This window comes from Perissodus microlepis, chromosome 3 (assembly GCF_051167445.1).
Source record: "Perissodus microlepis isolate ML-2025 ecotype Zambia chromosome 3, ASM5116744v1, whole genome shotgun sequence".
NCBI lineage: Eukaryota > Metazoa > Chordata > Actinopteri > Cichliformes > Cichlidae > Perissodus > Perissodus microlepis.
Window position 1 is genome coordinate 30,867,827 of NC_140463.1, and position 72,089 is coordinate 30,939,915.

The following is a 72,089-nucleotide window of genomic DNA, read 5'->3' on the forward strand; positions in this document are numbered from 1 at the left end:
AATAATAGTTTATCTTTTACAGGCGGCTTACTTTTTGTAGATTTGTGCAGTATATAAGTTTCATTTATTTATTGAAGTTGACTGGAGGGCTGTAGTCAACATTTTTGCAATTTAAATATAGAAGTATCAATTTAATTGTTCAGAGAGGGGCTGCCATGTACTGTGACCAGTTGGGTGGGAGGAGAGAGAGGAGAAAGTAAACAACATAATGAGTGAAAAAGGTGAGTGGACAAGAAACACCCAGTGCATCATGGGAAGCCTGCAGTAGCCTACACTAAAGGAGGATTCTGGGTCACGTGATCCAGCCCTAACTATAAGCTTTATCAAAAATGAAGGTTTTAAGCCTTTAAATACCCACACTGTATATAGTGTGGATGGGACTCATGGATTTATGGCTGACACACTCTTGCAATATTGTGTGGGAGTTGGGGACAGCGCCTTTGGATTGGCAGACTGGGGTGAGGGTTCTTCTCTTCAGGCAGGGAGACTGGCGAGTGTATTCCAACTTTAGAGGATCACAGCTCGCAGCCTGTCCTGGAAGATCTATGCCAGATTACTGGAGAGGAAAGTCCATCTGTTATTTGAGCATCAGATTCTGTAGGAACAATATTGTTTTCTTCCTGGTTGTTACATGTTGTAAATGTATTTAAATGTTTATTTTTTCAACAAGGTTCAAATCCTCTGGCTTAAGAGTGAAGTACATCCTTTGAAAATCTAAAGTTTTTTGATTTATTATTCAGTTTATTCACACTGATTTGCTTGTTCACCTCAAAGTTCATAAAGTGAAGCAGATGTATTCCAACTAATCTGTTATATTTTTAATATAAATAAAGATAACTGTACAAACTAAAAATTGGTACATTTTACTAAATGTTGTGTTACAGCTTGAACTTATAAATTGTTATATTGTGACTTTTTTATGTTCAGTCTTCAAACTGTTTGTCTGTGAATCAGCTGTTTTGCAGTCGCTCTACTCTTATGTTATAAACAGCAGTTTTTATGTTTCTGTTTGTTTCCTAACTGGATCATTCTTATATGAACAGTTCACATTAAGCCCACTGAGACCCTGCAACACATCTAGCCTCAGATACACAGCAGTGAGACAGTCAGATGTAAGATTCAGGGAGGTGAAGGAGCTCAGTGGACGTAATAAATGAGGCTTTGTAATTTTGCAAATGCAAATAAGTAAATATTAAAAACATACTGTTGATCAAAACAGTATTTCAGAGTATTTTGTTAACAGTTTTTTACAGCTTCACCATTGAGGTTTCATGATATTTGATCATTTACATATTTCCATCCAGATCTTTAAATTGTTCTAATTCATTCATTTTTACTTTTATGTTCTTGTTCTAAACTGAACTGCAGCGAAACCAAAGGTTGAACTAAGAGCTGATAGGACAGCTGTTCCAGCAGGGGGCAGTGTGACCCTGACCTGCTCTGTGACTCCTTCATCATCATCATCATCATCATCTTCTGGATGGAAATACTACTGGTACAGATATGACAGGTATTATAAACTTGTGACCTTACGTGATGCAGTTTTTCTATCAAATGGACAAATCAGTATCTCAGAGGGAGGACTCTACAGCTGCAGAGGAAGAAGAAGTGAAGCAGTTTACTACACAGAGGACAGTCAGCCAGTTTGGATTGACACAACTGGTGAGTTCAAACTTGAACTTACGACAAAGCACTACATCTGATCGTAATTGAACCTTTTTTGTTTTTCATGTGTTTTTATTGTACTTTCTTGAACATTAACAGTGTCAAACAGGCCTGTTGTGACTCTGTATCCAAACTGGTCTGAGATATACAGAGGAGAGACGATCACTGTCAGATGTGAGATCCATGAAGGAGACACTGAGTGGGATTATGAGTGGGAAACAAACAGCACCATAAAACCTCCAAATCAAAATGAATACAGGATTAGATCTGCTTCATCATCCAACAGTGGAAACTATCTCTGAAAGGGCAGAATGAAAAGTTCACAGCAGAAAGTGGAGTGATTCAGTCACACTGACAGGTTCTGACAGTAAGTCATATTTGCTTTAAGCTGTTTGAACACTTTGTAAAATGTGTTTCTGTTCATATAGACTGAGATTATTATTCTTTGTATAAACTGAGCTCACTGTTCAGAGACTGTACTACATGTTCACTGAGAGAAAATCTTTGTAGAACAGATGAACTCCGTCCTGTCCTCACTGTGTCTCCATCATGGCTGAGTCCTGGAGCCTCAGTAACTCTGAACTGTGAGGTTGAACATCCGTCTGCAGGATGGAGCTTCTACTGGTGTCTCACTGACCTGGGAGGGAAACTTCACTGAGTGGAGAGTGAGGAAGTTCGCTGAGGACGGCCGACTGTACTCTGACTGTAGGAGAATGACTGGATCCACATGTAACATCAACACATCAAAGTCAGATACTGGAGTGTACTGGTGTGAGTCTGGATCAGGAGAGTTTAGCAGTGCAGTCAACATCACTGTACAGAGTATGTTATTATACATTTACTTCTTGGATCTGAATGATTTAGACGTCACATGAACATTTGTCCCAGCTTTGCTGTATGTGAAGTAATTCTATGGGGCAAGACGCAAAGGCCAAGCCGGGGGGAGGATGCAGCAGTCTGCAGACGCCAGACTGGCCCGAACCAGTCGTGCTGGACGCAGGGCTGCAAGTAATCGGCCGCTCAAGGTCAGCCCGGGAACCGCGAGGTAGACCGCCAGGGAGCGCAGCACACCTAGCTGCCAAGTACATCGCATTAGTCTATCACATGCGGGCAATGCCAGACAGAGAGTCAGCGCTACAGGCTGGAGAACTCTCACTCACCACAGCGAGGTCCGACTGGCATGTATGCTGATGAAGTGGGCAACACGCCAGGGGAGCACAGCCTACAGTAGCAGGTCAAGCTAGGGATGAGACCAGTCCATCCACAGAGCCGAAGCCGCCCCCTGCTGTTGACAGACAGGGAGTGGGGCTGGCAGCCTAGCCTGCTGAAGTGGAGGGCTGAGCAAGGTGACGACCCAAAGGTCCACCCCCAGGTCATGAAGTCCAAGCTCCCTGAGCAGGCCTGTTCTGGCCGTGTAAGTCCATGACACAAAGGAAACACACCAGACAGGGAGCCAGCATTGCAGGCTGGAGAGCTCGCACTCACTGGCCGAAGTGTCAGACAAACGAGGTCTGACAAGTGTGTAAACCCGCGGACGCGGTTAGCATGCCAGAAAGCATGGGCAGTCAGTTAGGACGAGCTCGTGTGCACGCTCTCCAAAGGATCGCCAGCCAGAGCCTGGGGTGCCCAGGGCACGCACCTGGAATCCCAGAAGCACAGTAAGGAGAGGAAGCGTTGCTCACCGCCGCTGAGTGGGGACCCTACTGAATGCCCAACCCTGCAAGAAGCGGGCAACGCCAGACAGGGAGCCAGTGCTGCGGGCTGGAGAACACTCTTTTGCTGGATGAGGAATCAGACACAGCGAGGTACGACTGGAGTGTAAGCTGGCGAACCACGGGCAATATGCCAGGGTAACACAGCCTGGAGCTGCAGCAGCTGAAATGCCAGAGAGATCCTGGCTAAAATAGGCTGGAGAATGCTCTCTCGCCGCAGCGAGGTCTGACTGGCGCGTAAGCCGGTGAAACGCAGGCAACACGCCAGAGGAACACAGCCTGGAGCTGCAGTGCAGCCAGGGACGTGACTCGCAGGGGGTGTCAGTTCACTGAGCGGGCCCTGCCGGCCACGTAAACCCACAACATGTGAGCAATCTGCCAGAAAGAGAGCCAGCCCCGAAGGCTGGAGAACTGTCAACTGCTGACCGAGGCGTCAGACGCAGGGAGGCCTGACTGGCGTATAAACCGGCAAAGCACGGGCAATATGCCAGGGGAACACAGCCTGCACCAGTGCTGGCCACTAGGCCAACTCAAGGATGTCAGGAGGGAGGAGGGTGGCTGGAGGACAGCTGAGCCTAGGCTCCAAGTCCTTACCACCTCACCTGAACACGGCCGTCCCCACATGCCTGCATAGGCCCCTCAGCACAGCGAGGTGGCTGCAAGGTAGACAGGCAGTCCCATCAGGCAACCCTGGTTGTCTGACTGCAGCCAAGCGTCATAAACATCAACCTCCCGACAATCAATCTCCACCAGCGCAGGCCTCACAGAGGCGGGGCCATGGGTGGGAACGCTGCGGGAGGGGCCCAGAAATCATTACTCAGTACGCAGCGGTAGCATCTCTTCCACAATGTAGCCTGCAATCACTTTTTAAGCTCACCTTCAGACGCTTTCTGTACTGCTGAAGTAAAATCAAGTTTTGCCAGCTTAGCAGGAGTTGCCGCGGTGTTATCCATGGATGATGAACAAGGATCACTCAGAAGTGTTCGTCTATGCTTTCGTGTCAGGTGCTTCAGTAGATTACTCGTGCTATTAACTGCAGTCGATAGTTTTTTCTCCCCAGGACATAGCTTACATATTACTGTAATATTCTTGTCTGCTTGTTTCAGAAAAGTGAAGAGACGGGAATATGTCCATTTCAAAAAACAGCCACACGTTTCAGCCGAGTCCGACATCTTCCACTTTAGAATACGACTATGCAGCAAACTGGCGCGAAATGACGTACACCTGCACTACAACGGTGTTAAAGCGGCAGAGTTTACTTCCACGTTTAGAAGATAAATTATTCAAATTAAATAATGATATTCAGCGAGTTTAATTATTTTACAATGTAACGCAAGTACATTTTAAGTAACTGTAATTAAAATACCTTAAAATGAACAGTAATTAGTTACTCTACTTTTTCAGTGGAAAAGTAATTTAATTACAGTAACGCGTTACTTAGTAACGCATTACACCCAACACTGGCCGGCACTAGCCGCAACCTAAATGCCCCTTTCACTGTTTATTTGCTTCTGCGTCACAGTGCTGACATGAAAGCATATGCTTGGAACTCTGACATCTTTCCCACTGTAGCCGAGCTACAGGCGGAGTCCCGCTGGCTGCGTTAACCCGAGCTGCAGGCAATGCAGCTAACAGGCTAACAGACCGGAGAATGCTCACTCGCCGGGCGTAGCACAGCGAGGTCCCTGCGGCGTGAAGCCTGCGAAGTAGGCAAGACACAGAGGGAACACAGCCCGATAGCCACACACACAGACGCCAGCTCAATTGCCAAAGGAACCGTGCCGCGCGAGACCAACTAGGGGAGACCAGGGCTGAGGGAAAGCTAAGGAGAACAAAGCTAAGGGGAACCAAGGCAGAGGGAAACCAACTAAGGGAGACCAAGCTAAGGGAAATGTCAGGGGAGCGCCCAGGGAGGCTGTCGAAACAGGCTCCTGATGGACGGATGCACACAGACACAGCACTCGAACACTCGAAGAAAAGTCACTCACACGCAAGACACAAGTCGGAGATCAAACAATCACCGGTGTCACATCTGCACAGCCGTTTTATACGTGAGTTGTGAGGCGTGGCCGGGCAAGCCGGAGTGTCTTAAAGAAGCATCCATGCACCACGACCAAGGGGGGTACCCGGTACATATAGAATATGTAACGGTGTGAAAAGTCTCGATATGCTAGAGAACTCATTCACAATTTCACTCATAACCATTCAATAATTGTGTTGATAATTATTTGACTCCTGCAAGGAAGATGAAGGGAGCATCCAAACTCCCTTCATCAAGAGTGGACTGGAAATATAGTTTCCAGTCCACTCAATCAGATTTTGAATTTGGGATCTGAGCTTGACAGATTTTTTGCCAAACCATGTAGTGAAATTTTAGAAATCCCCTAGAACAAATATTGGTGCATGCAGCTTATCTCTTAATTGCTGATGCACACAATCTGTTTGTAAAGCTCCTGAAGATGCGTTACCGCTATGTGGGATTTTTACAACACACATAAAAATATTACTGAATTCTCCCAGTTGGTGAAAAGGTTTTAAACTTAAACATAAAAGCTCAAGATCAAGAGTAAATACAGTATCCTTAACTGTAAAACTTTTACATCATTATCAATGATGAGGCCATCTCTCCTCATTTTACCTGATTTATAGTTTTTGTCCATACAAACACTTGAAAGGCCATTTAGCTGAACCAGTGGGTCAGAAAATCTCTCTGAAGTCAGGTCTCTGTGTAGATCATAAGACACGACTCAAAGTTGGAATTTGAAATGCTTTAAATGTTTTTTTCTTTACAGATCAAACATTTGTTTAGTTTTTAGAAATTTATATGTCACCTTTTTCTAAAAGTGTGCACCAGCTGATGTGACTGAAACAATTGTGTGTGATTGTTTCACAGATGATGGTAATGTTCCTATCCTGGTGAGTCCTGTGATTGAAGGAGTTTCTGTTAGTCTGAGCTGCAGTTTGAAAACACAAAAAATACTTTCCAATGTGTTTTTCTATCACAATGACAAACTTATTCAAAATGATCCCCGAGGGGAGCTGAAGATCTCTGCAGTGTCAAAGTCTGATGAAGGTTTCTACAAGTGTCAGTACTCAGGAAGAGAGTCAGCACAGAGCTGGATGTCAGTTAAAGGTGAGCAGGATCAAAAGATTTGATGTTTCTGTAAATGATTTTCATGGCTGAGAAATAACATCATATTATCTCTTTTAATGTTTAAAGCCACCTGAGTCTATTTTGTAATAACTGTGATTAAACTATGTTTTGTAATATCAGATATAACATACAACCACCAAATAAGTGATTGTATTTTATTCTCTACAAACTTCTCATTGTACAAATAAAACACTGGAATACATAGATACTACGATACTGTTCCCTTAAAAGTAAATAATCACAGAGTGAGCTGCCTTGGCAGAGGTTTGAGCTCTCAGACTTCTTGTTATTGTTTGTTGTTACAGTAACTGACCTCTGACCTCACTACATTTCACATCTGCCCTTGTTGTCATGTTGAAAAAAATCTGCCTTTGGACTTATTTTTACTGAACTACAAACTTCTCACAGTACAAATAAAACAAAATAAATACACTGAAAATACAATTTTTTTCTTTGAAAGTAAATACTGTCAACAGAGTGAGCTGCATTAGCAGAGATTTGTGCTCTCAGAGTTCTTCTTTTATACTTTATTAATGATTAATTATTGTTTGTTGTTACAGTAACTGTGTCAGGAGCTGACAGCTCTTCACCTCCTGTGTGGTTGATGGTTGGACTGGTTTGTGGAGTCTCTCTCATTATTATTCTCCTGCTCTTGTTGTATCGCTGCAGACAGTCCAAGTGTAAGAGCCTCTTCTTTTCATGCTGTATTAGAGAGTTTATTTACTACATACACTTTAATTATTCACACATATACATGTATTCTGATCTCATGACACAAAATATCAGTGGAACAATTTATACATGACAAACATGTGTAATAACATTTGTCTCTTTCACAGATTCCTGCTTCACCAGGTTGGTAAAATACTTTTTATTATTATTTTAAACAAACATCAGTTACTTTTGAGTTTATTGTGTTTATTTCCTGTTTTAGGTCGATCCAGTCTGAGAGTCACAGTCCGGGCTCCTCCACAAATCATGGAGTCAACCAGAATGAAACTCATGAGTACGGCTCTCTTCAACATGGTCAGCATTTAAACTGATCTTTATTATCATTATCAATATTTACTTTTATTAAACCTCCATTAGCATGAACATTTAATAGGTTCAGTTTGAGTTCACGCGTTTTTTAAATAACATTTAAATATCTTACAGTCCTGGTTTTGACTCACACAGTGTTTCTGTTTTTGCTCTGATTTTTAGTGTAACTGTAATTACATGATTAATGTGAGCCTGGCTTGTTTTTTCTTTAGGTACTGCTGACGTCTATGAATCAGTCACACAAGTGAAAAACAACAGAAATGGTACAGTATATGTGCTGAAAATCACAGAGCAGTTTAAGATGGAACTTTGTTTTGAGTTAATGAAACCAATTTCATGTGATATGTTTTTACAATCCTGTAAATAAAATATGAACATTTCACTATTAGATACTGTTTTACAGAGTTTATTTACTACATTCACTTTAAATATTCAAAGATACATTGTTGTTATTATGTTGTTATCATACATTATTGTTCTCCAACAGGAAGCCACAGGTGAGACAGGCATGAGGGGCAGCCAGTGACCCCTCACACACGTCCTTATGCTGATATCCAGGCAGGTTTTCAGTGTTTGTAGCTGCTGATTTATGCAGCAAACATTTCCACAGTCATTGGAGGTCAGAGCTGGATTCTTCCATTCATTCAAACACTGCAGCAGATTATAGAAACCCTTCTTTTCTCAGCTCACAACAGAAGTTCTCTATCATATCGAGACTATCTTTCCACTCCGTTGCATATTCCATATGTACGGGGTACATGGTCGTGGCGTGTAGACACTTCTTTAAGATGTCATCTCCTGGCATATTGCCCATGGTTCGCCAGACCTTCGTGTTGAGTCCTCGCTTGGCCTTCAGCGGGCTTGGCTGTGGATAAAAACATCATGTTCACCAGGGAAGACACAAAGGATAACTGTTTGCCTTTCCTGGACTGCGCTGTGCACATTAAAGAGAATGGCAACCTCAGCATCGAGGTTTACCGGAAGCCCACACACATGGACCAGTACCTCCTCTTTGACTCCCATCACCCTCTGGAACACAAACTTGGAGTAATTAGGACCCTACACCACCGGGCAGAACATGTTCCCTCTAAGCCTGAAGGAACAAAAAAGGAACACACGCATGTAAAGGAAGCACTCAAAACGTGCGGCTATCCTAAATGGGCGTTCATAAAGTCAGCAAAGAGGCACAGAAAAGAAGATCAGACACCAGCGAGGGAGGATAAGACGCAACAACATTGTCATCCCCTATGTAGCCGGTGTATCAGAAAAACTCGGGAGAGTTTTCTCCAAGCATGACATCCCGGTGCATTCCAGACCCAGCAACACTCAGACAAAAACTGGTTCACCTGAAAGACAAAACTCCAAAACACAGACTTAACAATGTGGTGTATGCTGTTCAGTGCAGCAAGGAATGCCCAGACCTCTACATTGGAGAGACCAAACAGCCACTTCACAAGCGCATGGCACAACATAGAAGAGCCACCTCCACAGGACAAGACTCAGCTGTCCATCTGCATCTAAAGGACAAAGGACACTCTTTTGAGGATGCCAATGTTCACATTTTGGACAGAGAGGACAGATGGTTTGAAAGAGGAGTGAAAGAAGCCATTTATGTCCACTGTGAGCGACCATCTTTGAACAGAGGTGGTGGTTTACGACACCAACTCTCTTCCATCTATAGTCCAGTTTTGAGTTCCCTCCCCAGACGCCTTAACGCCCACTCACATCCTGGGCCATCTGACCTCAGGAATTCACATGATAAGGTAGGGCCAGGTTTCACAATGAGCTCACCCGAAACCCTGGCTGATTGGGACCCACACCCGTTTTCACACCTTGGCTCATGTGATTAGAGGATCATCAGGGGGTCCTTTTGTCCCTCTTTGGGGGGATACTCCCACTAGGTTTAAATCTGGGACTCCCCACCATTTGACTATTAGAACTGAAGAAGCTTCTCGGATGAGAGGTGAAACGTCTTCAAGCAACTTAAAGAAGTCCAGACGCTTTTCTTTGCAAACTCCTTTGACTACGATGACCTGGATGACTGAGAACCTTCACAGACATTTAATGTCGAAACATTTTCCCTTCTTCTTTTCCTCATAGAAATGATGAATAATAACACTTATTGGAATAACGGACACACAGATATTTCCACACTGAAACAGTATTACTATTACTTATATGGTTTGCCATGCTAAAAGCATTTGTAACCCACAAAGCTGCAATAATAGCATTTGTCCACACGGTGTCAGCATCTCCAAACAGAGTTGAGATACGTGAAAACGTCTGAAGCCAGAAGTTTGAACTTCGGATCTTTGTTGGAAAATAAGGAAATAATCACAAAGTCACTGAATCTTTTTCTACAGCTGTGAAAATTTAAATTGTTTCTTTTCAGTCCTTCAGGCTCAGAGCTGATTTGTGAGGAAAAACTTAGCTTCATTAACTTAGCTTCATTAACACAACAAAACTAAGACAAAGAGGCCAACTACACCTGTGCATGGCCTTTTGTTACCCAAGCACCTCCCAGTAACACTCCCACTATTCCCAGCACTGCTGAACCTCAGAAATCCCAAACACTACATTATGCTGTTGATTCTTTACTTTGTTGTTGTTTGTGTGTGTATACAGAGGCTTACAAGCTAACCTATACGCCTATACAAACTATACTATACTATGTTGAGGTGGTGTGTAAGATCATCTGTAACTAATATTCACTCCCTGACTACTGATTATATGTTTCTCTGCTACACCAGAGAATAAGTGATGCAGAAGTGGGCATAAAAGAAGAGAGGGCCACCATCCTGCAGGGAAAGACCTGGAGAAAAACAAAACAACACAACCAGGAAGAGCATCGAGGTGTGAGGAACCTCTGAGGAATGTCTGATAAATGGTTTGGTTCTTATACTGCACTTTTTTATTCTGAGCACTCAAAGCGCTTTACACAACTTGCCCAATTTACCCAAGCACTTTTTTCTATTTACTTGCTTTCTGTCACATATTCACACTTCAGTAGACGGATCAGAGAGAAGCTTGGGGTTAGTATCTTCCCCAAGGATATTTGGCACGCAGACTGGAGCGAACCATCAACCTTCCAATCCTGTCCTGTCTGACAGGATTAAATTTACATTAATTTTGTCACAAAGACACCAGTGACATAAAAAAAATGCAAATCGTTTTAATGACCTTTTTCTTATTGTTGGTCCTGGCTTGGCAAAAGAAATTGTAAAAACTGGAAACCCTCCTAAAACTAAAACTATTAATGTAGCAAACTAAATGTTTATGAGGGGAGTAGATGAAGAGGAAATTATTGATGCAGTTACATCCTTCAACTCTAAGAAATGAACTGACTGTGATGGTATTGATATGGACTTAATTAAAGATATTATTGGATGTATTGTGAAACAATTTACCTACATTTGTAATATGTTATTACAAAGTGGTTTATTTCCTGATATGATGAAAATTGCAAAAGTAGTTCCAATATATAAAGCTGGAGATAAACATCTTCTCACAAACTATCGTCCCATTTCTCTACTACTGCAGTTCTCTAAGATACTGGAAAAAATATTTTACAATAGATTATATGACTTTATCACAAAAAACAATGTACTATATGAAGAGCAATATTGATTTAGACCCAAAATGATCACAACGCATGCCTTAATGGAGTTTATAGATACAGTAAACACTGTTTTGAAAACAAAGAATATGCTGTCAGAGTTTTTTTTAGATTTAAAGAAAGCATTTGATACAGTTGATCACAACCTTTTACTTAACAAACTATGTACATATGGAATCAGAGGGGTGGCATTATCATGGGTTAACAGTTACCTTAAAAACTGTAAAAAAACAAACAAACAAATTACAGAAATAAATGCCATAAATGCCAAAATTGTGTGTGGGGTTCCCCAAGGATCAGTTTTGGGGCCGCTGCTTTTCATATTGTACATTAATGAGATATGTGCAATTTCAAACTCTTTGAAAGTAATATTATTTGCAGATGATACAAACTTACTGTGCTGTGGAAGTAACTTGGAGCAACGTCTGAATGAACTAGAAAGTGAACTAAATAATCTGAAGACCTGGTTTGACCTTAATAAATTAACATTGAACCCGAGTAAAACAAAATTCATAATATTTGGGAATCGCACATATTCTACCGATAGTAAACTGACAATAAATAACATTGAATTAGACAGAGTATCTGAAATAAAATCCCTCGGTGTGATAATACATCACAAACTATGCTGGATTCACCACATTACTTATATCAAAGGCAAAATATCAAAGTCTCTGGCAATTCTCTACAAGGTTAAGGATCTCATCAATCAAACATCATTATATTATCTATTGTTCCATTATACTACTGTACATGACATACTGTGTGGATGTGTGGGGAAAGGCGTATAAAACACACACCCATCCAATATAGATTCTGCAAAAAAGAGCAATAAGCATAACAAATAAAACTAGTTCCAGAGAACCATTAAATCCACTTTTTATTAAATTAAATATTCTCAAATTTAAAGATTTGGTTGACCTCAGAACTGTGCAAACAATGTACAAATCAGCAAATAAATCTTTGCCCCACAAATTCAGAACTTGTTCCATATAAGACCAAATACTCATGAGAGGAATCCTTATGTTCAGCAAGCCAATAGTAAGGACAAATGTAAAATATCACAGCATTACAGTCAGAGGAGTTAGTGTGTGGAACACCTGTACACATGAAATCAAGACAAGTACATCAGTACAAAAATTCACACAATTGCTTAAAAATATAAATTGCATGAATATAGGAAATCTTCCTCTCAGTGACTGAGTTGTCTCATTGTGTCCTCATTCTAATAGATCAAGGCCAGAGTAACCAAAGCTTAACCAAAGTGTTTATTAAGGTGTTTGTCACATAAAATAAGCTCAGAGATTAAGCAGATGTTAAACACAGGATGCTTAGTTTATGTAAAAATGTCGTTTGTTGTTGTTTTGGTTTACATGCTGCAAATGGTTTTATTTGTGTATGTTCATGTGTTAGACTTGTACATAGTTAAACATGTATGGATCAAATAATGTTGAATTCTAGCTATGGATCTGTAAGCAATTACATTTGAGATAAGAGGCTAGGAACAGGAAAAGGGCGATCGTGGCTCAAGAGTTGGGTGTTCGTCTTGTAATTGGAAGGTTGCCGGTTCGAGCCCCGGCTCAGACAGTCTCGGTCGTTGTGTCCTTGGGCAAGACACTTCACCTACCACCTACTGGTGATGGCCAGAGGGGCCGGTGGCGTGATATGACAGCCTCGCTTCTGTCAGCCTGCCCCAGGGCAGCTGTGGCTACAACTGTAGCTTGACTCCACCAGTGTGTGAATGTGAGAGAGAATGAATAGTGGAGTTGTAAAGCGCTTTGAGGGGTCCTGAAAAGCACTATATAAATGCAAACTATTATTAAAAGTGTAAACTTCATCCTACTCCTTTTCGAGCACACACATTCTGTAGACATAGATATTTACATGAAAACTTGATGATTTTTACGTTTTGTTTTTTCTTTTTTCTCTTGTTATTTCAGTTATATTTAAATGTTTAAAATAAGAAAAATATATATATTCTTCTAACTCTATCTATAAATTCATCAAACTGCAAACATGACAATACAGAATAATGCCGACACACAGGGCGGCAGCTACAGTGTCCATGAAGGGTTGTTGGTGGTTGCTGTCTGTTCTGCCACAGGCTTATTTTTAATCCACTGAACGGCCTCATATTCGACTGGGCCACATAGAAAAGAGGAAATGCAGCCTGTGGTTTGAGACAACAGTTTTGTGTGTAGCAATCTCTTATTTTAAGCCATCAGTATCCAGCAAACATAAGGTCCTAAAGCACACTGCACTTTATTGTCCTCTTTATACCCTGATGAGGACAATACTTTAGACCAGCGGTCCCCAACCCCCGGGCCTCGGACCGGTACCGGTCCGTGAGTCGTTTGGTACCGGGCCGCGAGAGTTGAGGCTCAGGTGTGAAATGTATAGTTTTCAGGGTTTTTATCGGTTTTCAGCGTTATTTTGTTATCGTTTTTATCGTTTACTCGGTTTTCCTGGGTCTTTTCACGTGTGTTATGAATAATTCTTCTTTTTTTCGGTACCGGTACTAGTTTTATTTTGTTGTATTTATCCGCGACACCTTAAAGGCTGGTCCATGAAAATATTGTCGGGCATAAACCGGTCCGTGGCGCAAAAAAGGTTGGGGACCGCTGCTTCAGACTATTAACATGTCAGTAAGATGTGAAACTTTAATGATTGAGACCATGAACATATGCAGAAAGTGTTTAGACTCTGACCTGTAGATCAGACTGTGACAGGAAGGATCACTTCTCAAAATGATGGAAAATATTGTGTAAACATTGTTATTTGTATAACTGCAAGTTCACACAGAGCTGCAGTCTTATCTGCACCATCTCTGCACTGAAACAAACCTAAATGATCTTTTGTTGTTTCCTTCATCAGCCTGCAGATTTAAAATGAGGAAGAACATTTACTATAGAAACTGTGCTTTAACTGCTCCATTAACTATTTACAGGTATTAAAGTAAAAGAAAAAAAAAAGATTACACATCTTTACTGTAACAGTGCCAGAGCTGACAGGTGGGGAGGTCCAGACTAGGAAGAAGAAATTAGAAGAACGAAAGAGAAGGAAAGAGAGAGAAAGAGAAAAAAGAGGTAGCGATACAGAAAACAAACAGCACCTGAAAGAGAGCAGAAGGAAGACAGAGACCCCATGAGGAGAGCTTCTGAGAACCAGAGGCAACGGGCAGCCGACCCTCCCAGAGACCAGGGACCCGTCACAAGCTGAGGACAGGGCCCAGGGCTGTGATCACATGCACATAATATACAAGGACAAACAATCATCCACATCAAACCACCGCTCTAAAACACTTCAAAAACTCTGGTGTGGATGTGGTGTCTGGTGTGGTTACTTACTCTTGTTATCAAACTTCAGTAAATGTAAAGAGGAAGTGGAAGTTTGCTCCAGTTATAAGTGAACTGTTTAACACAATGAAGCAACATGTGGTTTGTTGCAATGCTTTGTGCATTTTCTCAGTAGACTTTTACGATTTAAAGTTACTATGGCAACATGAGTAAAAATAAGGGCAAAAGTCTATCAGGAATAATTATTATAACATTAGATACACAGAAAAAAAACATCCGTCTACAGTCATGCTGTAGGTAATACACTTCTGATCTATTAGTCTACACATCACTGAATCATTTGGACAGATTAACATTTGTGGAATCACACAGTGTTTAAGTCTGTTATTTATTTATGTTGACTGGAGGGTGTAAGTTGAAACTTCTGTGATCTGGAAGACTTTGTGATGACCCACAGGTAAGTCTCTGTGTTCCTGTGATCAGTTATCTGTAACTCAGTTTTCTTCATTTGTTACCATCGAGGCCTGAAACTATCAGCTTCATAATAAAGGTCACCTTTGTTTGGTACTCTGAGTCCTGCTCTGGATATGGGTCTGCTTTTTGAACTGACTCTGAACACAATCACACGATCTTGGTTGGTAACATGTGGTGTTCAACACAAACATCATTATTACAGTGTTTCAATCATTGTTTCACATCAGTTTGTTTTATTTTATTGTGTTTACATGTAGTCAGAGGCTAAGGTCAGTGTGCATCTGCACATACATGTCAAAGCAAGACAAAGAACAATCTGCAGAATAAATGAGTTCCTGCTTTACTTTGAAATGACAACAGATAATAAATATAACTTTGAATTTAATGAATTTAATTGTTACTTTAGTTGGTGAAACATAAAGGTCTTTAGTCTCACTTCAGCCACACACTGAGTCATTTCCTGTGTTTGGGTCTCCACCAAACTTAAAACCAGAATTTAACCACAAGGTGGAAACTTTCACAGGTCTGAGGTCAAAGGAGTCTTTTCACTATATTACTGCATGATGATGTTTCAGCTAAGAGTCGAATAAAATAAACATATTTTAATGCAGCCTAAAGTAAGAATTTAATTTTAATTCAGCAGTTAAACAATTAAAAGGAGAAAAATGATTTAAAAAGGCTTTTGTGAAAATACAGGCACCAAAGTAGAAAAGCTGTTTTGGTATATTCACTCTCAGTGACTCCCAGTCTGCAGAGACCTGCCAGGAGACAAATATTAGTGGATATTGCACCCAAAAAATACCCCAAACGGGCAAAAGAAATATCCTGACATGAAGCAACAGAACAGCTTTATATATTATAGAGAAAGGAAACAACACAACAAAAGAAACAAGCTTCTATGTTTGCAGTGGACAGGAAATATAAACATGTCAACCAACTGCTGCGGTCAAAGCTACACGGGCTGTTTAAGTTTCGTGTCAAAGGGCAGGAAGCACAGAGAGACCAATCAGAATAAGAGCCTGTAGAAAAACTCTTGTTGTATCTATATTAAACACAACTTCTCTTTATCTGCAAACTAAAACTGTTTGATTATCTGAGGATCAGAGTGCAGCAGGCTGGATGTGACGATGGGGCACTCTTTGCTCTGCATGATGGGCTTTTTCTGTAAGTACACGTCTGACATTGTTTGAACAGCAGCGATTAATGAAAATGTTTCTGATCTGTGAGAATTACAGTGAGTCACTGCTTTAACCTGTTTACCTGAGAGCTGGAACAAAGCAGACTTGTGATTCTTTAAGTGTTTAAATGTTTGATACAGTGCTGCTTTTTGCATCACTAATAGTTACACACTGTGTTACAACAGTTTGAGTTATTATGTTTGAGCCTGTTTGACAAACAGAAGCACAGAAATTTGGTGATTACTGTTCATCTGGAAATGTATCTTTAGAAAGTCTTACTTTATATTGTTTTTGATCTTGTCAGTTGTCAATGTCAATGTCTGATGAGGTTTTATTCATTATTTTAGTGCTCAGTACTGTCATCTGTGGAAATGCTGAAGGTAAGAAATGATTATTTTCTTCCTGTTCATATATGTAGCTGTTATCTCCTATAATGTGCTCAATAATATCCTCCCTGTGTTTACATGTTATCTTCTGCACAGGCTCAATGCTTCTATTCAGCCTGTGCAGTCAAACATAAATGGCTTCAGTAAGCGCTCCATGTGGAGACTGTGGCGTTCTTCAGAGCTTTTACTGATGTACCATTTGTACCACTTTCAGTCTGTAAAACTGTAACAACAAAACAGAGCAGGTACATTTAATCTCAGTGTAGATGCACAAATGTCACATGACCAATGCAAGATCATAACATTAACAATAAATGGACAAAGCCTGTCAAGTGACGTAAATACAAATACCACATGCTGACATGTTTTATGCTAACAGGCAAAACAAACAGTTAGCTTACAGTAGTAATGTAACAAACTTCACAGACCCACAAGAAGGACAGAGCACTAATATGTAGAAACAATCCATCATCTGCCCAAACTTATACTTTATCCCATCTCAAGAGCAGCAGATGCAGAACTATCACAGACACGGAGCTCTAGCCATTACTTGGCACTTCCGCTATTTAACCACTAAATGGCGGACTTTCACATTATCAGACCAGGAAGAAGTGTATTTGCTGAGCAATACTGTAGAATCATTTACTTACGGGATGAATAAATGTGACCCGTCATATAACAAACTTGAAACAAACTGTATTTCAGGAATAACCTGAGGGACAAAATATTGTATATGATACAGCTCACACTCCACTGCATTTATTGGTTAAAATACTAAAATGATCATATCAAGAGTGCAACCATGTGAGCAGATGTTTCACTCAGCTGCTACACAAACTTTACATATACTAGAGTTTGTTTCCTTGAAACTGACTGATTTCCTTTTCATGCGTGTTTATTAGTCAATGCTAACAGATCACAGTTATGATTCACAAGATTGCACTTCTGCTGTGACAGATCCACAAGTGAATTTGGAGAGTTTTCTATAAGTAGAGGGTTCATAAACCCTTCGCCTAGGTTTACAGGCTCAGGCTTTTTCTCACACTCAGAACAAACCACCAGGTGGCGTATTACTCACTCATTTAAGTGACGTTATTCTGCTGGTGGTGGTTGTGTCAATAGAAACCAGGCTCACCTGCTCCCAGTCATTTCAAACTATTTACAGAACAATCAGCTGTTCTGCATTCAATAAGATGCCACACAAATTATTTGTGCCACTCCAAAAAAATAATTTCTGTCCACTATAAAGGAGAACATCACAGCCTGATACCTGCAGGTCTGACAGCAGCAGGTGTATCACTCCTGTTTTATACCTGGAGACAGCAGTCGCCTCATTGTTCTGACACACAACACAAAACTATCCACAACACTACACACTAACTACACAAGACAAAACTAACTACATGCTCCAAACACGCTAAACGTCACAAATCTCTCACATCTTAAAACTCTCTCTCTTTCTCTCTCTGTCACTCTTAAAACTTCCCCCTCTTCCTAAACAACCAAATGTCATGTTGCCATATCAATTTTTCATTGGTCGACATTGTACATTTTCCCACCAACAGGAACGGGCTGTTTTTTTGTTTTGTTTATTTTTTTGCTCATAAGCAGAGAGTGCTTGCTAGCGCTGTCCTTAGACAGTAAATGTGACGAAAGTATTCAGGAAAAAAACACAGCATATATATTGTTTATCATGACTCTGGTTTTCCGTGGCCTATCACCACAATTTAAAAACTGGTAAATATCACCTTCTTGCTTTGGCATCTTGAAGTGGTCATGTGATCGGCTTACCATGACTACTTTATTCTTCCTCAGTCAAACAGCAGCACTCATGCAATTGTTTTGTCCCCTGAGCTTCAGGTGTTGTGACAAAAAGTGATTGCTGTCCATGGGAGAGCGCAGCTGCTTACGTAGACAGCTACTTGCGTGCAACTGATATAAGATGCCGTAAGCTGAAGACAGCTTCAACCGTCTGTTTGTTACGTCGTTACTTATAATGCCATTATTGCCATCACTGCTCACAGTTGCAGTAGGAAAGAAAACTGCAGCTGGAACATCTGTGTGGCAGATGTTGTGGGTTTCTTCTTCTTCCACTAAAAGGATCACAATAACAGCCTCATATTTTTCTAACTTACAAAACTTAAAATCAAGGCCACTCTGACAGCTGACAGCACAACCACACCAGCAGGGGGCAGTGTGACTCTGACCTCTGATGGACTGTGCAGACAGAATCTGATTTCAGAAAAAACCCATCTGACAATGAGATCATCTCTTTGAGCTCTAAGTGCAATCACTATATCTGATAGAGGCATCTACACCTGCAGAGGAAGGAGAAGAAACACAAATTAAAAGCGATTCATTCATCATTCAGGAAACTGATGAGTTTAGATATTTTTTCCAAGTTTAAAATGGCCTTCTCTGAAATATGGAGGGAATCACTGTTCAAACCAGTACTTAGAAAACTAAATATGTCAAATTAATAATTATTAGGCTCAGTGCGTCCTCAATGAAAACAAAACTTGTTTTTGTTGATTTTCAAGTCAAATTGTCACTAGAATACAAAATTATGATTCCCATTAACAATAGCAATAAAACCAGGACAGATATTTATAATGATTTTAGATTTCTGTAATTCTGTTTATGTTATATTATTTTATTATTTTATTTTATTTTGTTTCTACCAGAGGGTGCTGTGACACCATCAGCGTCTCTATTTCCCAAGGCCTTGTGTCAAAACAAGCTTCATGTACTGACTGTGTATTAGCATAAATCTGTGCATAAATCTATCCGGTGAATGTTTTATGCACTAATCATTATGTTTTAATGATTGGACACTAATTTAAAAACTGAAGTTGTTTGTACTTTAACAACTGCTGGCTGTTTTGTTGTGACTCTACTCTAATGTCGTGAATTTTTATGTTTCTCTTTTCCTAACTGGATCATTGTTATGTGACCAGTTCCCATTAAGCCCGCTGCGACTGTGGAGCCATTCTGGCCTCAGATATACAGCGGTGAGACAGTCACTGTCAGATGTGAGATTCAGGGAGGTGAAGCAGCTCAGTGGACGTATAAATGGAGTCCAGACAAGTTAAACACACCTCCAACATCCAATGAACACAAAATTACAGTTACTGAGTCTGACAGTGGAGAATACAGCTGCTCAGGTGGAAGAAACTCCTCCTGGACAGAGTGGAGTAATGTCATCACATTGAGAGTAATAGATAAGTTGGACACATTTCTCTCATTTTAATTCCAAAAAGATTGCAAAATAATTTCCACAGTACTGTGCGTTTCTTTTTTTAGTTTGATATCTAAAGTCACGCACAACAGCTTTTAATGTTATTATATTAATATTAAGTAATCACTCAGGGTAAAAACGAGAAAACAAATTGTTTCTTAAATGAAAAAATAAATGCAAATGTAATTGTCCCAGTTTCTTCATGTCTGTGGCTGCAAACACACAGTTTTCACCACTATTTCAAAATTGAATGAGAGCTAACGTCCTGCAGCAAAACTCAGACAAAAGTTGTCACTAAATCTCCTCGGCTGAACACATGCTGCCATCAGCTTCTTCTCTGCTGGAAAGTTTCAAGACAATAACAACAAAATAGAATTCAAAAAATAGAAAATAGAAAACAAATGAAGCCACTTGTTTATCTTATCACAAAATAATTTATTTCGTGATAAGATAAAGACACGTGATCATTTAAAGACACAGACACTCGTTTATATGTTTTTATTTCTTCACACACAGATGACTGAAACAGTCTCTTTACTTGCTTTGGAAAAAATCAGTTGAATAACTGCAGACAGTACAGAACTCAACTATATTACTGTTTTGTCCTCTGTAATGGGCTGAGACCTGACATGAAATCACAACCAGCCACAGAAACAACTTTTCTATATGGAACCAATGTTTTGATAATTCCACAGATTTATAAACACAACTTTAAGACCAAAACACAGAGAGCTGTCTACACAAAGAGTTAACTCTCTTTGTAGAACAGAAAACTCAGTTTCCCTCATTTTAGGATTATTTGTATGTTTGTTTTCATTCACTCTGGTAGATTCTAAATATCATCAAATTACCTGTGTGTGTGTTTTTTAAACAAACCTCCTGAAAGTTGATTTTCAAGGGCAATTTTCACCAGGATGCAAAATTATGACTACCATTAACAAGAGCAAAAAAAACCCCAGGACAGCTTTAATGATGATTTGATATTTGTATAATTCTGCTATTGATTTTCAAGTCAAACTCACAAGTCAATCTCCTAATCATATATTTTTTATTTAAACAGCTCCTCCTGAGCCTACTGTGACCCTGCAGCCATCCGGGACTCAGATATACAGCGGTGTGATATACAGAGGTGAGACAGTCACTGTCAGATGTGAGATTCATGGAGGTGAAGGAGCTCAGTGGACGTATGAATGGAGACCAGACAAGTTAAACACACCGCCAACATCCAGAGAATACACAATCAGCGGTGCTACTAAGTCTGATGGTGGAAGATACAGCTGCCGGGGCAAAAGAGACTCGTCCTGGACAGAGTGGAGTGACAACATCACATTGACTGTATTATGTAAGTGGGATTCACTCATTTAAATTTATGTTGCACAATGTTTCATCGAAGAATACAACAAAATACTTTGTCTTTCAACAAACCTCAAGCTTTTGGTTTTTATTTGAATATCTAAATATTAAATCTGATGTACAACAGCTTTTAATGTAATTATAATAATACACAGCAATCACTCACAGTGAAACATCTGGAGATAAAAACATATAGCAAATTACCTGATTTAATTTATTTAATAACATTTTTTTTTAATTGTCACGATCCTGGGTCTTTTGACCCAGTGTTCAGTGGGTTTTCTAAGTTCATTTGGTTATTAGTTTCCCCTTGTGTTTTCAACCCCTGCGTTAAATTTCCCTTGTCCTTATGTGTTTTGTGTCTGCATGTCTTTTGTTGTCAAGTTCACGTTGTCATGTCTGCGTTTCATTATGTTTCCTGTTTTATTTTGAAAAAGGTCCTATGTTCCTGTGTTTAGTGTGTTTAGTTTTACACTTCCCCTTTGACATCGTTGTGCTCATGTTTCAGCTGTTCGTCCATGTGTTGCCACTTCTCCTGATCACCTCATGTGTGTATTTAAGTCCTCAGTCTTCCTGTGTTCAGCGTTGCGTCCTCCCTCATATGTGTCTGTGTGTTGTGTTTGCCATACCTACCAAGTTAATTTTGTATTGCCAACGTTAGTTTAGTTTTTCCAGTGTTCAGCAATAAAGCTCCCATTTTGAGTTTCAGCCTGGTTCCATCAGGTCTTTTTTTTCTTAGCATTTTTACATTAAATCCTCGAGCTTTCAGGTTTGACCAAAATGTAGTTGAATTATATCAGATGCTGGTCTGGTATTTAAGCCTTTCTCATTACAGGTTTCTTTTGGATTCATTTCACTATTTCATGTTCAAGATGACATTTTGAAATTGATGAAAACATAGTAGTTGTAGCACTCTGCCACTTGTCCCTGGCACCATACCCCCAAACGCACACAAGTAAAGAGCTTTAGGATTCTGTTCCCACTTTTTATTTCTATTTCCGCGCACACACACACACGCTGGAGCCATTTGCTCCGTTCTGTTCCACTCTCAGTCTCAGTCTGACTCCCCTCCTCCAGACCCCAGCAGCTACTAAAATAAGGGAAAAGGTCATTATTGCGGCTGGGATCAGCTGTTTCTGCCACCCACCTCTGATGCTGTCCCCTCAACCTGCTGCTCCACCCCTGCCCTGCAACTGAGCTCCAAACCACACCCACCACAGGTGTTCACGAGTCTCACCTTCAATGATACAAGAAGAACCTCTAATGTAGAACAGCTCCATATGTGGATCATTTGTTTACAGTTCAGTTTATGGAAAATTAGTGAGAGTTACCTTGATCTGCTGCTGATGAAGTTTTTAGTAAACTTGTGATTTTTGTTGAGCCCACGTGCTTGATGTTGTAAACAGTTTCCTGTGACATGTTTACATTCCCGATTATCTTTTTAAAAGTTTGTATGAATTGACTGGTTCAGAAAAGTTTGGACTTGGACTATAAAATTACAAACAGATTTTGGCAAAACTACTGTTGTGTTCAGCACAATAGAGTCAGTCTGATCCTGCTTAATATTAGACATGTAATGGAGACACATGGTGCATCTTCTTATTTTGCATATGCTGATGACACAAAGATATGCTGTACTTAGACCATGTGACCCTGGCATGTTGAGTTCTCTTAATGACTGATGACTTTGAGGCTCAAACTGAATGTGAGCTAATGTCCTCCAGCTAAACTCAGACAAAACTTTAAATGTTGTCACTGAATCTCCTCGACTGAACACATGCTGAACACATGCTGCCATCAGCTGCTTCTCTACTGGAAAATTTCAAGGCAATAACAAAAAAAAGTAGAATTTGAAGAAACCTACATTTCAGACTCATATGACATCAGAAATGCAGTCATGTATTTATCTCTTTAAGTAATAACCAATATGTCAGAACTTTTTATTGCAAGTCATATTTCCAACGGGATTCAAAAATATTATTACCATTAACTAGAGCAAAAAAGGCAGGACAGCTTTAAATTTGTATTTCTGTAAGCCTGCTCATGATATATTTTTAACAGCTCCTCCTAAGCCCACTGTGACCCTGCAGCCATCCTGGCCTCAGATATACAGCGGTGAGACAGTCACTGTCAGATGTGAGATTCAGGGAGGTGAAGATGCTCAGTGGACGTATGAATGGAGACCAAACAAGCTGAACAAACCTCCAACATCCAGTGAATACAGAATCAGCAGTGCTACTAAGCCTGACAGTGGACGATACAGCTGCCGGGGCAAAAGAAGTTCCTCCTGGACAGAGTGGAGTGATATCACCAAATTAACTGTATCATGTAAGTTGGACATATTTCACCCTTTTTTATTTATATTGCACAATGTCTCATCAAAAACACAACAAAATACTTTGTCTTTCAATCTTTTTATTTTAGTATCAAAAGTAGCGTAAAAATATTTTTTAAGTTTCACACATTAATTTCTGTAAAACTGAACTGCACGTCTTTGGACTGCAGGAGGAAGCCTTTAGACCCACACAGACACACACGGGGGAACATGCACACAGTGCATTTAAACAGCTCCTCAGGAGGAGCTCCAGAAATGCCAAAAAGCTGTAACATGGCAGTTAGCACAACAGTGCTAACTGCCATGTTACAGTGTTGCCCCAGAAATGCTTTTTGGCATCGAAAAACAAAATTGCTGAATCCGACATCTCACATGATGAAAACCTTACCTGCTTATGATGAACTCTTTCTGCGCTTTATTAATCATTTGAGACAAAGTTATTTACAAACATGTTGCTAAAGGTTTACAGAAAAACTTAAGATCACAGTTAAGTAAGCTGATGTTAGGAACAAAAGGACATCACTTTGTTTGATGGAGATGAAAATTATGAACTTACAGCAGGCTAAATTCGAAGATACCTCACAAATCAAAGTGTAAAAATGATGTGGCTAATCCATTTCGCTGAAATGTCAGTGGAACAACTCAAAATGGTATTCAGTATGGCCGTCACATGCTGGCACTCAGACATTCAAAAGGACGAATTTCTTGTAAGAAAACAACTTCACATAATTTATATGTGATTCAAATTCATAACCTGTTTAACTTTTCTTTTGTTGTAGCCCTCTGCAGTTCCAAGAAACAACATTTAGGCTACGTCCAAAAATGCTCCGAGTCCACACTGGCGTTTTCAGTCGTTTTCACAGGGTTGTGCGTCCACATTGAAACGGCCCAAAATGAAATGAACTTCCAAAACAGAGCTACCTAGATCACTTAAATTACACAGTTGAAAGCATATGTGTATTGTTTGTGTATTTATACACAAGCACTCATATATATTCAAATAATTTAAACAAAAATATTAATTTACCTGTTACTACCACACACCAAATCCGGTCGTTGGTACTTCCTGGCTTGTGTAGCCTCTAGGTAACAAAAGGTCAACACTGCGCCTAGCATCCTGGAGCACTTCTGTTGTCTTTTGTACGTGTTTTGAGTTTTTATGTGCTTCTGAGTTTGTACGTGTTTTGGAGTTTGTACGTGTTTTGAAGTTTGTACGTGTTTTGGAGTTTGTATGTGCTTTGAAGTTTGTACGTGTTTTGGAGTTTGTATGTGCTTTGTCTGTAGGGGCCACCGTAAATATACTTTTACTTATTCACTCCACATAAAATGTAATAAATAAATCATAATACAAAAACCAACTATTCACATTTCAACTTTTAACTATTTAAATTTTCAGCTTTTTTCCTTTTAAACAAATTTAAAATGAAACAACGCAAAATACTGCAAACCACAACACAATTAAATATAAATTAAAATATGAAAACAAAAAGAAGATGCATATCCTCTGTCACATAGGCCTGCATGAATAAACTTTCTGAATCCTTTGTCATCTGCAACTGAAAATAGTTGTGGATGATTACTATACCTTTCTAATGTGACGTTGTTGTCCCTGGCTCTTTCTCTGTCTTTCCCTCCCGCTCTGTTCCTGTGCTACTGAGAGTGTAACTACCGCCCTTCCCCCCTCTTCCCAGCGCAAAGCACGAGACTCGCCTGCGGAGCGAAGCGGAAAAAAAGTGCCAGAGTGAGGGTGACAGAAAGAAAGAAAAACCACGGCTCCCGGCTCGCGTCGTTCACGTCAAAGTTCTGGCTCTAAGAGTTTACAACATAGGACACATATTCAATAGGTCAATATTGATAGATACTTTATTGATCCCACAAAGGAAATTGTTGTGTTAGAGCAGCATGATAAAAAGTGAAAGTAGTAAAGTCTACAATAAACAACAAAGTTTCACAATAAAATAAAAGTGCCAATGGGGCCTGGTGTGGGGCCTTACACTATGAGACAGCGCAGAAATTTTTATATTTACAGTGAAAAAAATGAATAAAATAAAGTTTGTTAAAAACAGTAAAAGTAAGGCTCATATTCTGTAAGACAGAAATGCAAATTGCATTAATAACTAATATTTTATGAAGGGTTATTATACAGCTTTATAGAAAACAGTAGGAATGATTTATTGAAGTGTTCTTTATTAGTGATGTGCGATACCACTGATTTCCTTTCCGATCTGATACCAAGTAATATTCAGGGTGGTATCGACGATACTGATCTGATACCGATACTTTGTACAAAAACGTATTTTATTTATTGTATCTCAAATTATAGCATCATAATGATTACAGGACATCAGATTACTTGTTCTTATCACTTAATAATGCAGAGTTCATCATATAGAAATAAAAAAACCTGAAGTTGTGTGCTATTTGAACACCTTGCCTGCCTGCAGCACTAAAGGACTCCGTGAGAGACGTCTGTCTCGCCCTAGCAGCACCTGTCCCTGTCCTCCTCTTCAGTTCGCCTCAACATACGCTCGTCATATTCTGTGATATGATTTACTCTGAGGTGTTTGACAAGGTTAGTGATGTTGCCACAACCATACATGCCAACCCTCCCGATTTTTCCGGGAGAATACCGAATTTCAGTGCCCCTCCCGAAAATCTCCCGGAGCCACCATTCTCCCGAATTTCTCTCGATTGTCCACACGGACAACAAAATTGAAAATCCATATTGCAGAATTCCAGCCAATTCCAGTTTCCAACAATGGCGGCAGCGACTTAGTTTTAATATTACTCTTATTTCTCTTTCTGGGTCGCAAACAAACTTTTAACATATTTTCAGGTGAGAATGTAGCTGTGTAAACTTCAAATATCTGAGCCGATCGACACATCGTCTTCAAACCCCCGCGGTCTTTCGCTACTCGGGTTAAACATGATATATAAGTCACTTTGATAACTTAAAAATGTTGTTGTTTGGCCTTTTCAGTGTTTTATTTGTTCGGTTTGGCTGAGATTAAAGTTATTAGATTAGATTCAATTAAATTTAACTTTATTAATCCCTCGGGAGGGTTTTCACACAGCTGAATAAACGTCTAACAGAAAATGATTAAACAGAAGAGTTTACGTCAGTGCCCGGTTATATTTTAGATAGCGTGGAGCAGACAGCAGAGTTTCACTCCACTGAGGGAGCTTGTGACGTACTACCCGGCTTTCTTTAGACCGCGAAGGCCGGGTCCTCAGGTGGAAGCAGCCTCTGAATTTGGACACCCCCGCTGTTTCCGGGCCGGCCAATAATAACGGTGACATTTAACGTATTCTATCTGATAAATAAACCCTGTAAAATGTATTTACCCCCCCCCCCAACAGCCCTCTTGAATGTCTTCCTAGTATGGCCACAACACCTCACTCTTGGAGCACTTTTTTGCCACATGTATCGCAAACCACGTCTCAGCTGTTTGTGGAGGTAAGTCCGCACATGACTCCGATTACGCTCAGCCATTGTTGTGAGTGCGCACGCCAAGGGACTGCGAGACATTTATACAGCCGTATTTCACACATGACTATGAAAGGCGGAAGAGGAAGTAGTTCCTTTGAATGTAGACAATCCGAATGTTATAGTTTCTTTCCACTGTGGTCCTGTTAATGATAAACTACAAATTTACTCTAAATTACTAAAATATCGATATTTTAATGTGAGAATCGATTCCCCCACCTCACGGTGTGTCTCCTGCCACCCTCAGACACTGTGCAAACGAGCTGGCCCCAGTGTTTTCTGGCATTTTCAACTCCTCACTGCAGGCATGTCATGTGCCTGCCTGCTTCAAGTCCTCTACCATAATCCCTGTCCCCAAGAAACCAAGGATCACTGGACTAAATGACTACAGACCTGTGGCTCTGACATCTGTGGTCATGAAGTCATTTGAGCGCCTGGTTCTCTCCTATCTCAAGACCCTCACGGCCCCCCTCCTGGACCCCCTGCAGTTTGCATACAGAGCCAACAGGTCTGTAGATGACGCCATCAACATGGCCCTACACTTCATCCTGCAGCATCTGGACTCCCCAGGAACCTACGCCAGGATCCTGTTTGTGGACTTCAGCTCTGCCTTCAACACCATCCTTCCAGACCATCTCCAAGGCAAGCTTTCCCAGATGAATGTGCCTGATCCCATCTGCCGGTGGATCACTGACTTCCTGACGGACAGGAAGCAGCACGTGAGGCTGGGAAAGAATGTCTCGGACTCCCGGACCATCAGCACCGGCTCCCCTCAGGGCTGTGTTCTTTCTCCTCTGCTCTTCTCCCTGTATACCAACTGCTGCACCTCCACCCACCAGTCTGTCAAGCTAATCAAGTTTGCAGATGACACCACCGTTATTGGACTCATCTCGGATGGGGATGAGTCTGCCTACAGGAGGGAGGTTGAACGTCTGGTGTCCTGGTGCAGCCACAACAACCTGGTGCTGAATGCCCAGAAGACAGTGGAGATTATTGTGGACTTCAGGAAGCACACAGCCCCACTCCCCCCCATCATCCTGACTGACACCCCCATCACCTCTGTGGACTCATTCCGCTTCCTGGGTACCACCATCACCCAGGACCTGAAGTGGGAGCCCACCATCACCTCCGTCATTAAGAAAGCCCAGCAGAGGATGTACTTCCTGAGGCAGCTGAAGAAATTCAACCTGCCAACACGGACGATGATGCAATTCTACACTGCAATCATCGAGTCCATCCTCACCTCCTCCATCACCGTGTGGTACGCTGGAGCCACTATCAGGGACAAACAGAGACTGCAGCGTGTTGTGCGCTCTGCTGAGAAGGTGATTGGCTGCAGACTCCCATCTCTGCAGGACCTGTACACCTCCAGGACACTGGGGCGTGCAGCTCGGATCTCAGCTGACCCTTCTCATCCTGGACACAGTCTGTTTGACCTGCTCCCCTCAGGCAGGAGGCTCCGGTCCATTCGCACCAGAACCTCTCGCCATAAGAACAGTTTCTTCCCCTCTGCTGTTGGACACATGAACAATAACCGTATGACTGTTCCCACCACTAACACATGACCCTACGCTGTGTTCACTGCATCATTCCATGTTTGGCACTGATCACCACCTGCACTCATGTATATATCATGTATATATCTATCTACTTAGCACTTTTAATTCTTATTCTTATTTTTTATTTTATTTTATTTTATTTTATTTTTTTTTTCTCATGTCTATTTAAGCGTTATTTATGACAGTATGTTTGCACTAAGCACCGCAGCAATTTCCTAATGTTGTAAACCTGCTCAACATTTGGCAATAAAACCCTTTCTGATTCTGATTCTGATTCTGATTCTAGAACATAAATGACTGGTATCGGAGGAATCGATATTTCAGGATCGATCCGCACATCACTATTCTTTATGGCAGCGTGGCTGAATCAGTCAGAGGAGCTCTGGTGCCTCTGAAGTGTGGCCCCCCAGCAGACAACAGTAAAATAGACACACTTGTCACCACAGACTGGTAGAAAATCTCCTACATCTTGCTCCACACATTAAAGGATCTGAGCCTCCTTAGAAACTAAGATCTCAGGTTATTCAGAAGGATAACAGCCAACTGACAACTCTGGATTATATGTTCATAAATGTACAAATATGCAAATGTGAAGATGTAGAAATAAGTAAATAGTGGGATATTTGACTTTTAAAAGTATTTATACAATGTAAAATCTGAGAGACTAAAGTTGCTTACATGATATTGTGTGTTTATGTGTTGATGTTCAGTCTCAAAGTTTAGTTTTGTGCACACCTGGTTGTTTTCAGTCACTCTGCTGGTAGATTCTAAATATTAGTAAATTACCTGGTTTAATCTGTTTGTTTTTATTAAAGTTTTTTTTGTTGATTTTCAGTCAAATTATCACTGGGATGAAAAAAATGTGATTACCACTAACACGAGCAATAAAACCAGGAAAGCTTCAATTATCATTTTATATTTCTTAGTTTGATGATGTTATTTTTTATGAACAGCTCCTCCTAAGCCCACTGTGACCCTGCATCCATCCTGGACTCAGATATACAGCGGTGATACAGTCACTGTCAGATGTGAGATTCATGGAGGTGAAGGAGCTCAGTGGACGTATGAATGGAGACAAGGCTGGGTAAACATACGTGAAACATCCAGTGTATATACAATAAACAGCGTTACTGAGTCTGATGGTGGAGAATACAGCTGTCGGGCCACAAGAAGCTCTTCCTGGACAGAATGGAGTGACAGCACCTCATTGAGAGTAACAGGTGAGTTGGACATATTTCACATATTTTAATTTGTACTGAACAATGTTTCATCAACTCAACCAAACATTTTGTCTTTCAACAGCACTGTAGGTTTATTTTGTGTTTAGGATCAAAAGTAGTTTAAAATATCTTTCAGTGTCATTATAAAGATATTTAATAATAACTCAGTGAAACATCTGGAAAAGATTTTGTTAGTTTGATAGAAGATTTCAGTCCAAATGTAATAATCCCAGTCTGTCCCGTCTTGACCTCATGGCTGCACATGTGCAGTTTATCACTGCAGATCAGTTACTTCCTTTGTTTTTAGCATTTTTACATTCATTCCTCAACATTTCAGGTTTGACTACAATATAACCTCATTTTATTAGAGACTGTTCTGCTACTTTACAGGTTCCACTTAGATTCTTTCCTGTAATTGTTGTTCATGGAATCAATTAATTTTTTTAAATAAATGAAAAATAAAGGTTCTGATGAGGTCATCATGTGAAACTGGTACAGTTCAGTTCATGGAAAATCAGTCAGAGCCACAAGAACCTGTTTGTTATACAATAACTACAAATGTGACACACTCCAATGTCCCAAATCAGCAACTGCACCAGTTTCACATGATGACCTCATCAGAACTTTTAGAAAACGTTTCTCACTTGATAATTTCTTCCAGTCTTCTTAATCTGCTGTCAACTCGTAAAAAATAATCTGTAACTTTTGGAATCTGAACAAAAGATGATAACTGTGCAAAGTAAATACTGCACACTTTGTAAAAAATGTTGTGTTACAGTTTGAAATTGTTATGATGTGACTTTGTTTTAAAGTTTAAACTGTTTGTCTGTGAATCATTTGCTTTGCAGTGACTCTACTCTTATGTTATAAACAGCAGAGTTTTCATGTTTCTCTTCTCATAACTGGATCATTCTTATGTGAACAGTTCCCAATAAGCCCACTGTGACCCTGCAGCCATCCTGGACTCAGATATACAGCGGTGAGACAGTCACTGTCAGATGTGAGATTCAGGGAAGTGAAGGAGCTCAGTGGATGTATGAATGGAGACGAGGCCAGTCAAACACACCTCCAACATCCAATGCCTACAGAATCATCACAGTTACTGAGTCTGACAGTGGATTGTACAGCTGCCAGGGCAGAAGGGAGTATTTGTTAACAGAGTGGGGTGATATCATCAGACTGACTGTATCATGTAAGTTGATCACATGACAGGACATTTTAATGTTAATTTATTTTACACATTTCATACAAAAGTACAACAAAATATCAACAAAAGTAAACAAAGTTTTAATGGAGTTATAAACAGTAATCACTCAAAAGAAAAATATATTCAGTAAATCTGATGAAAATGAAATATAAACTGTAATGATCCCAGTTTCTTCACCTCAGTTGTCGCACATGTGGAGTTTTCATTACTGCAGCTCAGTGTCATGCTGATGCAGTTCTTTAGTTTTAGCATTTTTCTTTTTTTGTATTCCTCAAAGTTTCCATCTGACTACAATTTGGCCTCGTTTTAGGAGAGACTGCTCTGCTACGTTAGCCTTTCTCTAACTGCTGGTATGTTTACTCATAGCAGTATTTTTTTTTTTACTTTATTTATCTTTACATTTTCCAAATTAAACATCTTGAATTTGGGGCAAAATAAGAATTTAATTTTACTCTGAATGAAGATTATTTTCTGTAAAACTGAACTCAGATAAATGTTTTTACAAAGGTTTTGTGTAGTTTTGACTTTGTTGCTACATGAAGACTTTTTTTTCACCATTTATGAACTAATAATCACTTTCTGAGAGCAGAGCAGCCTCCAGCTTTGAATCCATCACTGGAAGTTTAACAGCATTGTTAGCAAACAAGAGCTAACTGACGACTCATGGATTATATGTTCATAAATGTATAAATATGTAAATATGAAGATGTAGAAATAAGTAAATTGTTAAATACAAAGATCATTAAATTACCTGGTTTAATTTATTTATTAAAAAAAAAAGAACCTTTTGATTTTCAAGCCAAATATCAGTCTGCTAATGATATATATATATTTTTTTAACAGCTCCTCCTAAGCCCACTGTGACCCTGCAGCCATCCTGGACTCAGATATACAGCGGTGTGATATACAGTGGTGAGACAGTCACTGTCAGATGTGAGATTCAGGGAGGTGAAGGAGCTCAGTGGATGTATGAATGGAGAGCAGCCAAGTTAAACACACCTCCAACATCCAGAGAATACACAATCAGCAGAGCTACTGAGTCTGACAGTGGAGGATACAGCTGCCGGGGTAAAAGAAGCTCCTCCTGGACAAAGTGGAGTGATATCACCAAATTAACTGTATTATGTAAGTTTGAAATATTCAGTAGGTTTGATGAAAAATGAAATACAAATGTAATGATCCCAGTTTCTTCACCTCAGTTGTTGCACATGTGGAGTTTTCATCACTGCAGCTCAGTGTCATGATGCAGTTCTTTTGTTTTAGCATCATTTAGCAAGTTTCGATTTGACTACAATTTGGCCTCATTTTAGGAGAGACTGCTCTGCTACGTTAGCCTTTCTCTAACTGCTGGTATGTTTACTCATAGCAGCAGTTTTTTTTTTTACTTTATTTATCTTTAATTTGCCAAATTAAACATAATGAGTTTGGGGCAAAATAAGAATGTAATTTTTTTCCAGTCTAGTTTTGGTCAATATTTGACTATAAAAATTGTTTATGCAATGTAAAATCTGAGAAACTGAAGTTGTTTACATGATATTGTGTTTTTATGTGTTGATGTTCAGTCTCACAGTTTAGTTTTGTGCACACCTGGTTGTTTTCAGTCACTCTGCTGGCAGAGTCTAAATATCAGTAAATTACCAGGTTTAATCTGTTTGTTTTTATTAAAATTTTTAATGTTGATTTTCAGTCAAATTGACACTGCGATGAAAAAAATGTGATTACCACAAACAAGAGCAATAAAACCAAGACAGCTTTAATGATCATTTCATATTTCTATAAGTCTGATGATGTGATATTTTTTATTTGATCAGCTCCTCCTAAGCCCACTGTGACCCTGCATCCATCCTGGACTCAGATAAACAGCGGTGATACAGTCACTGTCAGATGTGAGATTCAGGGAGGTGAAGGAGCTCAGTGGACGTATGAATGGAGACGAGGCCAGGTAAACATACATGAAACGTCCAATGAATACAGAATCAACAGAGTTACTGAGTCTGATGGTGGAGGATACAGCTGCCGGTCCACAAGAAGCTCTTCCTGCTGGACAGAGTGGAGTGACAGCACGCCATTGAGAGTAATAAGTAAGTTGGACATATTTCATACATTTTAATTTATACTGCACAATGTTTCATCAACTCAACCAAACACTTTGTCTTTCAACAGCACTGTAGGTTTATTTTGTTGTTTCGGATAAAAAGCAGTTTAAAATATCTTTAAATGTCTGAGAACCTTCACAGACATTTAAATGTCATTATAAAATATTTAATAATCGCTCAGTGAAACATCTGAAAAAGATTTTGTTAGTTTGATGAAAAAAAAAACAGTCCAAATGTAATAATCCCAGTCTGTCCCATCTTGACCTCATGGCTGCACATGTGGAGTTTATCACTGCAGATCAGTTACTTCCTTTGTTTTTAGCATTTTTACATTCATTCCTCGACGTTTCAGGTTTGGCTACAATATAACCTCATTTTATTAGAGACTGTTCTGCTACATTACAGGTTCCACTTAGATTCTTTCCTGTAATTATTGTTAATGGCATTCAATTATTTTAATTAATGAAAAATAAAGGTGTTCATGAGTGTCATAATATCTTTAATGATACGACAGCTAGAAGAACGTCCAGTGTAGAACAGATCCATTAGTGGATCAGTGGTTTAAGGTTCAGTTCATGGAAAATCTGTTAGAACCACTTGAAACCTGTTTGTTATACAAGTGTGAACTTGTACAATAACTACAAGTGTGACACACTCCAATGTCCCAAATCAGCAACTGCACCAGTTTCACATGATGACCTCATCAGAACTTTTAGAAAACATTTCTCACTTGATAATTTCTTCCAGTCTTCTTAATCTGCTGTCAACTCATGAAAAATAATCTGTAACTTTTGGAATCTGAACAAAAGATGATAACTGTGCAAAGTAAATACTGCACACTTTGTAAAAAATGTTGTGTTACACTTTGAAATTGTTATGTTGTGACTTTGTTTTAAAGTTTAAACTGTTTGTCTTTTAATCAGCTGTTTTGCAGTGACTCTACTCTTATGTTATAAACAGCAGAGTTTTCATGTTTCTCTTCTCCTAACTGGATCATTCTTATGTGAATAGTTCCCAATAAGCCCACTGTGACCCTGCAGCCATCCTGGACTCAGATATACAGCGGTGAGACAGTCACTGTCAGATGTGAGATTCAGGGAGGTGAAGGAGCTCAGTGGACGTATGAATGGAGACAAGGCCAGAAAAACATACCTGAAACATCCAGTGAATACAGAACCACAGTTACTGAATCTGATGGTGAAGGATACAGCTGCCGGGGCAGAAGGGACTATTTGTTAACAGAGTGGAGTGATATCATCAGACTGACGGTATTAAGTAAGTTTCATCCTCATCATCTGCCATCAAAATAAGTGAAAACACTTGTTTTGCAGCTTTGTAGCGGTTTCTTTTGTGCTGTTAAGTAAAATATTTTTCTTTTATTCTGATAACAAAAAACTGTAAAAAGCAGCTTTTTATTCACAGTGAAGAGAACAAAGCATATCAGAGTAACTTCTCTGCTGTGCAGCTCTAACACATGAAGTGCAGAACAAATGCTGAACCTGTTTCAGCTGCTCCACCACATCCACTAAGAACAACAGTAACATCCAATATTTTCTCTTCTGCATTTGTCTTATTTTTATTTTTTACCTGTTGCACCAACATATGATGCAGTTACTTCAGTTGTTTTTAACATGTTACCTCTTTTAAATTAATCTTAGAGGTTTTAGTTAAAGAGTCTGCTCTCATCAGAAACACACACTGCATCTTTTTCACTTAATGAACTCTGAACTGCAGACAACAATATGGCCTCATTTTATAGAGATTGACAGACCACGTGACTTTCATGTATTGCTTTGTGGGTACCCGTGGCAACAAAATCAAAACACTGCATCAGCCACTAGTATTTCCAGCACCGGTAATCATTAATTCTGCGGTTTTAATCCCTACTTGCATTTTATTTGCCCCCAAAACAGTTCTGTACAAAACGACGGACAACACGGCAGGTCCGTACAAAGACAGACTTGATGAAAAGGCAAAAAAAAAAAAAAAAAGGACGAGGAAAAAATCAAAGGAGTAAAAGGGTCAGATGCATACGAGCATACAGAGTGAAGGAAGGACGTTAGCGTGCTGCCCAACTTTCATCACGCACATTTTATTATTATGTGGTCCTAAGTTTTAGTGCATACACTCACAAGATGTTTATTAACTTCAGATCCCTGCAACAAGCCCAGGTCCAGTTTACTTTGGTGATTTGGACTATTCCATTTCACAGCTGTTGTTAAATTATTTTCCTTTATCTCCTGTACAGGCAAACGCAATCTATTTGTCGTTTCAGGTTGTAGTATTACACAACATTTTTGGATCTAATAGAAAAAAAATGAGTGTTTCGTAATTCATTAAATTTATTGTCTTTATTTATAACTGCCATTATTGTTTCATTCTATTATAGAATCTTACAAGAAAGAGGCAAAATTGTATTCCATCATGCTTTATTAGCTGCTTCACTGACAAACAAATCAACAATGCAAAAAAAAAAAAAACCAACATACTGGAAAACAGTTATTCATCACTTGATTGCTTCAATACAACCCTTGGGCACATATATGCGGGACGTTTTGTGGCTGTTTTGATATCGCTCTCTCTCTCTTAACCGATCAAATCTCGCTGTGATAGCAGCTTTAAACTCGGTATGACCAGGTTGATAGAGGGTGCCCAGTCTGGATCGCATTCCTGCATTTTGTAGGCTGGTTTTCCAACAAAACACAACAAACATTAGCCCGCAAAGCCACAGTGAACAAAGCAGCGTAGCGCAACGAATTCAATTCAAATCAATATAAGACTTATTTGTAACCTACATCAACAATTATGTTATGATAAATTACGTAATAACTACAACAGAAGACTTACCTTTGTGGAAATGCTTGGAGCAGACTAACATGTGAGCTGAAGTCTTCCTGGACGTTATATTTGGTCTTCGAATGGCTGAAATCCAGGCCATCTGTCGCCTCTTTGTTGCATCGGAAACATGGCTTGAACAATTTTTCTTCCACAACGTAATCCGATAAAAAACGATCTCTTTACCCGTCGGCTTCCCGTGGCTGTCATGCGTCACTATACGGCTAAGCTACTCACCCAGAGAAGAACGGCTGCTGCTGCCATCATCATCCGTCATCATTTCTGCTACACTGGCAGGGCTAGGGGCCAGGACTCTCCTCTTCGGGTTCTTGGGGGATGTTGCTAGCTCCGGGTCCGATAACAGGCACCACACCCGCAGTAGATGTGCTGCTCAGTGTGAGGTCTTGCAGCAAGCTATCAAATACGGCGCATTTCTCGGCTTTTAAAAAAACGCTATGCTTCGCCAGGTGTTTCATCAGATTCGAGGTGTTACCTCCTTTGCACAGTATCACAGTATCACCTTAAAGCACTTGTTGCAGGCTGCTGAGTTTGCATCTTTTGCTGTGAAGTACAGCCAGACTTTTGACTGCTTTGCCTTGGGCATTTTTAATCTGTAGCTCTGCTCTAAAAGAACATACGTACCTGGGCCCGCCTACTATCCTTGGAAAGGAAAAATGACTGGCTAGAGTCCAAAGTGTATGACATCTTACGAATAAAAAGCACCAAAATAAAGCACCGAAATGTGCGCTGCTTTTCGGTCTGATTACTACTGTTTATGTCAGAACCGATACCGGTACCCATCCCTAGTCCTTAGATGGCACCGCTCGGTCCTTGCAGCAGATTTCTACCAAAAGGAGCAATCACTTCTCTTGTAATAAAGCACATATTTCTACCGACTAATCTTCCCTGTATCCCATTTGTACAAATTTTAAAAAGTAAAATCAAATTCCTTAAAGTGTCTTTACATATCATACATCTATACAGTTCTTACTGGCCAATAACAATACATATATTATACATTTTAGTGCAAATCAAGTGAACCATGAAAAGTGTCTCATGCAAGCGCATTAGCCCAGGGAGCACATGTGGGTATGCTAGCATACTTCTCACAGGGATAACACAGCTAAGAAATCCTTAACAGCTTCTGCAATCACATTTCCAACAAAACATCATATCCTGACCGATTTTATAACTTTGAAACCGGACTGTGAATCACAATTCAATTTGCATAATTCGAGACTCACCAGGATATTCTTCACACAACACATTAACTCTGTAGCTCAACAGGATTGAAAGTTCCACAACAGCTTTGTGCATCTACAAAACAAAATCACTGCTCAAAACAAAGTTTCATGGAGCTCTTTTACCCATTAAACACAGTGCAATATATAGAGAGATGTACCTTGCTCCAGACAATATGGAGCACATATAATGCACACCGTAGAGCAGCGCTGCGGTGCATTCAAGGTACATAGGAAAACTTAAACTTAACAAAAAGTAAAACGTAAAAGTAAAAAAAAATACCATTTACAATAAAAATAACCATGGGTTACATAGACATTTACAGATAACTAGGACCAGAGTCTTTGTTCACACCAGCAGTTTATACCTAGCTGCCCTAAAATAACAGACCACAGATCAGGGTGAACTTTGAACTTGTTTTTGGGAAACAGAAGGCACGGAAATATACAAACAGTTTCCAGTTTACATTAATTTATGCATCCAAAAACCAGAGTAAAATAAATAAAAGTAAAACAATAATATAAATAAATGTCTCTCTCTCTGTCCAGTTCAAGTTAGTTTGACTCTTATCTGTGTTAACTAAAAGTTAACCTGTGTTAGCTCCTTCAGGGTTAACCAGCTTTCTTTCAGCTGCTCTTCAAACATTGATCAATATGAGCCGACTCAGTTTACTCACTAGACCTGCAGAGTGGCTGGTTAGGAATAATCAGTAACACAGTGAGTTACCAGTACAACACCAACACAACAAATGGAATTACAACACTGAAAGCACAAAATCAGCTATTCACAGATTTACAGAGAAAACCTTCCACAGTCACAGTCTGGTGTGGAATCAGTTCTTGGATTAAATCCTCTGTGTGTCACAGTAACAGAGTTTATGGTGGAGTCGTGTCACAGTTTAGAAGTGTGAGTCAGTTTCTCTGGAATATCAGTTGATCCATCAGGAATCCAGGGGTTTTGTTAAGGTCTTAAGGTCGGGGGCTCTAATCCACTGAACGGCTACCCTGAGCTACCCCTGAGCAAGGTACCATCCCTACACACTGCTCCCCGGGCGCCCAGTGGCTGCTAACTGCTTCACTGAGTGAATGGGTTAAATGCAGAGAGGAATTTCCCCATGGGGATCAATAAAGTATACATTATTATTAGGAACAGAAGATTTCAGTGGAAGTTCAGATCTCCTAGAGGTGGATCATTAAGGTTCAGCAGTATCAGGTTTCAATGCCAAGATCTGCACTCGGCTAATTAACCTGGCCTGTTGTGCAGCATAAACACTGAGGTCTTATTCCCAGCATTCCTAACAGTTCAGCTGGAAATCACATCCAAACTGCTCCCTGTAATGGCAGCGTGCTTATTAATCTGGCCTAAAGACATCTGTGCACATCGACAGGAAATGTCAGCTTCCACAGCAAAAGAATATAAAACACACTTACTAGGTCTCATCTTAGCTATCAGAGGCTTCAACATCAGATTTAGTAAAGAACACAAGCACATAGCATGCTAACTGACACCAAAGAAAACCAACTGTGACTCACCAAATCCTCATTTAAACTGCATCAAACAGATTTTATCCACCAGGACTGAAGTTGGACACCATCACTGTGAAAGACTGGAAATAAAAATGCATCTGTTTATAACTTGCTCTCTTGTTGAACCTCTTCCTCTCACTCAGGTTTCTCCTGCTTGCTGTCATATTTTCTTTAAGCTGTTTGAACACTTTGTAAAATGTGTTTCTGTTCATATAGACTGAGATTATTATTCTTTGTATAAACTGAGCTCACTGTTCAGAGACTGTACTACATGTTCACTGAGAGAAAATCTTTGTTGAACAGATAAACCCCGTCCTGTCCTCACTGTGTCTCCATCATGGCTGAGTCCTGGAGCCTCAGTAACTCTGAACTGTGAGGTTGAACATCCGTCTGCAGGATGGAGCTTCTACTGGTATAAAGCTGTTCCTGATCTATCAGAGAAATCCTCCAGTTATGAGCTGCTACCTGATGGCAGTGGGACTGCACAGGACTCCTACATCATTCATGGACAGACACACACAGCAGGATATGTGTGCAGAGCTGGAAGAGGAGACCCAGAGTATCACACTGATCACAGTCAACCAAAGTTTGTCTGGTCTGCAGGTCAGTTTGTTTCTCTCTGTCCTTTCAATGAGCTCATGTTAGCTCATCATTTTTATTCACCAAGATTTAGACCATTAAAATCTCATCTCCATGACAACCATTTATGCCTGTGTACATTAAAACTCCCCAAAAGAAGAACTGAACTGAATATTTTCCTTTCTCTCTGTGATCAAACCAAACTGAATTTCTTCGTTTCCTTTTCTTATTTTTCAGTTTTTATTTAATGTGATAACATGAAAAACAAAAGACATATATTAGATTTTTAATGTTTTCTCTTTGAATACTTTTACTTTGATATTTAAACTCATGTTTCTGTTTGTACTGATTATTTTTACTTAGTGCACAGACAGGATTTACACAGTTAAGACTCTTTGTTTAGTGCTCAGGTAGGTGCTCAGATAAAAAAAAAGTCAAATATAGTTAATAAAGAAACAAAGATGTCAGCAGGCAGGTTAACAGCTCTGACAAATACAAGAAAAACACTAACTACAGATGGACGCTAGAAGAAGACGTCACAAATAACAGCTGCTGTTATTGTTCGTTTAAAATATACTTCAAAGGTTTTTAGTTTTGGTCCTGCTGCTGCAAAATATCTCACTGTAGAAGGAATCTGTGAAACAGACAATATCACAGAATTATGACAGAAACATTACAGCAAATGACTGAAGTGTGTTCAGAGTGATCTGTATCAGGTGGATGATGCTGAGAGTGACGACTCAAAGCTCATTATGTCACATGACGTGTACCAAGCTCTACATGAGCTGCCAGCAGATAAAGCATGTGGGTTAGATCATCTTAAACATGTCAGTATTCGGCTCCTTTGTTTTCCATTGATTTGACTGTCTGTGTGATTCAGGGCTTGTTGTCTGACTGAGTGTTGTCTGTTGTATTAGTGCTGATCAGGGTTAAAGCTAAAGTCCCGTGAATTATTTGCCTTTAACCTCAGCCAGTATGATTTGGAAACTTGTAGAAAGAATTCTGCTGACAGATTAAGCTCCAACGCCCCAGCTTAAAAGTTATGTAACCCATGATGTCACGCCTTTTATGCAAATATCACCATGTGTAATAGCCACAGAAAATCTAATCTAAATGCTCAAATAAGCCATTTCTTCAACCACCAAACACAGCAAAAATAAGTGATGATTCAAAGAGCAGTTACATAAATGCAAAACAAACAAAACCGATCCAAAAATTCTCCAGACTCCATGTAATGATATAAACAAAGGCTAGTTAGCTTCTGCAGCTTTTTGCTGCACACTTAGTTTCACCACGCGCCAACCAAGATTCACTGAACCAGCCGCAAAAGAAGACCGCAAAAACGCTTCTGTTAGTCTGAGTCAAAGAGGGGATCAAAAATAATGAGAATCCTGGTTTACTGGTGTGCCAGTCTAAAGTAAAATGGGGTGATAGCAGTCCTAACATCTGTGAGCTTTGTCTCTTCACTGCATGTTGTTTTCAGATGTTCATTCAGCAGCGTCTCTCACAGTGAGTCCTGACAGAGTGCAACACTTCACCTTTGACTCTGTCTCACTGACCTGTGAGGGAAACTTCACTGAGTGGAGAGTGAGGAAGTTCTCTGAGGACGGCCGACTCTCTGACTGTAGGAGAATGACTGGATCCACATGTAACTTCAAAACATCAAAGTCAGATACTGCAGTGTACTGGTGTGAGTCTGGATCAGGAGAGTTCAGCAGTGCAGTCAACATCACTGTACAGAGTATGTTATTATACATTTACTTCTTGGATCTGAATGATTTAGACGTCACATGAACATTTGTCCCAGCTTTGCTCTATGTGAAGTAATTCTATGTGGTAAAACAAAAAAAAAACCTGAGACAATTTTAGACAAAAAAGCATCAAAATATTCTTGGTCTCATTTCACTCGATCTTTTCATGCTTTTCAAACATCACGTTTGTAAAAACTTGCAGACAGTAATTTTATATTTTCTCTGTCAGAATAAAACTCTAAAGAGCTCAACATCTCTGTTATCACATTAGATTAACTTTTATTGTCTCCATTATTTAAATAACACAACTATACAAATGTTTACAATTTGTATATTTGACTCCTGCAGGGAAAATAAAGGGAGCATCCCAACTATATTTCCAGCCCCCTTAATCAAATTTTGAATTTGGGATCTGAGCTTGACAGAAAGTTTGCAAAACTCTGTAGTGATAACATAACAGATTCAACAATCTCCCTATAAAATGTAACATGATGCATTTATTTACTCCATGGACCCTCAGCCTTCTAAAAAATGCAAGTGGTGACTACATGAATGATCCACATGATGAACCCACTGTAACTGAACATCTAAACACTGAAATATTGTCACTAGTTCAATATTGTCTCCAGTCATTAAAACCAGGCTGAGATCTCCGAAAGGAAAATCTCAGAAAATCTCTCTGAAGTCAGGTCTGCATGTAGATCATGAGACATGACTCAGAGCTTTTTCTAAAAGTTTTGCACCAGCTGGTCTGACTGAAACAATATGTTTGTTTTTTTGTTTTCACAGATTATTATTATTATAATGATGTTCCTATCCTGGTGAGTCCTGTTCATCCTGTGACTGAGGGAGCTTCTGTTAGTCTGAGCTGCAGTTTGAGAACACAAAAAATACTTTCCAATGTGTTTTTCTATCACAATGACAAACTTATTCAAAATGATACCCAAGGGGAGCTGAAGATCTCTGCAGTGTCAAAGTCTGATGAAGGTTTCTACAAGTGTCAGTACTCAGGAAGAGAGTCAGCACAGAGCTGGATGTCAGTTAAAGGTGAGCAGGATCAAAACATTTGATGTGTTTCTGTAAATGAGTTTCATAACTGAGAAATAACATCATATTATCTCTTTTAATGTTTTGAAGCCACCTGGGTCTATTTAGTCAGAACTTTATAAAACTATTATGTAATATCTCTAAATTGTCAGGTTTAATATTGTTGTGATTCAGGACTCATGTGTGGGACTCAGGTGAAAACAGCAGAGGATGTAATCAGTGAAATTTTCTTTATTCAAACAAAGGATAATTCATTTAGCTGCAACTATGCCTTACTTGGAGTCCAGACTAGCTGGGGGTAAAGGATAAAACAGAGGTCTGTGGAAACTGCTGAACGATGGGCAGGCAGGCAAGTGAGGAAGAGGCTCCGAGGGGGCAGCGGTGGTGGTGAATAGGGGGTTAATGAGCCAAGGTGGCAGGCGTCTGACTGGAGGTGAATGATGGCATGAAAACGAATCTTGAAGCAGGAAGAAACTGAAACAAGGGGAAAATAAAAATAAAAATCCTTTAACATAAAAAAACTATGATTCTTACAAAGGTGTTGTGTATTGTCAACATATAGAAAATACTGTATAAAGATTTAAAATATCATGTTATGTTTGACCTCTGACCTCACTTTTACTTTTCACATCTGCCTTTGTTGTCATGTTGAAACAAATCTGCCTTTGGACTTATTTTTACTGAACTACAAACTTCTGACAGTAAAAATAAAACTAACAAATAAAAAAACACAAATACGATACTGTCCCCTTAAATAAATACTGTCAACAGAGTGAGCTGCCTTAGCAGAGATTTGTGCTCTCAGAGTTCTTCTTTTATACTTTATTAATGATTAATTATTGTTTGTTGTTACAGTAACTGTGTCAGGAGCTGACAGCTCTTCATCTCCTGTGTGGTTGATGGTTGGACTGGTTTGTGGAGTCTCTCTCATTATTATTCTCCTGCTCTTGTTGTATCGCTGCAGACAGTCCAAGTGTAAGAGCCTCTTCTTTTCATTCTGTATAAGAGAGTTTATTTACTACATACACTTTAATTATTCACACATATACATGTATTCTGATCTCATGACACAAAATATCAGTGGAACAATTTATACATGACAAACATGTGTAATAACATTTGTCTCTCTCACAGATTCCTGCTTCACCAGGTTGGTAAAATACTTTTTATTATTATTTTAAACAAACATCAGTTACTTTTAAGTTTATTGTGTTTATTTCATGTTTCAGGTCGATCCAGTCTGAGAGTCACAGTCCGGGCTCCTCCACAAATCATGGAGTCAACCAGGATGAAACTCATGTGTACGGCTCTCCTCAGCATGGTCAGTATTTAATCTGATCTTTATTGTCATTATTAATATTGACTTTTAAAGTCTTCATTAGCAGTAACAGTTTTTCAAAGAACATTTATCAAAATCCAGCAAACTGACACATGCTCATAAAATGAGAAATAAACAGGATTTTACAAACTGATTGTATCTTTAACTCGACTAAAAGAATCCAATGTTGTTGTTTCATATCATAACAACACAAACAGTGACAACATTATAGGATCGTGGTTTGAAAATATCTTATAGTCCTGGTTTTGACTTAAACAGAATTATTTAAACTTTAGTTTTTTATTCAATGATTAATTTGACCCTGGCTCGTCTTTTTTTAGGTACCAATCACATCTATGACTCAGTTACGCCGGTTGAAGACAACAGAAATGGTGCAGTATATTTGTTGAAAAACACAGAGAATTTAGAGAAGAAATTTATTTTTGATTTAATAAAACTAATTCCATGTGAAATGTTTACAATCCTGTAACTAAAATATGAACATTTCAGGATCAGATGAACATCAAGATGTCACATACGCTCTTATTGAACTTAAAAACTTTGAAAAGAAGCGTAAGTACATAAAACACATGCAGCTTAAAAATAATAACTGTAAATATAATGTAAAAATACAAAAAATAAAGATTAAAAAAATAATTTTCTTGTGTCAAATAACCTGATCATCTTCACAGGGAAGCATCATGAACCAGAGCAGAGTGCTGTTTACTCTGAGGTGAAGACGGGAGCTGCAGGTACAGTCACAACAGTCTCATTCAGTGTTTGTACTGAAATGTGTGATTTCATTATGTTGCAGCTAATTATAGGTCAACATGGAGTTTAGTTATTCACTTATCAAGCTTAGCTGCTACACATCAGCAGAGTTAATCTGCAGTCATTTAGGGTTTTGGTGGGTTAGTCATTAAGTCAGGTGTATTTGTTTAACATGATACTGTTTTGTTGTGTTGTTGTGGTCATTCAAAGCACTCAAACACAGACACACTGGAGAACCAATTTATTGAGTGATTCAGAAAACACAGCAGGTCAGAATTTTTGCAAAGAACTCAAAACAACTTCTTCCACAGTTTGAGTTCAGTCTCTTCATCAGATCACAGGTTAATCTCACCAGCAGGTTTGTTGGGTTGCCTTTTATTAAAGTCTCTAATCTGGGAGGCAAAAAAGTCCACTTTTCAGCTGGATTTACTGAATCACAGCATCCATAGATTCTGAACTAGATCACTGATCACAAAACCAAACACCATCAAATAAAACACATAACCTGAGTGTGCTCGATCACTGGAGGCACAGCAGAGAACTGTTTAAGCTGGTTTTTGATACAGGAAAGTATCAGATGTGCCGATAGCATGGAAACGTGTGTGTGGAATAGATGTAGGACATCTAAAATATTAATAAGGGATAAAAGAAGGGAGTGATGCAGACGAGCACATGAGTATAAACGGAGCTGTTTGGGAAGGTTTGAGGTTCTTTATGTAGTTTGCTAAAGATTAGTAACATCGGAAGAAAGCACTGTGGAGTTCACAGTCAAAAGTTTCAGTTGCCCAATCACTGTGGACTTATGAACTGAAATAATTATTTTTTTGTCTCTCGAAAGAGTTGGAAGACTTTGTACCATGTTACTGCTTCCTCATTTGGACTTTCAAATCAGACTTGGTCTGCAGAGTTTAAATCCACCTCTACATCCAGCAGCTCTGTGTCATATATCTGCTGATCAAATGTATCCTGAGCTCTGACTTCTCTTTTAGAAGACAGTCTAATGTATGCTGAGGTCAAACACCCCAAAAAAGAAAAAGCCAAGAAAAAAGCAGGTAAACAAAGTCTGCCATCACCTCCACTGAATGTTGTTCAACATGTTTATCTGGTCTTAAAATCTTCTTTCCACTCACAGGAAAATCAAGTCCTGCAGCTGATGCAGCAGTTTATTCTGAAGTCACATTAGGAAGCTTTCCTGGTAATTATGCTGCCATGCAGGATGAGTTATCCTTCAAGTTATTAAATGGCAAACATCCTGAAACTTGGACATTTCTGTTCTTTGTGTGTTTGTCTTACAGGTCAGTGAGGAGAGCTGCAGCAGCAAAAAGAAGCATTTTATGAATCCACTGTTGCTCCTCTGCTGCTCAAATATCAGACACACTCAGTCTTTAGTTTTAATGATATTGAATAATAACATGATAACTGTCTTTTAGCATAAAGCACACAGAGATGTGTCCTGTTTCAGAGTCTTTATATTTAGCTGCTATTTTTATTCATCGTTGAGCTTTTGTATAAAACTTTGAATGTATCCTGTTCCACAGAGAAAAAAGTCTGTGATTTTTAGTAACTAATAGCAGCAACTTAAAGTCAGCAGAGTTACATTAGGAAGTGCTGGTATAAACACCCACAAATACTTATACTGTCTGAGTGTAAAGATCTATATTGTGTAAAAAAAATAATTAGTTGGTATAAAAACATGAAAAAGCTCTGGTTGCTTCATGATTCATTTAATGTCAGATACTTTTATTGTAGTTTTAGTGTATCTCTCTTGTATTTTAATCTGAAGCTGTGAATGTTATTTTTTTATTTTATTTTAATGTTGTTTGCTGTTCTCACTTTTTCTGGATTTTACATAGTTTTTTAAAAGTTATTTATTTTGAATGTAGAGCACAGTCATCAGCTCTGTTGTTTTAAACATAGTATATAAATACATTTGACCTTGACTTCACTTTCTCTTGTATTTTAATCTGAGTAAAGATTTAATATTGTTTGGGCTTGATTAGATTTCCTTGGCTTTATGATTGGCTTTAAAGCTTTTATTGAAGCTGTATTGTGATACTACCTTATATTTTTTCAGTAGGGCGCAGTGCTCTCCATTTAGAAGTATGTTCAGTTCATGTATGTACACATTCCTACTATTATTAATTACTAATTATTGAAGAAAGAAAGGTCGCAGTGGATATTTGTGTCCAGAGCTCTGCGAGTTGATGATCCAGTCATGGCCTTTGATGATGTTGAGCCATCACTCGCTGTCCTGTGCTTGTCCCACATGTGGCTTTCTAGAGGAACAAAACACAGCTGGGTGCGAAAACATCTTCAGTACACACTGTGAGGTGCAGCTCTGCATTATTTGTTTGTTTTTAAAATATTATTACCCTCCATCCAGAAGCAGACGTGGACAGGTCACCACTGTGTCACATGACTAACTCACAGAGACACACAAACATTCAAATACAACGGCACAGGAGTTTTACTTTGTTTGTTGTTAGACTAGAATAGAATTATTGTCATTGCACATGTCACAAATAAAAGGCAACAAAATGCAGTATTGTTGTTGTTTTGTAGTATCTTAAAATACACTATGTAAGTTTTGGTATTATTTCCCAATATGTACTGTGTAACTTTTATGAATTTATGAAGATATTGAATTTAACTGTAGTGAAACCCTAAACTCAGAGATCCTGGTCTAACTCTACAGATCTCCTCTGGAACCAAACTTTATTTTTTACTTGTTTGAGAAAATACTCACATAAACACAAATTAATCTATGATAAGGAATAATAATGCATATATATTTGAACTTTAGTCAATTTAATTTATCAGTGTTGTAGTGTTTACATGTTTTTAAACTGATGCATCAAGAAACAATACAGGAAAAAACCTACTCACACATATTCAGTGAAACTTATCAGGAGCTGCAGCTACGTCAAACTGACCCAAACTAACTTAATTTCATTTTGTAATTTCTCTTTTTTCTGTCTCTTCCGTTCCTTTCCATCAGATGAGCATCTCTAACATTACCTGCTTCACACTGCCTGACTTGATGAGAGAGGCTGCACGTGCGCATTGATGCACAACTTTGGTTTTTATCAGCGTGCTGTATAATATCAAACAAAACTGGAAAAATGAGCACACAGAAAAACATATTTGCTCTGTCTGGTCTGTTTCCTAGACCTGTGATGATAAAGGATAAAGATTTTACCTTCAGAGTCTGTCATTTAGAAGAGTCTGTTACAGAAGCAGAAAAATCTGTGTCTGTTGGACATATAGCTGTAACTGTGCCCAAATTTAAAGCCCCTTGACTCCAATCTTTAAATTTAACAAGATGTTTAAATCCACTTCTTCAAATTTAGACATTTGGCTTGAGGGGGCGTTCCAGCTGAAAATTTAGACTTCTGGCATCAATTTGAATAGATCACTGTTCTGTTCGGCCATCAGGGGTTTTCTGAGCTTTCTGCTCAAAAATGAAATATCCAAAATAAACTAATTATAAACTTTCTCAAAAAGGAAGATTTTAAGTCTAATTTTCAGGTTTGGCCACATTTCATTGACTCATTTTATTAGTGACTGGTCTGCTATATTATTCATCTTCAAACTGAGCATCAGGAAGAAAGGTGATTGAATGTGACATGGCTGACAGGCTGGTCTGGGTTATCTGGGTTTACTAGTAAAAGAGCAGAAAGGAGAAAATCCCCAGTGAGTGGCAGTTATCTGGGTGAAAATGCCTTATTGATGTCAGGAGAATGACCAAACTACTTTAAGCCAATAGTTTCAGGTTTTGCCACTGAGCAGGGAAGCAGGACTCAATAGCTGCACTTTCTTAGCAGAAACAGGGAATTTTTTACAAGTGAAAATGGTGAGAGAAAAAAAAAAACAGTTAAAAAAGTGACATCCACAGCAGTGTAACCCCAGCTCCTGGTCTGATTCTCCAAATACAAAAACTCCTTCCACAGCTTTTCCAGAACTATTTAAAAAAAAGTCTCTGAGCTTTCCCCTCCCCAAGATACCTGGACATAAAGGAGAAAACGGGTACGTAATTTTAAAAACACAAAAAGGAAGTCTTGACTTACAAGCCAGAGTGACACTGACTCTTTGTCCTGCAATGATCCAGCATCAACTGAAGCTCTGCACTCTGCAACCCAGAGGTGGACCCTCCTCACTGTCCCAAAACTACACAAATATGAGAACACCAGAACAGACACACACACACACACACACACACACACACACACACACACACACACAGAGAGAGAGATAGTGGCTGCATGACTGGCAGGACTCTTGTGAACCACACTGTTTAAACAGATGATCTCGTGGTCTTTAGTCCTCGTAGCGCTGGTCTCCCGCAGCGCCTTCACGCATGTTCTGCTTCTAGTGTGGTGATATCAGACATATCCAAATGTTTGACTTTTGGTTTTGTTTGTTTGTTTTTATCCTGAAATAAAGCGGGCACTTGTACGTACAGAAAGGTTTTTGAAAGACAAAATTATGGGATTTGTGAAGCTAAACTTAATAAATGTTACGTGTGGTCAGATTGCTTCTTATTTGTGTGTGAATTGAAGTAATTATAATAAAATTTAAATTGCTTGTCTATTTGCCTAACAATTCCTCTTATCATGCCTTGTGGCAAAGGATGAAAATAGTAATGCACTCCAGAGTGTGAATATGGACATTACTCTTATTTTTATTGCATAAATGGACAAGAGCGTGATAGTAAAGCACAACCTGTCATGCTTCCAGAATAGAAAATAACTGCACTATGCTGGCAACACAACTTTGGCTCTGTCAAAGCATCTGCACACAGACAGCATGCTAATGCTAACCTAGCCAAGAACCAAGAGTGATATTAAAGCTGAGTGAATGCTGACCCCAGCAGCCAGAACCTGAACTTCAAAAGGTAACAAACAGAGGAGCAGTCAGACTGCAGCGTCTGTTTCTACCTGTTCATGTTTCTACAGAGAATCACCATCAAGATCGCGTCTCTCTGTGCTGGTTTTCATCTTTGCTTGGTGCTGTCGACTTTAAGGTTCATTCCTGAATACTAAGAGAAAAATTATATTTGTGTCCTCATTAGGACAGGGATTTGTGTTGGTGTGTGACTGTAACCTCAGGTTTGTATTGTTAAATGGAGATTATTAGCTTGTGTATTTCAGGTTATTTTATAGAGTAACATATTGCATTACTTTTAATGCAAAATGTTTTAGTGTAACAAGTGTAATTCATTACTTTTTTGAGTAACAATACCAACACTGATCACAACAAAGAGGGAAAATACCTCCAACATGCACAAACATTTGATTACAGAGCATGGAGCTCTTTTTTGTGATAAATGTATTTTATTTACTTTTTAAATCACCAGTAGACCTTATTTTTGACCTTATAAACAACTTTTTTTAGTTTAATTTAGTTTTCATAGAAAGGTGGTCCTCACAGAGACTACAAACATCATCTCTGCTTGCCGTACAAGTCACAGGACGCCACCGATACTATATCTATGTCATATTATTATTTAATGTCATTTTAACAAAAGTGACAAAAAAGTGAGTGTGTCTGATATTTGGGCAGCAGAGGAGCAACAGTGGATTCATAAAATGCTTCTTTTTGGCTTTGCTGCTGCAGCTCTCCTCACTGACCTGTAAGACAAACACACAAAGAACAGAAATGTCCAAGTTTCAGGATGTTCACCATTTAATAACTTGAAGAATAACTCATCCTGCACAGAAGCATAATTACCAGGAAAGCTTCAGAATAAACTGCTGCATCAGCTGCAGGACTTGATTTTCCTGTGAGTGGAAATAAGATTTTAAGACCAGATAAACATGTTGAACAACATTCACTGGAGGTGATGGCAGACTTTGTTTACCTGCTTTCTTCTTGGCTTTTTCATTTTTGGGGTGTTTGACCTCAGCATACATCAGATTGTCCTCTAAAAGAGAAGTCAGAGCTCAGGATACATTTGATCAGCAGGTATATGATACAAAGCTGTTGGACATGTGGACTTAGAAGTGGATTTAAACTCCTGACAAGTACAATACATTTAAAGAAATTGAAATAAAAATCAACTGTTAGCGGCGACATTTCAGCTTGTGTCTTATTTGTGTGTGTGAAGTAGGTGGAGGCTGTCTGAACTCAGATGCATCTGATACTCATTGCACTCACTGCTGTGTTGAAATCCAGCTCTCCCAGGTACTCATTGCCAGACTGTTGAACTACTCAGTTGGTAGCATCACTAAGACCACATGACTTGTGATGTTTATGTACTCACCTGCTAAACTAAGCAGCCTTACCTACCGAGTCTGTCTTCTTTGACTGAGATCCATTCTGGCACATCAGGCATCTGCAGAGACTTACCTGAGAGCTGAGTCATACCAAGTTTAGGATTTATGGAGCTTTTGACACACTAACCTGTTAGCAGAACTAAATATGTCCATGATGGAGACCTTTGGAAAAAGTCACCTCTGAACTGACTTAAGTGATTGTGAGATGAACCTGTTAAACTTTCGACAACCGATCTGATGAAGAGACTGAACTCAAACTCAAACCTTGGAAGAAGCTGTTTTTATTGTTCTTTGCAAACATTCTGACCTGCTGTGTTGGTCGCAAATTGGTCGCACTCTAGAGCCCTGCATGTGATTGAAAAACTGCATCTTGTGTTGTCAGGGGTTGGGAGTATTTTTCATTTCTGTACCAGTAGTATTTCCATCTAGAAGATGATGATGATGATGATGATGATGATGATGATGATGATGGGCTCACAGAGCAATTCAAGGTCACACTGCCCCCTATTGGAACAGCTGTCCTATCAGCACCAAGTCTTGCCTTTGGTTTATCTGTAGTTCATTTTAGAACAATAACATAAAAGTAAATGACTGAATCAGAACAATTTAAAGAACTGGGTGGAAATATGTAAATGATAAAATGTCATGAAACCTAATGGTGAAGCTACAGCATTCCTGCGCCACATTGCAGGGAGGCAAATAGGGACGATTAGGGTGTCACAGCACCCTCTTTTGAAACACCAACTTTTAGATAATAAACCACAATAAAATTTTATACTATAAAATTTTAATTTTATTCTGCCAAAAATGTTCACATTAAATTATATTTTTAATATAAATACACTTTTTACTAACTACAACACTGAACCTGATAAGCTTTTAAGAAAAGTGGATACAGTGGAAAAAACAATTATTTGAACACCTGCCTATTTTTTGTCTCCTACTTACAAAGAAATGAACAGTCTCTAATTTTTGTGGTTGTTTCATTTATTTATTTATTTTATTTTTTATTAACAGATTGATTAAATTATGTTAAATAGCACATATAAATGTAAAAATCAGTTCAGATACTTACCTTCAGCATTTTCATAGATGACTGTACAGGACGCTAAAAATGAATAAAATCTCATCAGACATACAGCTAATAAAATCAATATGAAATTAAACTTTTTTAAGGCAATTTTTTAGGTGAAACAATGATCACAACATTGGTGTGCTGCTATTTGTCAAACAGGCTCTAAACACAATAACTAAAACAACTGTAACACATTTTGTTTAAACAATCACAAAATATCACAAGTCTGCTTTGTTCCAGCTCTCAGGTAAACAGGTTAAAGCAGTGACACACTGTAATTCTCACAAATCAGAAACATTTTCATTAATCGCTGCCATTCAAACAATGTCAGACGTGTACTTACAGAAAAAGCCCATCATGCAGAGCAAAGAGTGCCCCATCATCACATCCAGCCTCCTGCACTCTGATCCACAGATAAATCAAAGAGTTTTACTTTACAGGAAAAGAGAAGTTGCGTTTAATATAGATACAACAAGAGTTTTTCTATAGGTTTCCTCTTCTGATTGGTCTCTCTGTGCTTCCTTCCCTTTCACACAAATGTCAAACAGCTCTTGTAGCTTTGACCGCAGCAGTTGTGTGACATATTTATATTTCCTGTCCACTGCAAACATAGAAGCTTGTTACTTGTGTTGTGTTGTTTCCTTTCTCTGCAATGTGCAAAGCTGTTCTGTTGCTTCAAGTCAGGAGACATATTTTGCCTTTTTTTGTGTGATTTTTGCAGTTTCCTGTGGATTATTATCATGCTGCAGAATTCCTTTTCCAGCAGGTCTCTGCAGACTGGGAGTCATCTTATCATCCAGTGTTCTGATATATCCACAGCATTCATTCTCCCCCAACATGTTTTGTTTTCAGCCTCTTGTCGTCAATCTCCTGGACTCTGCACTCACAGAGATAGTTGTGTTCTAGAAACATTTTTCTATCATGTTTTCCATCTTTCTGAAGTCTCACAATCTGATTTTTCTGTCATTCTGGAACTTATTTTGCATATGTATTCATGATGTAGACAGGTAGTGTAACACACATATAAACCTGGAATACCATAGATCTCTAAATGATCTGATTTTGTTGTTGAATTTTGCTTTTAAGTTTGGTTTGAGACCCAAACCCAGGAAATGACTCACTGTGTGGTTGAAGTGAAACTAAAGTAACAAAGACAATAAATAAATTCATAGTTAGGTTTATTATCTGCTGCCATTCAAAACAAAGAACAAACGCATTTATTCTGAATTCTTTGTGTTGTTTTGACATATATGTACAGATGCACACTGACCTTAGCATCTGACTACACGTAAATACAATAAAAGAAAACAAACAGATGATGTGAAATAATGACTGAAACACTGTAATGATGATGTTTGAAGTTTAAATTTACACCCTCCACTCAATAATTAATGTGATATATGATATAATAATATGTAACATATGAACATATAACACCCGTTATTAAACAGCTCCATTGGCTTCCAGTTCACCTCCGTGTCAATTTCAAGATCCTGCTTCTTACTTTCAAAGCGCTTCGTAACTTCACTCCCCTATATTTATCTGATCTTCTCCATACATACTCACCCACTCATACACTTCGCTCGTCTTCAGCTTCCCTTCTGTCTGTTCCACCTGCTCGCCTGACTACCATGGTATTTAAGAACAGGAACAAATAACAAACTTGGGTATGCTAAAATAAAATGAACTCCGGGCATGCCTGGTTATTTCAGAAGGTTGAAGTCAGGTGTGCTACATATATATTAATATTTACACCATGCAGAGAAATGCAGCTGTTTTTCAGCGTGGGAAACTGAAAGTTTCTCTTGGTGGCCACAGACATTTTTCTTTGGGCCAGTATGTGTCTTCACCAGTGATGCTTCTTTTAAACTGTTTTCACACATTGTTATACCTGTGAATTTCCACTGTGCAATGTGTAGGCGTAAAGAGTTACAGATTATTTATGCTTTTCTAATTCAGATATATATGAAAATTTATAGCAAATCCATGCAGACTGTTAGAATAAACTGTGGCAGAATTAAACATGTCACTGTAGTAGTTGTTCTGTAGATGTGATTTTAATGGAATTTTTTTTGTAGTGTTTTAAAGTTTTTTAACTTTATGAAAAAGTAAACAGTATACTCCATTTGCAAAGTCTTCAGAGAGATGACTTCAAAGCTGTACACTGTGTATTCTAACACATGATGGTGCTGCTAAGTAAAATGAGGAGAAAATATGCTGCAAAAGCAGCATAACAGTAGAACACCCATGTAAACGGAGAAATAGCAGTAAAAATCTGTCATTCAACACATCTTCTGTACAATATTAGAATAACCAGAATATTTGACCTCATTCCGGCTTTGCGTTTAAGTATAATGTTACCATGAATCATAGTGTGTCGTGTTCAAATTTTTCAGAAGGAATTCAGGAGAAATATCTGTCATTTAAAAAAGATTTAATTTACTTCAGCAGTTAAACCTTCAAGTTGGCAGTTCTGGACCTTTGTGTGAACCAATGGCCTGCTTCACAGAAAGGATAACCCTCAAACGCGCTGTACAGCTTATATACTGTTTTGAACAATAACAAAAGACTATTATGGCTATCTTCTCCAGGCACGAACGTGGCAGTCTGGGACGAATCCTCCCCGTTTAGTCCCGACCTCGCCTTATTATCTAGTAAGAGACAATAAAGAAAAATATCTCCCTGGCTATCCTTATTATTTAATATTTATCCTAGATTCTACGGCCTAGTTCAGGACATCGTGTTCTGACTTCCTGACCCAGAGACTGTTCTAACCATTATCATGTTTGTAAGCATGCTGCAAAAACCCTCTGCACTCTTCATCACTAACATTAATATATATACACTAATATTTCAAATCCAGACAGTAGCGCTGAATGAAGCTATCAACCCTCAAAACACGAAGCTCCAACTCGTTTATGAGCATGTTTGCATTGCGTATATATTAAAATAATAAAACAACTTTATTCTATAATTTTATAAATAATCAATTGTTTTCCCACCCTAACAAGTGCTGGACCAGAAGGATTCAGTTCAGTTAAGTTCACTTAAGGTGAAGACCAGGTATATATGGTGCACATACTATCAAGCTATTCAGCCAGCAGAGTGGGAGCAGAAGAGCAGAGAGCAGGACGTTCAGGTGGAGCAGCAGAAGAAAAAGCTGAGAGGCTGATTTGTAACTGAGGCCAAATGTTCATATTATAAATTTGCTTAGACAGCTTAGATACAACTGCTGTTACCGTTTCGCTTTGAGGGTCCCAAAAAGCGCTATATAAATGCAATCCATTATTATTATTATTCTTGTTATTCTTTGTAACTTTTTCCACATTTTCTTTGATCTTCTCAGTGCCCTGTGTTTGTCTGTTGTCACGGTGTTTGTGAAGTCAGAGAAAGTTTGCAAAAGAGACCTCCATTCATGATCCCACCCACTGCTTCCTACTGTCCATTCTGGGTATTACACCACCATAACAAGTTTAAAAAATATTAGAATAAAACTCTTGACAGTTCAAATTTTTGTCAGTTAAAACTGACACAAAGAGTCACTTGTGCATGCTCAATCATCCAGGTAAGTAAAACCCCAAAGGTTGATTCTGTTCACCTGGACACAACATGTGTTTCTTCATAAATATTTAAACCACATGAAACAAAAATATCACCACATTACTTGTGTGTGTTCAGCAAATTTGTCTTCGACTCTGAAGTCAAAGTCTTTATTCTTTATCATCACAGTTGAGGGAAATATTTAACATCAGGCCAAGCAGAAGAATTGGTTTCAATAAAAAATTAAGGACTAAATTGCGACCTCTAGTGGCTTTCAGCTGTAAACACAACCCAGTTTGAGAAGCAAGGATCTGACTGGTTTGAAGCTACATGAAGAAAAGGTATACTTATATGTGATTTTGTGGGCAAAGAAAGTGACAGTTTCTTTTATGCTTTCTTAATTCTAATATGTAACATTTACAGCATATCCATGAACAGACCTGAGATAAAGCGCCTCATAGAACTTTAAACAACAACTTCATATCTTGTTGATACTAAACACTCCTGATAAAAACCTTACAGCTTTTGAGTAACACATTAGGGAGCAACGAGGTGGTCAGAAAAGGACTAAATGAGCATATCATAAATCAACAACCAGACAAAGCTGCTTGTGTGAAGTTTCAGTCGAAGTCAGTCTGCACCGATGAACAAATGGTCTGCTCCATCATTTATTTCTCCAAGTCTGGATACAATGTAACGAATCACAAAAAACTGAGTTACTGAAGTTTGTGGCTGGACATTTATAGTAAATTTAGTAACAAAAAGCATGTAGTCTTTTGTGCTCCATATGTGTGTGATAGTTGCCTTTAGGAATGTTCAGTTATTTGGAATGAGAGGCGTAGATGTTATCATGAGCAAGTGTGTAGTTGGCAAAGCTGGTTGGCTCAAAGCTGTGAGTGCAATGCCAAAATGTCTCTGTTTGTCTTTACTCAGTCCTCAGTCCTGAGTGTTTAGAGCTGAGCTCCACATTAACACTTATTATAACAGAGCCAGATCGAACTGAATGTAACACTTCTGGAAGTGTGTTAGAGTAATGTTTGAATGTTACAGCATGTTAGGGTTACATTAATATGCATAATATTTTCAGTCTCATGCTTTTCTATCCAGACACTCTCAGTCAAACAAAACAATGCAAATGATTTACCACACCAGAATAAAATTCCTGTCCACTCAGTGGTATCGGCCAGGTGTCCCATTTAAGTTCAGCATTTAATATGAAATTGTGTCAAAATTCAGAACACAGGCCATTTTAAAGAGAAAATGTATTGATGCATGCTCAATCATCTAGGCAAGTAAATCCTAAAACGTTGATTCAGAAGGCCCTGGGTAAATTTGGTTATCCCAGCTGGACATTTCTCAAAGCTGGGAAGGCACCTAAAGAAAGCTCCAGTGAATCCAGGAGAGAAGGACAAGCGCTGCCTAAGCGAAATCTTTAGTAGGCTTGATTACTGTAACAGCATCTTTATGGATCTACCTAAAAGATCAGTCAACTACAGCTCATTCAGAACTCTGCTGCTCAAGTCTGGCACTAAGACCAAAAAAGTGGACCACGTCAGTCCAGCTCTGAGGTCTTTACACTGGCTGCCTGTCCGTCAGAGGATAGACTTTAAAGTTCTGATGCTGGTCTATAAAGCTCTGAATGGTTTAGGACCAAAATACATCAGTGACCTCCTGACCCAGTATGAACCTTCCTGACCTTCTCAGGTCATCTGGATCCGGTTTTTTATCAGTTCCCAGAGTCAGAACCAGACACGGAGAAGCTGCATTCAGCTTTTATGCTTCATATATCTGGAACAAACTCCCAGAAAGCCTCAGATCAGCTGAAACACTCAGTTTATTTAAATCCAGGTTGAAGACTCACCTGTTCTCAGCTGCATTTGAATAAAACACCAAATCCACACTGTTTTACTTTTAAGCTTAAATTTCAAAACTTACATTTTAACTACTGATTTTATCTACTGTTCCTTCCTTTTTTTCGTTTTAAATCATGCTTTTTATTTTTGTTTTTTAATGTCTCTGTAAAGCACTTTGAATCACCTTGCTGTTGAATTGTGCTATATATACATATAATAAACTTATATAATAATAACTATATAATAAACTTGCCTTGCCTTAGTGATCCCGTATGTGTCATGAGTATTGAAACAGTTGAGACGCATTTTTTCTAAACACCGTGTCTCTGTGGCCTTTAAACCCCAAAACACGCTTCGCAGGTCACATTTGAAGGCCGAGTCGGTGTATCCTTCATGACCCAACCTATCCCAGAATTCATAGCGCAGGCCTGCCAATTCGTTTCCAACAATGGCGGCAGCTACTTAGTTTTAATATTACTCTTTCTGGGTCACAAAATTAACTTTAAGATATTTTCAATCGTGCATGTAGCTGTGTAAACTTCAAATATCTGCTCGGTTTATCAAGACATCACATATTTGCAAAAGTGCTCCAACGTTTTTCGAAGACATCTGTTACCTACCATCTTTTTTTATCTTCATTTTCTTTCCTCCCATGTCCCTTGTGGGGCTCCATAACATCCAGATGAACAGAATCAACTTTTGGGGATTTATACCTGGATCATTGAGCATGCATCAAGCCACCCTTGCTAGATTGTATCACGTCATCTCAACAAGAATAAATTAAGTTGTTGAATTTCATGCAGATCCTACATGAAGCAATTATGTTCACCATAGAACCATAACATTATTTTAATCAAATTACAAGTTAGACTCTTGTAACTCTAACCACGCAATTTCACTTTTTTGAGTGAAGAAAAATTTTTCGGTTTGTTTTTATTTTATCAAACATAAGGCTGATTATACTGGACTGTATGATAATAGTGGACTGAATGAACTTCCCTGAATGAATGGCTCATACGGATGAAATAGCTAAACAGATCGCCCTACATACTATGAAAAACAGATGCAGGGCATTCATGATTAAATGATGATATGAATGCGGGCTGAATCTGCGTTATACAACCAGCAAATTCTGCTTTTATACAAGCATTTCCAGGACGATGATGATGGGATCGTGGATTACGCAATGGTTGATCAAAATGAATGAGAGAAACTAAAACACAGCACAAAGGTGACAGCGAAGGAAAAAGACAGATGCGCAGTAAGATTTCAAGTATGTGGCGGCATGAACGCTGACGGCCTGGAGAAGGCCAGGAGAAGGTTATTGTACTATAGACCAGTGATGACACAAACGCTTGACAGCATGGGAAAGTGGAATTAATCAAGCTTAGATTTATCCGGCAGCATCTTGGAGCAGAAAGATACGTCTTCCTTATTGAACTTGCGCATAAGCTTCATACAGGCGTGAAACAACCTCAGTTCGGCAGCTAGAAATCCACCCCGGCAAAGCAACAGCTTGACGATCTGTAGGGTCCCACCCTAATAAGTATTAAAAGAGGTGTCAGAGTCTACTGCAACTTTCAGTCATGCTGCTATTCTTCGAATAGAAGAAAAAAGCAGGAAAAAATGTAAAAGGCCTCACTCCACTGTGCCTGCACTTTTTTCTCCACCTCTCTTGTGCACAGCGATTTTTTTTTATTGTTGACCCCAGGTATTTAAACTTGCCTACCTCCACTACCTCTACTCCTTGTGGTTTATTTACTAAGAGGTTAAAAAAGCGATGACAGACTTGAGCAACACTGAGGAACAGCTTATGAGCGAAAAAATAAGACACGTTTCTAAGGACCACAGGATTTTCTTCTCTGTGGCAAAATAACAGAGAATTTAAATACCAATAGCTTCCACAATAGCAAATTTCCAGGCTGGACTACTGTAATTCATTATTATCAGGATGTCCAAAAAACTCACTGAAAAGCCTTCAGCTAATCCAAAATGCTGCAGCAAGAGTACTGACAGGGACTAGAAGGAGAGAGCATATTTCTCCTGTTTTGGCTTCCCTTCATTGGCTTCCTGTTAAGTCCAGAATTGAATTCAAAATCCTGCTCCTCACATACAAGGTCTTAAATAATCAGGCCCCATCTTATCTTAATGACCTTGTAGTACCATATCACCCTATTAGAGCACTTCGCTCTCGCTCTGCAGGCCTACTTGTTGTTCCTAGAGTATTTAAAAGTAGAATGGGAGGCAGAGCCTTCAGTTTTCAGGCCCCTCTTCTGTGGAACCAGCTTCCAGTTTGGATTCGGGAGACAGACACTATCTCTACTTTTAAGATTAGGCTTAAAACTTTCCTTTTTGCTAAAGCATATAGTTAGGGCTGGACCAGGTGACCCTGAATCCTCCCTTAGTTATGCTGCAATAGACGTAGGCTGCCGGGGGATTCCCATGATGCATTGAGTTTTTCGTTTCCAGTCACCTTTCTCACTCACTATGTATTAATAGACCTCTCTGCATTGAATCATATCTGTTATTAACCTCTGTCTCTCTTCCACAGCATGTCTTTTATCCTGTCTTCCTTCTCTCACCCCAACCGGTCACAGCAGATGGCCGCCCCTCCCTGAGCCTGGTTCTGCCGGAGGTTTCTTCCTGTTAAAAGGGAGTTTTTCCTTCCCACTGTCGCCAAAGTGCTTGCTCATAGGGGGTCATATGATTGTTGGGTTTTTCTCTGTATCTATGAAGCGCCTTGAGGCGACTTTTGTTGTGATTTGGCGCTATATAAATAAAATTGAATTGAATTGAATTGAATTCAAATGACAATAGCACTTAATGCAGCATTTGGATTTTTAGTTTTGAAGTTTTTCTAGCAACAGATTGCTCCAAGGTTTACATAGAAGTCACACCTGCTTGATTTGCTGTGGTGGCGGAAGTTTAATTATTTGCAAAAAAGTAATAACACTTCAATACAAGTCAGCACCCTGCATAAGCAATGAAGCTGCAATGCCATGCTACTGGAGGATCTAACGCAAAAGTAAGCTGCATTATGGAGCCAGCTTTTTTAAATAGAGTGACTTAAATAGAGTGACTTAATATTGTTCAGGCTTTTACATATAAGCAGCATTTTTAATTATGGATTTGATAATACATTTTTTACTGTGTGCAACATATTGTGGAACTGAGAGGGGGGAGCTTTACAAAGCAAGGTTTTTTGAAATGTAAATGCTTAAATATTTGAAGCAATTGTTTCACAGTAATATCGAGTCTTTGAAAATGTCTGACACTTATTTCTATGACTCAGGAGATAGAACAGTAGATCCCCTGGCTGCTCCAGTCTACATGCCAAATTACAATTTACAGAGCATGTGGCCGCTGAAGTCTCTTCCTGAACGATAGGTGTCACCCATCAAACAATACTACATCAGGGCTGATATAAGAAGAGAAGAAGTCAAAACCCAACGCACAGAAATCAGGAAGCTACGGTCGTACATTCGTGTCTTCACGCAGTCGCCTCACTTTACAAACGCCGAGACCAGGGCAGAAACAGCAACTTGCGATATCGGAGAAATTTGGCGTCAAATTTGTTTGGGGGTGCGGTCAGAATAGTCATTTGTTCCTTTAGGGTGTTTTTTCAACCTTTGGATGTTACGCCTTCGATCCCACCAATAATAACAGTAGAAGAGTATCGTCACTCATCTGATGTACCCAAATCGTGAACAACAACCTGAAGGGCCATTACCAGTGTCCGCGCCAACAACTTTAGGAACACAGCCAGTGACACACAAGTCAGCACAAAATGGGAAAGATCTACCAGGTTATTGTTTTTGGAGTCGGGCCTAAAGTGGCGGTCAACCTGTGCAGAACTGCGGAGCAGTTTAAGAACATGACAGTGCGACAGCTGAAGGAAAAAATATGGGAGAAGTTTCCGTGGCTTGCAGGTAAAGAACACTGGCCGAAACATGAGTAACGCGCTTTTTCCGACCTGATGGCAGAAGACAACAGATAGCAATGTACCGTCTGAAATGTAGTTTTATTGATGCACATTAAGACTGTTTAAAGGTTTTCTGAAAAAAGATACAAATTAAACTGTGTTGGGTCGAGACCAAGCTTTATTACATATGAAAACATTATAACACCTCTTTACAAGTTAACATTCTATATTTACATTAAACAAGGAAGCAGCAATAACGTGTTACTGTCAAATCTAAAGCTAAATTAGGTGCCATTGTGTAGCACAGTTTAATAGATCAGCTGTTTGTCAATGAGAACAAAAATTAAACAGTACAAAAAAAAACAAACAAACAAAGAAAAAGACACTAAACATCTGGCTAAACACACTACATTACTCAAGTATGTGTACTTCATGATTACCATTAGGCTTTGTTTTTAGGTTAAGCTGTCATTAAATGTGTTTTCTACCATCAGTGATTTTAGAAAGCCTCCAGTTACCAAACTTACACTCTTTAGGAAGTCTATAACTGCAAAACTAAAACACTGAACATAATATTATAAGTAACCCCATGCTTGTGTGTGTGTGTGTGTGTGTGTGTGTGTGTACAAGGGGAGCATCTGCGGCTGATATTCACAGATAAGAATCTGGATGAAGATGATGCCCTTCTGTCTGACTATGGAATCCAGCACATGTCTGTCATCCAAGTAGTAAGGAGGTTTGCTGGAGGAGGTGGACTTATTCATGAAAACAGAGGGATGGGGGACAAGACTGGCAAAAATCGAAGTATGGAATCTCTGAAGTTATCATTTTAATAACACAACTAGATGCTGTGCAGGTCCAACTGAAATACATTTTTATTAAACTTCCAAAACAAAAACTTCTGTTTTACTTTTTTACAATTATTTACGTGCCTGTTCTTGAAGTGGCAGGTAAAGTTTGCTCATCATAGATAGTAAGACATCTGTTGAAAGGAGGCTTAAACAATAGAATATGCTTTCTATGATATTGAGGGTATGGATGTATTGAAAATCCAATTTCTGTGATTTTGTTTGTTTGTTTTTTGCTTCTTTGCCACACAAACTAGTTAAACTTCCCCTTTTGAAGCTTAAACAAGTTCACCACATGTGCACCATTTTAATTTATAGCAAGAATAAATTGTGTATTCCTCTATATTTTTTATAATCTGTGTCTTACATTTTTGCAAACAACTGCAATAGAAACACGCCTGATTGTACAGGTGATGTGTGAATTCTTGCAAATGTGATAGAGATAGAAAGTGAAACTTGGTGTCAGTGGACCTGAACAAGTCACTCAACACATATTAATCGTTGAACTTGTCAGATATTTTCAGCCTGACTCACAGGATCAGAGACAATTGTGTTTATGCTGTTGGCGTTTGTTTGGTGTGTATTTGTTTCCTGGAACAACAAGTTCTTTCAAAGTATTTATGACATGTTCTTTGTTTGCTCAGGCTGAATAAAGAAAACATGATGTGAAGTGAAATTATTTGAAAACCTAAATGTCAAAGGCAGAACTTAAAAAAAAAAATACATCTTACAAAATGTAATGTATCTGTTCTATGAACCTATAAAGTCTGTCTCTTCTCCATACACCCAATGTAAAGTTGTCTGTTGTTTGTAGAAAGAACATTGGTTCATCTCTTGAGTTTAGTGCCTTCTTCATGCTTCAATGATTCAACAATCCCAGACCCCAGTCTCTCAATGCTCAGGTATTAGACTGAAAATGAAAAAGCAGCTGAAAAATAAATAAATAAATTAAAAAAACGTGACTTTTTAAAGCTTTAATATAGTGAGTGGTGAGTAACGCCTTCACTATCCCCAGAGATTTTGGATTTCAAAAAGACCTTTCATCCAAAGGTTATTCCACTTCGAAATGACTGGGTTCTGTCCCATTTCAAAACTGCGTTGATGATCTTTGTACCAACGACAGAGCATAACAGAACTTGGAAAAATTAGAAGAATTTAGGTGAAACTGAAAGTATCCTCAGCCCTCTGGCATCAGACTCTGATGTCTGCTGAGCGCAGACAACTTGTGTCAGTGTCGTTACCATTATTATTGACAGAATCTAAAGGAGCACAGAAATTCTCATCCCAAAAAGCTAAAAATGGGGACGGTCTACTGGGTCAAGGTTCAAGGACTAAGGGGTGAAACGAAGTGGATCGATCTGTGCAACACTGATGAGGAGTTTAACAGCATGACCATGAAACATCTGAAGGAAAAAAATAAGGCACTGTTTTTCATATATGTCTGATATCTCAGGTAAAAGCTCTGAAAGACAGAGTGAAAGCTTGCTGTAATGTGACATTTTTACCCTTGAGCTGTGGTGTTATATGTCTGTGCATTTCTAGATAATTATACAGATGCATTTCATTGTATTGTATTTAAGGAAAATTGTGAAGCAGTAAAATTAGCTAACAAGCACAAACGTATATGCTTCTTTGTGGTTCACTTCTCACTAGTATATATTGCCATGAAAACTTATGCTGGCGATTGTGGCAGGATGAATGTTATTCCTTGGTTCAACCCACTTTCAGCCTGGCGCATTAGGGGGCGCTAGTATAAATAGTGGCCATTTGAGCATTCCTGGATCGCTTACCTGTGATCTCCTTTTTGGTCACCTGACTTCCTTTTGGTGTTGCAGAGATCATTCTGAAGCCTCCATCGCGGCTGGTAGGTGTTTACTCATTGTAGTGTGTACATTACCTTACTTGGTGGTAAACAGCAGAGGTGGAAAGAGTACTAAAATATTTTACTCAAGTAAAAGTACTATTACTTTGCTGAAATTATACTCAAGTACAAGTAAAATTACCTGTCTAAAAATGTACTCAAGTAAAAGTAAAAAGTAGCTCATTTAAAATGTACTCAGAGTAAAAGTTACATAGTTACTTTTCTGTCAGCAGGAGGACAGCCGCTTCTGAGTAGTGCAAAAAAAGACAGTGGGATATAAATCTCAAAGTAGTTCTTTTTTAGTGAAAAGAAAAACTTTACAAATTAAAGTGCAGTGGCAGTTAAACTGCAAGTCTATACATGAAAATGGATAATGGTCACCAAACCAAACCAACCAAACTGTCAGGTATCACAGTGTTTTCAATACAAAACCATATCATTCTTTCACATGAGAATGTGTTCTAAACTGTCAAATAAGAGAACAAGTACTGAACTGAACGGCAGCTGCTTTAAAAATGTTTTTTAATTTTTTAAACTTGGCCCTGCCCTACTGTACCTCTAGATTAAAGTTCCTGTATCCATCCTAGAGTGTTACTCTCTGAACTTCCTGTTAATTTTGAGGAGCAGTTGATTTTCAAAGTTAGTAGAGTTCATCCTTGCTCACTTTGCAGTGAACAGTAGTCCAGCACAGCTAAAGAGACGCTCGAAGGCAGCTGAGGCAGGCAGGCCAGTGTTAAGTTTGAGAGAAAGTTTTTTGACATCCCTAATAAGACATCAATGCATTACATAGCTACCGCTGGTAAATTATACCAATATACCTCGTGTTTTTTTTTTTTTTTTTTATTGGACAGTAACAGGCTAGTTAACGGGAGGTTGCAAGTGCTAATTAACAAGTAACAGAAGTCAGCTGTCTTTGACTAATCTAAGGTAAGTGAGCGCTCTGTTATTCTTTTGCCTGCAGTGTGAACATATGTGGGTTAAGTAAGAAAGTAGCCGCTTCTGTCTTTAATTTAACTTTTTTTTAAAAAATAAATTATTATTATTAACAAACAGGAAAAACGTAGGTAAACACATTTTCTTTTGGCAATTTACCAACCCAGTAAAAAAAATGTAAGTTGCGTGGACAACAACGTGCCTGATTACAGCAAGTTGCTAGTACCAACCAATGTTATCTGTGTTCTTCACAGATGTCTTAACTTAATGTGATTAATTTGAACACAGCCTTTTTGCTACCATAACGGTACGAGTTGTATTTAACTTACCTCTACATGCTTGCGCAGGTTTGATGTGGAATTTTTAAAAGCTGCTAACTCGGTCTCTCTGGGCAAACACAGCTTACACTGCATAATAAAGCTGTTGCCTTTCTTGCACTTGAAGCCGAAATGGTCCCTTAAATACGGCCAGGGGTTCACATCCGTTTCTTCGAGTTCAGGGTCAGCAGAATTCGACGGGGCTTCTTTTTTCGCTGGATCCGTAACACCGATGTCAGACTCCATCTTTAACGTGACCTTAGCGCCAATTTGTTCTACTGCCCATCATTCCCTGCAGTATTTCCGAAGCGCAATGTTTTTTTTTTGGTTTTTTTTCATTTACTCAGTAACAGGTGTGATTGAAAACGTAGCGAACTACAATACTTTTTAAAAAATATACTTAAGTGAAAGTAAAATTACAGACTTGAAAAATGACTTTAAAAAGTACAAATACACAAAAAAACTACTCAATTACAGTAACGCAAGTAAATGTAATTCGTTACTTTCCACCTCTGGTAAACAGATATTGTTTTTAGGTCATAGCTGTAGAAGCCTCCTATGAGCCACTCTGCTCATGTTTCATGACGCGGTTTACTCGGTACGTAATTCAATTTTTTTACGATCTCTGCCTTTTATTCTTTTATAGTAATTACTTATTCTTTGCAGCAGGGGCGGAGCCAGACATTTGAAACACCCGGGGCTTAGCCCTAAAGGGTAGTATGCATGTGGGATTTTTTTTTTTTTTTTGGGGGGGGGGGGGTTAAGAAATGACTGAAAGATTAATTGGCTCTGTTTTGAGTTTTGTTCAAAAAAGAATGACTTCATATAGGGAAAAATATATATCACATATGCAGGACACCTTAAACTAGTTTTTTAATTAAGCAGCGAGGCAGAACAAAGTCAGGGCTTTATCAAGACACGAGGACTAAACCCCAGTTCAACCAGACCCAGAACTGATCCGGAATTAAAACAGGACTACAACAGTTCAAAATCAGGACTACTTAGGACTTAACCAAGACAGAACCAGAATCAGAACTAGATGATAGTAGCACTAAAAATTATCATAGACCTGCACTACACTTATTTTTTAATTCTACCAAAGTACACTATTTAGATTGAGAAAAGTTTATATAATTATTTAGCCTTGTTGTGCAAACAAGCCTGCATAACTTAATAAATGTAGAATTTGAAAAATAGTAAACCTAAAAAGAAACACTAGGTACAAGATACATGAGGACCTATGATACGGTGATACTTTTGGTAAACAACCATTTGACTAACATGTGTGTCTCACCTGCTCTTGTTCCATCTCTGTTCTGTCCTCATTCTCCTCTCTCTCCCTCTCTGCTCCTCTCTCTCCCTCTTTGTGCTGACAATCATCAAATATACAGTTGAAACCAGATATTTATGTACTCTTCAGATCAAAACACAAACACTTTTTTAATTGTAACATCAAATCAGACTAAATGTTTATTTTTTTAGATTGATAAATATAAAAAACATATTTGTTAACTTTAAGAGTAAAGAGAGAAACTATCTGTATTTCTTAATTGTAAATGGCACCAAATTGTATTCAAAATTGAGCCACACTTATGGAGCTCCACAATTCTTTTTCTGGTGTTTTGGTTGACATCTCTTGATTTTCCCATGTTAAAGAAACAGGCTCTGTGTTTTACCTTATATGCATCCACAGGTGTGCCACCAATTTACTCACATGGACTCTACTAACCTATCAGAAGCTTCTTCAGCTCAGAATGGAATCGTCTGGAGTTTTCTTATTAATTAACAATAAACTTAGTGTATATGTACTCCTAAATTTGATGAAAGTGATTAAAAAATAGGAAGCTCTGTCTCTCTTTATTCTGACATTTAACTAATTCAAAAGATATTTCAATATTTATTTATCCAAAACAAGTTTACTCTAAATTGATGTTGTACAGTAAAAAAATGTTCTTGTGTTTTCCATAAAGTGTATGTAAATATCTGGTTTCAACTGTGAATATACTGCTGTGTATTGAAGTTCCTCTTGTTTTGCATAGAAATATACTGAACAACATACAAAGCATAATATATAAAATACTACCAGAGTTTTTTCTTTGAAAGAAGCCCCTTATGTCCATTCTTGTATATCAGTGCATTACTGAAACCGATTTATTTATCCGTGGAGGGAAACAACTGAAAATATGAAATAAACACACATGTAAGCGAAGACTCTCTAAAGAAACAGCATTGTTGTTGTTCGGCTTTTCATTTCGCCATTTGTTGATTCACTTGAAGAGCAAGTAACGTAATATTGGTCAAGTGATCAGTTTGATATCAATCTTTCGTGATACACCGTCATATTTACATTATTTGTACGGTACGGATGATTTGCTTTGGTACCTGGTCAAACTTAAGCTCTCCTTAGTATGGCTGGCTCCGTTTCTCCAACAGCGCACTCACAGGCAGCAGCTGCCCCGCCCTCTCGCTCAGTCGCTTAGTCCCTGAGCTCGGATCATACCAATAGAGATTGACAGACCACGTGACTTTCGCGCATTGCATGCCGGGAACTCGTGGTAAAACAATCCAAGTACCTGCATCAAATGCAAGCATTTGCAGCACCGCAAAACGTTCATTCTTCGGTTCCAATAAATTCTTGCTTTTTCTTTGCCCCCCAAAAAGGTATGTACAAAACGAAGGAGAACAATGCCGGTCCGTACAAAGACAGACTTGATGAAAAGTCAAAGAAAAGATACGAGGAAAAAAATCAAACCAGTGAAAGGGTTAGACCCTTACGAGCACACAGAGGGACAAAATACGTTAGCGTGCTGCCCAACTTTCACCACGCTCATATTTATAATTATACGGTTCTTGGAGTGAGTGCACACTCGTGAAGTTTAGTAACTTCAGGTCACTGCAACAAGCCCAGGTACAGTTTACCGACGGATGGGTACAGGACCTTGAAATGCACCGTGTAGAAAGTAAAGACCATCGTACATATCATAAGTTTACCAGTCTCACAAATCGTCTTCATAAATACACATTCGTTAACCGTTTATTAATAGGACCTTTGAGCTCAACGGTAATTAATTAGTAGTGGAAATAATTTCTGGTTCGCATCACAGAAATGTAGCAGTGACAATAATATTGTATGCTGTAATCGTACTGGGCAATTAGTGATACAAAACAACTGTTTTATCCTGTGAATAAAAGTATATGTTTTTGTCAATGTACCATGGTAATAACAGAAGCGAAACACAATATTGTGTCAGGACAATTCACTGTTTATGCACAATAAATAAAGGAGCATAGCGCGACAATTTCTGTTCAGCGCCAGACTTGCTTGTAACCTATATCACCAATTATGTTAAGAAAAATGACGCATTAACTACAACAGCAGACTGACCTTTGTGGAAATGCTTGGAGCAGACTAACCTGTGAGCTGGAGTGTTCTGGGACGTTATATTTTGTCTTTGAATGGCTGCAATCCAGTCGCCTCTTTGTTACTTCGGAAACATGGCTCGAACAATTTCTCTTCAACGACGTAATCCGATAACAACCGATCTCTTTACCCGTCGGCTTCCCGTGGCTGTCATGCGACCGGCTATTGCAGTTAATAATACAACAGCTTCTTGCCATTTTTTGTGTTTCTTTTTATCGCTGTATAACTGATTTCAATTGAAAGCCTGCGTGCGCTAGTACCTCTTGCCACGAGTTCCCAGAATTCTTTGCGGTTTTACCCCTGAGTGACGTCACATTTTCAATCTCTATATCAGGGGGGATTCACGCACAGTCGTAAATTCCCACAGTGTGCACTATGTGCTTCGAATATTGTGTGTACTTTTTGTTTTATACAGTTGTCAGCCAGGCATCTAACTATGAAAAAATTACACTCCAAAAGACCCCGGGCTTCTGAAAAAACAACCCGGGCTTAAGCCCAGTAAGCCACCCCCACGCTCCGCCCCTGCTTTGCAGGAAGTGTGGGCCTTAGTTTTACGCAACGCTACGCTAACTGAAGTGCTGCTTTGCTTTGCTTTTACCGTCTGTTCCCGTTGCGAGGTTTCTTTTCCTGCTGCTGCCAGCTTTTTAAAGTGGACGTCGGCGTGGACAGCGGCCATATGCATGCCGGTTATGGGAGTCAGCTGGCGTACATATTAATTGACCGGATGATTAACTTATAGTCGGGCAGACGGCAAGTTGGAGCAATACGGCGATTCCGTTTGCTCCAGATTTTAAAGTTTTATCCAGATTGTATGTTGTTTTTCTGTTGTTTTGATCTGTTGTTTGGATTTCTGTTACGCCACTGGTGGGAGGCCCTTTTTCTAGCTGCAGATCACCAGTGTGGTCCTGCAGTTGGGTTATCCCCCAGCGCTATATTAGTTTTGTTGTAATATATTAACATTTCTTTGTTTCTTTTATTCAGATGCGGAATGCCGACGTGGAGGAGACTAGGGTACCTTGGTGATGGGATCCTTTGAGTGTACACACCTGCCTTGTTTAGTTTATTAGTGTGAGTGTGTGATTTTGTGTTGCACTTGTGTCTTGGTGTGTTTCTTTTTTTGAGTTTGTGCGTGGCATCCCTGCCCCTCCACTGGTAAGCCTCAGCTCTGAATACTTTTTTTAAGCATATTTGTACATGGATATTTATGATTGTGCTTTTATACGGTGTTTTAAATAATTATTAATAAATTGTCAACTTGTTTTATCATTGAACCTCGTCTCTGTACTGAGTATAACAAACCTAACTGCCTTCTTGGTGATTAGTGTTACTTCCAGTATTCTCTGGGTGAAATTCCCAGAGTGGCGTTGTCTTTTAAACTGTGAAGAGTATTTACTTTATTCTCACCTCGTGCTGCCACACTAGGTTCCAGATTACACTCCTTAGGATCCCTGAGAACTCTGTGTGCAGACAATAGAAAGATGAATTTTTAGATTCACTCTTATTATATAACAACTTTATTGTTTAACAAGAATTAATGCACGGTTCTCAAACAGAGCATATATTTATAGCCTTCTTTCTGACCTTATATAAAATTTTCATGCCGACTAATCCTACGTATGAATTCATATTTTTTTTTTTTATATTTATTCTTTATTTGCTGGGAAACTGTTAAACCCCATGAGACTTCAGCTGATGGGATAAAAACATAACTTTCTTCGAAATGTCAATTCAAATACCTCAATTATAATCCGTCACTTTCCCCCGTGTCTTGACGCTAGAATTGTCATATTGATAAGTTTGTTCACTTCCACAGTTGGTATTTTTTTTGTTGATTTCTTTCCTGGCTTCAGATAGACTAAACATTATTATAGCAGCTCTCGCAGTCCTATTGACCAAAGTCCTTAAAGTTTGCGAAATTCAATCTAAGTTTCAAGTTTTATTGTCATGTACAGATAAACAGTGTAGCCACATTTATCCATAATGAAATTCTTTGGCTCGTGCTCCTCACACATTAGAAAGTGTGCAGTTATATTAAGAAGAAAATAACAAGAAAATAGCACTAATGAAAATAATAATAAAAACAAGTATTTAATATTTAGAGAATTTAAGACAAGTTGGTATTTACAGTTTGTGCAAAATAATAAAAAAAAAAGTCTTCTGCCAGAGGACTGTACGAGGCAGGATTTTCATCTTATCCATGTAACTTCCAGGTTTATCCTGGGCTTAGGTGGTTCACTTGTTACCGGGGAACAATTGGCCCCTCAACAATAAATTGTAACTATTAATCCCAATTTTGCTAAATAAAAGGATCTGGGTTGCATCAGTCACATGATTACCATTAACCAATACCATTAACCAATGCACAACTTTACAGTAATTTAGCATCAAGTCGGTGCATCACGTGACCTCCCCGGAGATTGATTGATTGATTTTTTTTTTTTTTTTTTTTTTTTTTATAATTTTAATTGTTAAATGATGCTTGAGTCTCTTCAGTAGTTTTGCAGAAATGTTCAGCCTTGCTTGACAGTCGGTGTGATTCTTCACTTTTATCTTCTGTGTCTGTTTCAGATCAACAGCGGATTATTTTTGAAGGAAATGAGCTGTTGGACAGTGGCACTCTCACGCATCCTATCGTTAGTTTTAAATCTTAGAGGGGGGTAACCTGAACAAGATGTTGAAGGAAGAAGCAAGGGTCCCAAAAACCAAAGTATGGAAAACCTAGCTGACATGTAAATCCTTTCACAAACATTACAGAATAACATGTCAGTGGTCCAGGTGCCCAGTGACTCCTGAGCAAACTGGGAAGTCCCCCCAGTCATATCAGAGAGATTCTCTACAAGCTCCACTGAAGCTTGCTCAGCTGTGGTGAAAGGAAAGCTTTCTAAGGCAGAGAACTGAGAGAATGTTTTCTACTCACCCCACAGAACTAAAGATGATGATGAAGTCCCGTTTCCACAGATTTTGTCTTTATGATTTATTTTGATTAGTAGTTTGTATAAATCAGCTGTTGCTTTGCCACATAATGAAGAGCCAGTGAAACATTTGGTATCAGTAGCACTCAAACTCTTGAAATATTTAATGAACACTACTTCAGTTCATGACATCATATTCATTTAGTAAATGATTCAACTCAGCAAAAAGAAAAATGTCCTTGAGTTACTGACAGTTACAAAAAAGTGTGTCCTGCTCTTTGCATTTCTCCCCATTGTCACTAATGTTTGTTTTTTCTTTATTCTTTTCTTAATTTAGTGCCTCTTCTCGGGAGGTGTCAGTGTTTCTTATCATGGTTTAATCTCCATGAACAAATCCCCCAAATTTGGACAAGAAGGCCATTAAATAAAAGTCTTGAATTATACTTGCTTACCTAAATCTCATTGTTCGACTTTGGTTGTTTTTAAAAAGTCATTTTTGACAAATCCTGTATGTGTTATGTGAACTTTTCAGAGATAAAAATTACTACTATAAGCTTTATTTTTTGTATAAACAGCCTGTTCTCAAGGAGATAATAATCAGCAGATTGTGGATGGATACCAAAAAATCTGTTACATTTGAAGCATTATTTATTTAAGGATGAGCTCAACAAACTGAAATGAATATTAACCAGCACATTTCATGTCTTTGTTCTATTTAAAGCAGCATGTTTGTTATATATATGTATAGATATGATATATATGTATACTGTCCTCCTTCATGTCAACCCCCTGAACATAAGTGAGGGCAGTATACTTGTAGTTTGGGACTTGGGAAGTTCGAGGTTGTGATTGACGCAGTGGCAAGAGCACATCTTTCCACGACTTCAAACACTGCCAACAGATCTCATGCGCTTTCTGTTTTAGGAAGTAAAATGTTTGTGTCTTTTTTGTTTGTTGTTTGTTGTTTTCCTTGCTTGAGGGACTGAGGGAGTTGCCATATTTTTTTTAACCCTTGTTTTCTTTGGATCACTGTGATTATTTAGAAT

At 38.8% G+C, this 72,089-nt stretch overlaps 3 protein-coding genes and 1 long non-coding RNA gene across 4 annotated transcripts; 3 read left to right on the forward strand and 1 right to left on the reverse strand.

Moving 5' to 3' along the window:
• The first annotated feature begins 2,378 nt into the window (after window positions 1-2,378).
• LOC146391160 (uncharacterized) lies at window positions 2,379-10,442 on the forward strand. The gene is made up of 7 exons (XM_084922718.1): window positions 2,379-2,487; window positions 6,271-6,510; window positions 7,092-7,211; window positions 7,371-7,386; window positions 7,466-7,557; window positions 7,785-7,840; window positions 10,323-10,442. The coding sequence occupies exons 1-7, from the start codon at window positions 2,379-2,381 to the stop codon at window positions 10,440-10,442; spliced, it is 753 nt and encodes a 250-aa protein (XP_084778844.1).
• Window positions 10,443-16,085: 5,643 nt separating this feature from the next.
• Window positions 16,086-46,593, forward strand: LOC146391161 (basement membrane-specific heparan sulfate proteoglycan core protein-like). The gene is made up of 23 exons (XM_084922719.1): window positions 16,086-16,122; window positions 16,484-16,516; window positions 19,480-19,736; window positions 20,456-20,507; window positions 20,821-21,102; window positions 23,175-23,441; window positions 29,448-29,714; window positions 30,640-30,906; window positions 31,765-32,046; window positions 32,733-33,002; window positions 34,029-34,292; window positions 38,924-39,223; window positions 40,683-40,940; window positions 41,740-41,997; window positions 42,853-42,972; window positions 43,132-43,147; window positions 43,227-43,318; window positions 43,657-43,707; window positions 43,826-43,888; window positions 44,008-44,067; window positions 45,076-45,138; window positions 45,219-45,281; window positions 45,382-46,593. The coding sequence occupies exons 1-23, from the start codon at window positions 16,086-16,088 to the stop codon at window positions 45,387-45,389; spliced, it is 3,630 nt and encodes a 1,209-aa protein (XP_084778845.1). The 3' UTR covers window positions 45,390-46,593.
• Window positions 46,594-49,456: 2,863 nt separating this feature from the next.
• Window positions 49,457-50,869, reverse strand: LOC146391162 (uncharacterized). Its single transcript, XR_014799138.1, has 3 exons — window positions 49,947-50,869; window positions 49,817-49,866; window positions 49,457-49,716 (listed from the first exon to the last, which is right to left on the reverse strand). It is a non-coding gene; the product is annotated as an uncharacterized LOC146391162 (long non-coding RNA).
• A 9,420-nt stretch (window positions 50,870-60,289) lies between these two features.
• Window positions 60,290-63,453, forward strand: LOC146391163 (uncharacterized). The gene is made up of 2 exons (XM_084924010.1): window positions 60,290-60,758; window positions 61,382-63,453. Exons 1-2 carry the CDS (start codon window positions 60,617-60,619, stop codon window positions 61,582-61,584), a joined length of 345 nt encoding a protein of 114 aa, XP_084780136.1. The 5' UTR covers window positions 60,290-60,616; the 3' UTR covers window positions 61,585-63,453.
• Window positions 63,454-72,089: the final 8,636 nt, after the last annotated feature.

Coding starts and splice junctions, on each gene's coding strand:
- LOC146391160 (XM_084922718.1), top strand. CDS start 2,379: ATGACTGGATCCACATGTAACATCAACACATCAAAGTCAGATACTGGA. Junction 7,558..7,784: donor GTACGGCTCTCTTCAACATG/GTCAGCATTTAA, acceptor TTTTTTCTTTAG/GTACTGCTGACGTCTATGAA. Junction 7,841..10,322: donor AAAACAACAGAAATGGTACA/GTATATGTGCTG, acceptor CTGCTACACCAG/AGAATAAGTGATGCAGAAGT.
- LOC146391163 (XM_084924010.1), top strand. CDS start 60,617: ATGGGAAAGATCTACCAGGTTATTGTTTTTGGAGTCGGGCCTAAAGTG. Junction 60,759..61,381: donor GAAGTTTCCGTGGCTTGCAG/GTAAAGAACACT, acceptor TGTGTGTACAAG/GGGAGCATCTGCGGCTGATA.
- LOC146391161 (XM_084922719.1), top strand. CDS start 16,086: ATGGGGCACTCTTTGCTCTGCATGATGGGCTTTTTCT. Junction 20,508..20,820: donor GAGAGCTGTCTACACAAAGA/GTTAACTCTCTT, acceptor TTATTTAAACAG/CTCCTCCTGAGCCTACTGTG. Junction 21,103..23,174: donor CATCACATTGACTGTATTAT/GTAAGTGGGATT, acceptor TATTTTTAACAG/CTCCTCCTAAGCCCACTGTG.